The 72,089-nt window shown below is 42.6% G+C and overlaps 1 protein-coding gene across 1 annotated transcript; it reads right to left on the bottom strand.

Annotated features, from left to right (window-relative positions):
• Positions 1-13,516: 13,516 nt before the first annotated feature.
• Positions 13,517-58,989, bottom strand: LOC121534098 (complexin-1). The gene is made up of 4 exons (XM_041840566.2): positions 58,634-58,989; positions 57,599-57,703; positions 16,917-17,095; positions 13,517-14,250 (listed from the first exon to the last, which is right to left on the bottom strand). The coding sequence occupies exons 2-4, from the start codon at positions 57,627-57,629 to the stop codon at positions 14,053-14,055; spliced, it is 408 nt and encodes a 135-aa protein (XP_041696500.1). The 5' UTR covers positions 57,630-57,703; positions 58,634-58,989; the 3' UTR covers positions 13,517-14,052.
• Between the last annotated feature and the right edge of the window lie 13,100 nt (positions 58,990-72,089).

Raw genomic sequence — 72,089 nt, 5'->3', positions numbered from 1 at the left:
TTTTGCTCTGACATGCACTGTCAACAGTTGGACCTTATATAGACAGATGTGTGCCTTTCCAAATCATGTCCAATGAATTGAATGTACCACAGGTGGACTCCAATCAAGTTGTAGAAACATCTCAAGGATGTTCAATGGAAACAGGATGCACCTGAGCTCAATTTCGAGTCTCATAGCAAGGGGTCTGAATACTTATGTAAATAAGGCATTTCTGTTTGAAATTTTTAATACATTTGCAAAAATGTCTAAAAACCTGTTTTTACTTTGTCATTATTGGGTATTGTGTGTAGATTGATGAGTAAAAAAAACAATTTAATCAATTTTTTAATAAGACTGTAATGTAACACAATGTGGAAAAAGTCAAGGGTTCTGAATAGTTTCCGAATGGACTGTACTAAGCTAACATATGGAAATTAAAGGTGGTCATTAAATTGATTAATTAGCCAGTTTATTTTTATTTTTAGGACCCCTGTACTTTTTTATTAAAATTGAAATAATTTTTACATTCTGTGCCAGATAGAACATTATGGCTGAACCTAGACTGACATTTCAGAGCTATAAGGTTCTATCGTAGATTGCACCTCCCTAAATAAACTGAAATTAGGCAAACTATTAGAATTTATGCAACCAGGAAATAGTGGAGCGATTTCTGCATAGTGCATCTTTAATGGATTATGATGAAAGAAGAATTCAGTACAAAACAGTTCTGGGATCTAGGATGTGAACTATGCTATGTGCAGATAGAACCTTATAGACCCAAGGTCTCGAAATTGAGGTATGATTTATTGAGTGTGATGGTGGCTTGTCCTGGCAGCTCGTTCATCCTTCAGCCCTGTTTTGGAGGTGATTCAGAGAGAGTGAGAGAGAGAGAGAGAGAGAGAGAGAGAGAGAGAGAGAGAGAGAGAGAGAGAGAGAGAGAGAGAGAGAGAGAGAGAGAGAGAGAGAGAGAGAGAGAGAGAGAGAGAGAGAGAGAGAGAGAGAGAGAGAGAGAGAGAGAGAGAGAGGGAGAGAGAGAGAGCGGTACCAGGAGGCTTGCATGTGTGCCTTCCACATAAATGTTTAAAGATCTGCTCACTCCACTGTCCCCCTGGGCGACTAGAGCGCTGTAGGCTGTCCTCCTCCATGGCTCTGGTGATCACACTCTCTACTGTAAGGTTTTAAAGACAAAGTGCACTGGAAACCGAGGGTATTCAAATAGCATGTAAAAGTATTTTTACTTTGCTATGCATGCATCAGGTTTGCTATGCATCAGGTGATCTCAGACTCACACAGAAACAGGATTAGCTCCAATTCTAAGCCAGGAAAACTGCTGGTTCACAAGAATGTTACTTTACACTGTATCGGACATTAACTGTGTTACAACTGACAGTTGCTCTTGCAAATATTGTAATTGTCCTGAAAATACTTTGCAAACATTCCAAGTGAAGTCACAGTGCATTGAAAGAATTGGGGCTTAAGAAAGACAAACAAGGCATTCATTTTGAAACTGATTGACAGCCTTGTTTACAGTTGCCACTGTGCTGAGTGAGCCCCCTCTAAAATGGTATTTCACATTTAATCAATGTCTGATTAATAGCTTGATTTATTCATTAGTGTTAACATAAACAGTACTGTAGATACTGTAGCTTAAGATACACTGGGATTCATTCACACACCCTGCAGTGTTAATTACATATGAGTGTTTAACACTCGATTATAATGAAGATAATTATGGATGAGTTGAATATTTATAAAGGTTTATATGGGTTATCATGCAAATATACCAGGATTATGAGAGCATCATAACTTCAGATTAGTTTACCAATCAAGCTTGATATGTACCTGTGATGAGACAAGTATGTAAGTAAATTACAGTCTGGTATTTTGTTCCTCTGAGCGTTCAACTTCATTATCAAACTATGAAGCTGCAATTAAATGTAACAGTATGTATGTGAAGAAATATATACAGTATGTCCCATGTGTTGTGATGGGTGGATGTGTTGTGTTTGTGAAACAAGAATCAATCAAAGCGGGCGCCGACATAATGAATCCCCCCATATTTTGTGTACCATTCTCTCTGTTCAAAAAGGTATTTGCTCACCACATTACCTGAAGAAATAAGACTGTATCCCCTTAGCTATTATTGTGGTTTGATATTATTTTGTGCTGACGCTCAAAAAGAACAGGAAATGTGGAGTTTGGCAGTACTGTGGTAAATACAGAGAGCTTATCTCATCTGTTTATTTTCCAGGGGCCACACTCGTTTTCTGGAGGCGACAGGTGAAGACTGCTGAGACCACAGTAAACTATGAAATAATACCCAATGTCACACAGTAGCAGAGTAGTATGTTCGAATAACAAGACTGGAAACCTATGTTGAGTATTTGTGGGTATAGAGCTCATGAGAGCTATCATAATGCACTAGCCTCTGGCCTCTGTGAAAGGGGGTACATTATGGGAGTAGTGTCATAGTGTCTTCTGTGTACACTGCTACTATAGCTGGAACGTGTTGAGTGTTGGGCATACTTTCACGTATTCAGGAACATTGTACAGGGGAACTGCACGCACAATTGTACACTGTAAAGGCTAGTATATTCCCTGCTTTGGAAGGCAACCAAGTTTAACTCAGCCTACATTCTGTATCAATTCTTCATTTACACATTGGCATGTTGCATACTGTAGGCTAAATGGCACTACAACAAACTGAAACAAGCCTAGTACTGTATGTAAACTGGGGTCAGGTATTTCTTTAGTATAGATCCTAATTCTACCCAGGAATATTGGAGGATGTTATTCTATATGTTGTATGTTTGTCTCCCGAGTGGCCACTAGAGATCCTGGTTCGAATCCAGGCTCTGTCGTAGCCGGCCGCGACCGGGAGAGCCATGGGGCGGCGAACAATTGGCCTAGCGTCATCCAGGGTAGGGGAGGGTATGGCCGGCAGGGATGTAGCTCAGTTGGTAGAGCATGGTGTTTGCAACGCCAGGGTTGTGGGTTCGATTCCCACGGGGGGCCAGTATGAAAAAACAAAACAATGTATGCACTCACTAACTGTAAATTGCTAAGATAAATGACTAAAATGTAAATGTATCACACATAAGGACCTCCTTTTTAACTAGTTAATTATTTTAATTAAAGTGTGTAGGTCTACTTTAAAACGGGATTTTGCATTGTTACCTAAAACATTATCAACCAAACCGTAGAGTATATGAAGTTCAACACAACGACAAATACACTAAGGTATATTAAGCGACCCTCTCCTTGTTATGTACGCTCTGTGGTTTATGTTAAATTATTCTAAGGACTGTAAAGTGCTGTCTTGTCTCAGTTTCTTCTTTTTTTCCTTCCCAATTATATCTCCTCAATTCATGCCGCTAATTTCCACTGATTTGGTGTCACTTTCACAAGTGGAGCATGCCCGTCCCCTGTGCCCTCTTTACCCCAAGCTTGTCAACTCAGCTGTTTTATTTGAGTTCACTTTATAATTTGGTATTCTCGTGCTCTTTTTCTTGCTTTGATGCTTTTTTTAAAACCAATTTGGATGGTAAGAAATGGTATTGTTGTGGTGTCTGTTGAGAAAATTGCCTTTGTTTCGGGCAATGTATTACCAATGTAATATATGCTCTCTTTGACTCTCTACTCTACATAACAATACATGTATGCTATTTATGATATTTAGGTTATTTCCTCAAATAATGTGTTGATTCTATTAAAGTATAAGGAGCTGTATGCAGCTTAAAAATATGTACAGAATTAGCAAAACTATAAATAAGATCTACTCATTATATGCTTACAAAACAAACAGCATTGAAGAGATTGAAGATATCAGCATTCCTTATTGTAAGGCTTTAAATAGTCAATTTGAAGGCAATGTTCTCTGCAATAGCCCCGTCTTGCAACTAGAAACTATAGATGCGACATTACAAACTCGGTCTAACATTGGAAACTTCTGAAACAAAAGCCTGAATTTCAATTGCATAGCTACTCATTTACTTTGAATGGGCCACCGTTCACTTTGCATAAATCCAGTCTAGTCTCTTGGCTGTGGAACAAATGAGTGTCTTGCATTCAATCTTAGGCAATTAGGCTCCCAACAATAAGTAGGCCTAATTGGTATTCTGATTGGATAAAAATGCTTTGGTTTAGGCCTAGGTGGGTGGAAGTGGACGAGTAAGTGGATGGAGGGTTGCGGAGAACTTGGACTGAGTGGCCCAGATGTTTCATCAATCAATTGGATAATAAGTTATCAACGTCTTTTCTTTGTGGACTAGGATGCTCCTTACTTCGACTGCAGACCGCACTTGCATTTTTTTTCCCCCTACATGCTCCGAGCCTTAATAACCATTACTTAACGCTCTACTCCGTATCCGCTTTGGAGTGGAAATTCAGATGTCAGGTTCAGAGCATTACCCTCAGTTATCATATCTCCATAGATGGCTGGCAGTTCAATTTTGCAGCTCAGCGGAGCTTAATCCCAAGAACCGCTTTCTGAGAAGTAAAGAGGAGAGATTTACTCTGGGAGAATGGACTGCAATATTTAGTTGGTCTGTGTTTAAAGATAATAAAGCTTGTTGTAGAAATACACTCTGGATAGCTCAGTTGTGAACCCACATTTCAGATGGCATACTTACACCAGCAGCATACCACCCTGCATCCCACTGCTGGCTTGCCTCTGAAGCTAAGCAGGGTTGGTCCTGGTTGTGTCCTGGTTGGTCCCTGGATGGGAGACCAGATGCTGCTGGAAGTGGTGTTGGAGGGCCAGTAGGAGGTACTGTGTAGGGTGCCGTCTTTCGGATGGGATGTTAAACATCCTGGATCTCTGTGGTCACTAAAGATCCCATGGCACTTATCGTAAGAATAGGAGTGTTAACCCCGGTGTCCTGGATAAATTCCCATCATGGCCACCTAATCATCCCCAGCTTCCAATTGGCTCATTCATCCTCCCTCCTCTCCCCTGTAACTATTCCCCAGGTTGTTGCTGTAAATGAGAATGTGTTCTCATTGAACTTACCTGGTAGAATAAGGGTTAAATATAAATAATAATTTTAAAAAACGATTTCGTCTTCATATGATTGTTAATGATAAATTGATGTTGTGAAAGAAATAAGACAGCTGAAGCATGCAGGTTATGCATTGTAAGATACAACCAAGTAGATTGACAAAAAGGCTGAACTTTGAACTATATCAGCTGAATATCCATACAGGTAGCATTAAATGCATGTGACAGAGAGTATGTCTTCTGATACAATATTTAGAAATAACGATATATACTGTGTATTGATGCAGAGATCAGAAAAAGCACTGTCAAAGATTTATAGAAGAATATGTTTATAATCCATCATTTGTAAAACCACTTCCTGTTTGCAACTCACATCTCCAAATGGAGACATGCAGTATTTATCATCTAGCGTACATAGTTTATTTAATGTGGATGTTTCTTTATGCATGGCTCTAAATATAAATTGGGCCAGGCACATCAGAGGGGTAATATAGTCCTGATAGTCCTGCCATCATCTTATGCCAGAGCCCAAAACTCTGAGGGGACACACTAACTAATTGAGGTCAGAAGATCTCTCAAACATGACTTTTTTTGTATCTTTCCCAGCCATTTGTTGCTCCTTTTAACACTATGAAATGGAGAAAGAACCTCCAGGGTTAAACTCTGAAACTAAATGCCATATAATTCCATAGACTCCTGTCACTGGTGGATGGTTCCCACACCTGTCCCTATTACGGCGAAGGTCTCTGGGCTACTTTATTCATTAACTGGGTCCATTATAGCTTCATCTGAACCGTCGCTGCTGCTCCAATCTCCTGTCAATTGAGTTGTCAATCTGGGCCTCCCCTGGCCACACTGATACCTATCTAGCTCCCACTGCTCAGAGTTGCGGGGGGAAAGAGTCCCCTGGACGTCTGATGACAGTTAAATGGATGTCTGATGGGTTTGAAATTAATCGTGCTCCCTCGAACCACCATTTATATGCAATCAATATGCAAAACAGAGGAGAATCTGTGCAGATGCACACTAAGCTTATCTGGTGTGCCCATTTGGAATACTTTGATAAAAGAACAAAGATGTTGATATTTGCAAGGACGACAAAAAATAAAAATAAAGTTTCTACAGAAATGTCAAGGGATCGACTAGGATTGGTCGACCAGTTGGTGACCACTGCAGTACACTGTAGGGGATCTCCTTGACGATGGAACACTAAACTGAATGTAGTTATTCCACAAATTATGATAATTACTGGAACTTTCCTTTGCTATTGACTTGTTTTTGAGTCTGTGGGGAAACCCGTGCCTTTAGAGTGGGGAGAATTCCAAGGGCAAACCTAAGCGATCAGGAGTGAAATCCTTTTCTATGGAGCAGAAGCCTGGGAGCCTAGGCACACGGCCATTCTGTGGGCTGGCTTCTGTAGTGCCCAGTGGAGAACAGTTAATTGACATTGATTTTGCATGTCTGCAGGACACCAATAGAGGCTCGGCTCCCCCATGGTTCTGAGTGGTGTTTGGAGAGTGGGGAGGCAGCTGGGTATGAAAAGGCAACGCCTGAGTATGAATGCTAATGGCATTGATTTATTTCCCAGTGTCCTGCAGCGAGACCTCGGGCTAATATTGCCAAGGAGTGGACAGAGACTCTGCTGTGTGCTAAACAGTACAGTTTGCTGAATAATGATGTGGAAAACCAGTCTTTATTTATCGACTTAACAGTGTGGATAGTCTCCATGGAAGTCCTCAGATCGGTACAAATCCGTTATTGTGAGGAGTTTACTGAATATTAATGATACTTTATTGATGGTTTTGTCAAGGCCAGCCGTGCGTCTCTGTTGTTGTTTACAGTTTTGATCCAAATGAGGAGCCATGTTGCACGTTAGCGACCTTTCGAGACGAGGGAAATCTCCTCATGATAGCTGGCAGAGCATACAGCCATGAAACATCTGTTGATGCAGATACTGCAGAGGGTTCTGTTTTCCCACCATTAAACGAAGGGCGTGTAGTTGGTGTGTCATCCGCTACTTTTTAACAAGCAAAAAATGTGTTCAATTAAATCTGATAGGTAAACAACTTGTGAAATGTCCACAGAAAGAATCAGATTTGAAATGCAATAATTGAAATGCTAAACCTCAACAGGGCAGAGTTATAGTTGTGTAGGACAAAGTTTGGTGTTAATCTTTTTATGTCTCTGTAAAATTAATTCATTCCAAAACATAAGAGGGTTGGGCATTGAAGCACAAAGATAATTACATTGGAAGATATGGATGGAATGGCACCTGCTCAAATGGAGAGCTTTTTGAGTGAGGTGATAAATGACAAAATAAAATTGCTAAGTAAATGTACGTACACCAAAGCCCTGCTGCTCTCTATACATAGAACTCTGTATAAACAGAAAGCTAATGCCTGCAACCTTTAAATGTTCATTTTTCCATTACAGACTAAGCCCTGTCTAAGCTGGGGGAGTGGGGAGGGGGGAGGGGGGAGGGGGGATTCAACTAAGCTAAATGGAATTGTTTTAAGGTCATACCAAGGATCATTTTGCTATTCGATGTTGAATTTTAAGACCCTTTGAAGTATAAAAAATATATACAGTACCAGTCAAAAGTTTGGACACACCTGCTCATTCCAGGGTTTTTCTTAATTTTTACTATTTTCTACATTGTAGAATAGTGAAGATGTCAAAACTATGAAATAACACATATGGAACCCTTGAATGAGTAGGTGTGTCCAAACTTTTGACTGGTACTGTATATAAAAAAGGATTTGAAAAGCCTTACTGCTATTATCCCATACAAATGCATTGAATAACAGATTCACTATATGGTATAACAGATAGTCCCCAAAAAAAATCTAAAGTAAGTTTGTTCTGAAGTGTCTGTCCTATATCTGAGAGATATAAGAAAGATCAGGAAACATTTGTTTGTTTTTTGACATGTATTTAACCCCTGATTTTTGGCACTAAACAGTTGCCATATACACTTCCATAAATGTTTTCAACTGGTACCGGGGACCTTCAGACGAGTCTTGTGTGGCCTGTGGGCGTCCTAGAGCGAAAGAGGGATCATATTAGTGTGTAGCCCAAACTGTTCGGACGCTACAGACAGAAGTTGCCAGATTGCTTGTGGGGGTCGTAGAGCAAAACGGAGAACACAATTGTGTTCGTGAGGGTCTAATTTTTCCATAGAGGGGTTAATAGTTTGTAGGCCAAACCGTTCGGACGTTACAGACAATTTTGTGAGAAGACCGATTTTCGGGATGTCTCATGGTCTGCCAAACACCGCTCTAGCGGATGCGGAAGTGCGACATCGGCGGATGCGGTGGATTGAGACGCATCCAATGCAAAAAAATAGATATCTCTAATTTAAACTGACAGATTTTTATGGGGATTTTTTTATTATGCTAATTAAATGTATGCGGGGCGCAGACGTCGTCTCTAGGGGGTTCATTAAGAATCAAACCAAATGCTGGTTGCATAAGATTAATTTTCCTTCCTGCCAGGTAAAATGCTAGAACATATCACATCATCGTAATCGATTAATTTAAATCCTGTGTCTGAGTCCTATGCTTTGGCATTTAAAATAATCCCCAAGATCATTTATTTCTATAACCTTTGCTAGGCATACTTCCATCATGTTTCTAGTGGATTCGTTTGATGTACAGATGTAGGATCTTAATTTGATCACTCTTTTGTTGCTGAAAGAAGGAAATGCAAACTTGTATTGTATTTGAGTTTTAAATGGCTTCCAACTTGACATTTTAGACTTGATTTACCCTAATGAAAAATGTATCAACACCTACAAAAATATCCATTAATTATTATAATCCACATTTCCTGTTGCTGCAGGATTATTTTCCTGCTGTAGAAAACTGGCTCAAATTACTATTCTACATCTGTACAAGGTTTCTGAAACCCATATCAGAGACCCTCTTATGGCAAACATACTTTGTTATGAGAGAAGCACCATTTGCATGGCATTGATTTCCCTATTCCACTCTCCCTGCAACATGATTGCCAGGTAAATCTTTTGGAAACAGGATCCAATCACCATTTGAACAACACAGTACATTCTGTTCACAGCCCTTTCGCTTTTATTGAATTGATGTCAATATTCTTGGAAAACGTAAAGATGTATAACAGCCATGTTGAGATGAAAACGAACATCAGTGATGGACAGAAACTGTTACAAGTGATACATTGTTGTGTGCAAATGTAATGTAGTTGCTTTACTCAAATAAGATGATAATAATTTCATATTGAGGTTTTGGAGGAATTCTCTACAGTCCTACAACATAAATATTGTATGTCTCATTCCCCTATAGCATAACTACTTTAATACCACTGTATTGCTTTTGAATTATTTATGAGAATTATGATATACAGTGAACCATTAGAAACACAAGACAATGAACAATTATATGAAATCACTTTATTCTCAGAGTGTGCGGTGATTCCATTTTGGCAGGAATGTTACAGAGACTAAAAGATCAGCCTAAAATGGCATGCAGTGAGGCTGTCAGGTGGAGCATTTCAACACAGAAGACACAAACAATTATCTTAACAACCTTGCCTACATCACACACCATAAGCATGCATTCAATTGTCAACAAATAGAGAGAGAGAGAGAGAGAGAAGAGAGAGAGAGAGAGAGGAGAGAGAGAGAGAGAGAGAGAGAGAGAGAGAGAGAGAGAGAGAGAGAGAGAGAGAGAGAGAGAGAGAGAGAGAGAGAGAGAGAGAGAGAGAGAAGATTTTACAATACAGAAAATACAAAAGAAACAGATTTCTCAAAGAACAACCACCAGTGGACGTAAACAGGAATGATACAGACATAAAACTGCACCAGAATAAGCATCTTCTCAACACAGAGGAAACAGTCAAAGACAATGCAAAGATAGAAACGTCAGACAGTTACATTCAAGTCACAACAAAGGAATATCTTAAGTGGCATTTTTGTTAGGCAGTTTTTATCATATCGATGGTTAATTGAGGGTTGAAATAAAAGAATGGTTTAACTTGAAAAGCGAGAATGAGTGGATCAACAGTAATCCGCCCAGTCAAAGCTATTCGCTGCTCTGGCACCCCAATGGTGGAACAAGCTCCCCCATGACGCCAGGACAGCGGAGTCACTGACCACCTTCCGGAGACACTTGAAACCCTACCTCTTTAAGGAATACCTGGAATAGTATAAAAGTAATCCTTCTTCCCCCACCCCCCATAAAAATACAAATAAAGTGGTTTTCCCACTGGCTATCATAAGTTGAATGCACCAATTTGTAAGTCGCTCTGGATAAGAGCGTCTGCTAAATTATGTAAATGTAAATGTAAATGTGTAGATTAGGGTGCGTTTTACACAGGCAGCCCAATTCTGATATTATTTTCCACTAATTGGTCTTTTGACCAATCACATCAGATCTTTTCACTTCAGATCTTTTTTAGAGTTGATCTGATCGATTCAATTAGTGAAGAAAAAAAATAGAATTGGGCTGCCTGTGTAAACGCAGCCATAGAATCGCTAACACATTTTTATTAGACGTGTGACTTGTTTCTTCAAGCAGTGGTCAATAAGTGGCTATTGTTTTGCGCAATGTGAAGTAATTAGGTGATGATGACCGTTAGGCAATGATGCCATTTTGTAATTAAAAGGTGAGCGATTTCGGGATTGAATAATGTTCTACAATGTATTCCAAGAAGGAAATCTGGAACTTTGACAGAATTTCAGAATGTTAGTTGCTGGAAAACCTTGTTGGGATGGGCAGTTACAGTAGCTTTGTAATAATGGACAAGGGGCAAACCAGATGCTATCTATCCATTATCCTCTTAAATGAAAGATGCTATGTGCTTGGTTGCTAACAATGAAATACTACATTTTCAAACTACGTTGTCGTCATTACATGAACACTACAAAACATCATGAGTAAAAACTTTCAAAAGAAAATACCTGAGAATTTTAATAAACAAAACATAAGATAAAGAAATTGAAAATATGAACTTAGTGAGACAGTCTATCACTAACAAATAAAATAAAATTGTATTTGTCACATGCGCCGAGTGTAGACCATACAGTGTAGACCATACAGTGAAATGCTTACTTACAAGCCCTTAACCAACAATGCTGTTTTAAGAAAACTAAGTGTTAAGTAAAAAATATATAAGTAAAAATATGTATAATGAAAAGAAATAACAAATAATGAAAGAGCAGCAGTAAAATAACAGTAGCGAGGCTATATACAGGGGGTACCGGTACAGAGTCAATGTGCGACTTTTCTTTGGTTTTTAATAGAAGAAAAACATATCAATGAGGAATTGAATGCTGTCGATGCATGCATGTGCCAATGACTAATAAAGATAAGTGGTATAATTTTATAATATCAACAAGTATTGGTCGTTAATCAGCTACGTTTTACCACATTGATAAATTAGAGGCTGAAGGCAGTTCACAAGTACATAAAAATCACAGGAAGTTCAATAAATGTGCTCTATAAATGACCTCAATGTTGTGTCTTTCATATGTCTAGCTACAAACATTGTAGGCAATTGGCAGGAAGGTTTGAGAGCGTACTATGTAGCTAGGTTTTACATCATGCAGATTTTTCTTCTCTATTTCACAGCTACTACAGGCCTCAGAATCACACTTGGCAGGTTTCTAAAGGCTAATCTTGAATCTAACTAGCATCAACACTGGGCCGATATAAACAGTGGCAGTTTCACAAAACTGCTTGATACTTGTCTAGTACACTCAACATCCATTGGTTTGCGAGCAAATTACAATGGCACTGAAAGCAAATGGTATCTCTGATTGTGCATCATTGACAAATGCTAGCTAGCTAGCTAGCTTGTTCACTGCCAAATAAAGGCTTAACAATCTATCTGTTAGCGAGCAATCTATAAGTTAGCTAGCTGCTATAGCGCATTTTGTCTTCCTCTTTGATTACATGTTGGACTTGTTTTCTGTACATGGCAGGCTAGATAGCTATTGACATTTACTTGGTCATGTGTTGAATCTGTATCTACCTCAACACCAAAAAAAAAAATCCCCACAGTTACAGAAGAGCATCAAAGCCATTCTGTACATACTAGCGACAAAATTGTCATATTTGATGTCCAAAACCCTATGAAGCCAGTGCAGGCCCTATGGAATGTCTGAAATATTTGGAATGTTTGAAAGCGACAGTCTTCACTACAGCTTAATTCATTTTAAATTAAGAAATTGAAGTAAAAGGATGAAAGAACTTTCAACATTTAGAGTTCTGTGGTACAACTGAATGACAGAAACGTCTGGGGAAATGTACATATTGACCTCTGGGAGAAAATTGACAACATATACAAGAACTTATCGGAGGACAACAGTTTCCTATGGTGTATACATGCCTCTCAAGTTATTAGCAAAAACTATTTTGTCGTGCATTCTCTGTAAAGTTTAGAACACAAATTCACGGTATGGTATCCCACTGAGAGACAATGACCCGCACTGGTTCAAATGATCAATGCGATCAAACACCCTACATTAATTAAACAAATCCTCCACCTCTTACCCCGCTTGGCAAAATTAAACACTTCGGACTGAAGTCATATGCTTTGCCGTACTAGTCAGACAACATTGTATCTATACACTAACACACAACATGTATTGAGCTCAACACATAACATTGAAGATTGTCTGTTTTTGCTGATTCGGAATTGCACTCCCTTTAGTTAACCAACGGACACAGGACAACTTCATTTTGAACAATATATTGCACCATTGTCACTGTCTGTTCACATAAAGTGTGTTCACAACATAGTTGTTGTTGAGAAAACTACAAGTACATCTAATAAATCTATATGTACAGAAATGGAAATTAGAGTAGTAAACGTATGAATCTCTACGTCCAATTGTATTTGCTGGATTTGATTTTCACAAGTCCTACTGTTTATGAGCCAAGCAGATAAAGTTAGCAACAAGACATACAACTATGGGTTTATATTAAGAACAGGTATGTCAGGAATTGTATCATTGTTGTTTGTTGAGCATTTTTATCGAGGACATCTATCATCTCAAGGAAGAACAGTAAGAATGTTTATGTATAGCCTACTGTACATAGTAGTGTCATTGAAACAACATTGAAAACCAGAGTTATTGCCTTAAATATTAATGTATTTCACTTAATCAAACTAAATGTAATGGAATTTGTACTTCACAAAATATATCAACTGCATGCTTGAAAAACATTTGTTGTTGAATGAATGATCCATTTTCTTTATGGTTTACAACATTGTTACAATTACCAGTATAATTTTCAACATTAAAACCTATGAATGTTTTGGGACAGAGAACAGTATATGGATGAATTCTCAATGAAGAAACAATAAAAACACACATATATATATATATATATATATTGAACTAGGCCTTTCTTACTCCTGTATGAACAAAGACAAATAATCATCAGCAGAGGGGAGTTTCTTCATTGAGAATTCATCCATATACTGTTCTCTGTCCCAAAACATTCATATATATATATATATATATATATATATATATATATATATATATATATATATATATATATATATATATATATATTTATTTATTTATATATACACTACATGTATATATCAATATTATCAAGAACAAAACAGTAAAATTCAATCAAATATTGATATGATTTGGAGAATATCTTAAATGTTTAAATTATGGCTTATACTCTTTATATATTTTCTGGTACTCACATATATTTATTTTAATCCAGAGGCTATTATTTACAAACAAAAAGGGTGGATTATGGTTTATCAGATCACATTCTAAGGCCTGGACACCTTGAAAACCTGGCATCAAATTTGTCTTTAAATTAAGGTATTGGATCTATGCAGATGTACATAGGTTCATACATCAGGTCATGGTATCACCAATCAGTGGTCTTCCTTCCAAACAAGACAATGTAACACATGGATAGATCAGATCATTTAAGTTAAGGAAACATATTATGGCACATTGATCAAATCCAGGGCTCTTAGAATGGGGATGTATGGGTGAAGTTGGTTGGGGTGGTGGTCTTGGTTATGTATGTTGGAAGGTTAACAATCTAATACCGCCAACACAGTTACTTTTTATTGAACATATCCATAAATGGGCCAGGGAGGAATTTCATGACCGTGTCCATGATACTTTCCTCTTCCTCCTCCTCATCACCACAGCCGGCTGGGACGGCCTTCTTGGGGCGGGTAAGACTCCCCTCTGCTGCCTGATCCAAAGCAGCCTGGGCTTCGGCTTCCTTCTCCTCCTTCTTCTTGATGCCGTACTGGAACAGCAAACAAACAACGGTGGCAATTTTAGTCAACAAATATAAACTTCATCACACATGCACTTTAGTCATTTCTATCAAATTTGGGGCCCTCTTCAGTCTCAATAAAGTTTTGTGCACCTCACTGTGACAACATAATACTCATAACAATACAAAGATGGTAGATTTTATGATAGAGAATTACAGGGAAGGTCCATTCTGCCTTTTCTCCTCGCAATAGCCTTCCCTGGATTACACATAATGTAGAGCTACTTGGCATTGAGGCGTCTGGCACCTAACCTTGCCTCCTTCATCAATTTGCATAGTAATACAAAGACCTTATGCCCCGCTCCTTTCAAAGAATAGAATAATAAAGAATAAAAGACAACAAATCTTACTGGTTGTGTATGTACCCATTATCGTTAGAAAATATCTCGACATTCTCTTGTCTTTGATCAAGCAGTGTAAAACACATTATGGAAAGTGGAAATAAGTTCCTCTTGCAGGACAGTAAATAATAATCAATCACTCAACCAAGTGTTACAGGAGGGGGTCGCAGTTCCAGAGCGATCCACTAGGTGTCATCCTCCGACAACCTTATGCACCTCCTCACTCACAGTCTGGACTAATCATGATCCTATTGGTGTCACTTGTGTCTACCTGTTCACCTGTGTATTTATGCCCTCACTTCCCTGTGTTCCCTTGCTCAGTTTTCTCAGCTAGTTTCACTATTCCAAGCAGTACTCATCAGTGTCTGATCGTGGGACGTATGGACAGGTACGTGAGAAGTGTTCTCCCTGTTTAGTTATTATTTCAGTCACAGTTAGTATTTCGTATTTTGGCTGGCAGCCTGCTTTTTTGAGTCTTATTTGCTCCGCCTTTCTTTTTCGTGTAAAGTCCGTTATTTTGTATCCTGGCTTCGGGACCATCAGTAAAGATCCTTGTTTCGCCATCTCTGCCTACTGCCTACTGTATATCCTGCACCGCACCTGGGTCACACCAACCCTTACAATTAACCAATCAATCACCGTGATATACAACAAGAGAGCCCATTATACTGCACAGTATGATCAAAACAGGAGTGCTTTCTCTGAGATCAGACAGGTTAGCCTCCCACTAAGCGAGCGAGGATTTGGCCTCTATAGTAGACTTCTGGCTGGGAGAGCTCCTGGTGAGTTACTGCCGGACGCTGAGGAGGGAAGTAGGGCCACAGCGAGGGCCGACAGACTGCCTAACCGATGGACCATCCTAGGCCACGGATGCGGAAAATGAGTTGAACTCTCCTGTGACTCTCCTTTGCGACTCTCCCAAGCATACATTCATGTGATTCTCGGCCAGTAAATATCTTAAAGGAGGATTGATCTCTTCGTTTTCAGCCACAGAGAGGATATGGTTTGTGAACACGGACTCAAAGAAAGGGGGAAGGCGGGGAGTGCTCTCAGTACTGTCTAAGGCGTATAGAAATGCTAATGCTAATGATCATGTTTTTCCTCATTTTGTCATGATAACGTGAATCAAAAGTGTGTAAGACATGCATTAAAATGCATCAGACTGATCATATTTTATGTTCCAATATGAATTAGCTCAGTTTTCATGATTCTTTCGTTAGGCCTCCTAGAAAAAGCATTCTCTCATCTTTGAGGCTTGAACAATGAAATAAGCTCACTCACTTGATTTTCAGAGACAATTCCTCACTGCTTTACACAATACACAAAAGAGGCAGCGTAAGCTTGCCAGAAGTTACTGGAGGAGCCGTAGCTTTTTGCTGATGCCAATAGTAGTTGTGCATGTTGGAGAAGATCAACAGAGATGTTGGTGCATTTCACTCTTGTTGTGGAGCGGAACATGGAGATGCAGTCTTAATCCTGGTGTAAATGAGGCCCGCTTTTGGCCCCTCTCTTTGCACAACATAATCTCTTTGCATAGCAATTGATTGGCATCAAATAGGAAGTTGTTTATCTCACAGTGGGTGATGATTCCACACATTACTCCACGCTTACTAACAGTAATATTTACAGATTCCATACAGCGAGGAAACCTTTAAGTTTGGTTTAAAGACTGATCACACCTATTATGTTGAAGTTAAGGTAATTTCCTCAGAAAACCAAGTCTGTAAACATTCTGGTTTAAAGGCCCAATGCCATCTCACTGATTTAGCTCCATTATGTTGGACTCTTATTCCTGCCCTCTCTTATTCATGGTCAAACAAAAAGCTGTTTCAGTGAAGACGGTCAAGTTCAATCAGTCTCGACAGTCTTCGGTTTCCAACGCTTGCTGAAGCTGTAGTGTCATTTCTGTCTCTTTCCACCAGACCAAAACAAGGGCCCTCAGGATTCTCCAACACTAAAGTAATTTCTCTGAGGTTATCAAGTCAAGCTTCTCCTACCAGGTTCAAAAGACACCGCTACTGAACCAAGCTACCATATTCGCAACATTGGATGACAGCGAGAAGTAATGATGAAATAGGAATATGACAAGCATAGTGCATTGTTTGTTTATGTACAGACAGACAGAAAGACAGAAAGACAGTCCGACACACACATTAACACACACACAGCGGCTTTACATATTATGATAATGCATGCATGAGTTTTGCATCGGGAGGCAATCACATGTGAGCATGAACCGTGCAACGGGGTTGAAGATATTTGCATAAGATTCATCATTCAACATGACATTTTTACCTTATCCCTGATGCCCTGTCGGACGTTTTCTCTCTCAGATTCCATTTTTGCATATTTTGCCTTCCTCTCCTCCTCTTGTTGCCGAAGTGCCTCTTGTCTTTCCTCCTCCTTTTTCTCCGCATCAGGATCCTTCTCAGCCTCTTCCCCACCCAGCATTTTCCCCATGTCTTTGGTGGCTCCTTTAGAGGTGAATGAAAGGGGGGAAGAAATGTCAGTCATGAGTCTGTTATGAGGGAACCCACAGTACAGTATTGAACAACAGAGGAAACAAGAGGTGACCAGCCTGAACGTGAACCTTTTGATGGGCTTTGTGTTGGTTGCTTTGGCCATGGCTATCTCTGTCAGAGGCTGAGTCACGCACAAATGTTCCAACTGGACAGTGGGTCAAGACTTGAGAACAAAGGGATTTTTTATGGCTTGGAGTTCTATGGTAGGATTTGGAGATGGCTGATTATAAGAAGATACAGTAATAAAACACATCCTCCCATTGCTCTCAACCCCTGGCTGGGTTTGTTAGATATGATAGAAAAAAGACAATAGAGCAGATGCATGTCTTATTCAATGACAACTGAATTTCATTACCGGGAAATAGCCCTTGGGTGATTCATTGGCTCACTTTTATTCAGTGAAAAGAGGCTGGACAGAGTTGCCAAAAACCAATTGAATAGGCCTTCCCTCAGAGATGAATTGCTTATACAAACTCTGCATTGACCAAGCAAATGGACATTTACATATGTCGACATATTGGGGAGGAAAAGAGAACATGATGACAATAACTTGTTCAGAAATTATGGGACACAGGCAGATGGTAATTATAAATGGAGAAGAGGGGAGTTAATTAACATCTAATGGTTTATTCTATGCAGAGATTTGGCTGAAGTATTTCTTAGTAGTGGCAGGCAAAGTCATATAGATCACATCTGGGATGTGAGTACGTTTTCCCAACTTTAAAAAAAGTTGTCAAGCGGTGTGCTTAGCCTGCAAAACTGAGCATTATGAGAAAATATCCCATTAGGACAATTGCATCCCTTACACAGTGAAATTAAATAAAACCACTTTGCTCCCTTTTCAATGGCTCTGAGAAGGATGCTTGTGTATTTTCCTAAAATCAAGACAACATCATACTTCAGCTAAATACCTCCATGAATAATAGATAAGAGAATGTCTACATAACTTTAAAAGTTGTAAAAACCCAATCCTACACTTAGAGGGAGATTAAGCCCTGTAGAGTCAGACTGCTGAGGGCTGCTCCAATATGCATTCCCTTCACAATGAGGTCTGACACGGAGCATGTCGATGCATGAGACATTGTGTATTCAGTCCGGAAGCTTCACCTCCTCTCCCCCAACAGCTGGATGCACGCCAGTCCTCTCTATCCCTCTCTCTCCCAGCTGCCCATGGATACTCAGAAGCCCTGACACACCACACTGCTCAGGCCCGACTCACTGGACATTTATTTGAATGAGGACTGGGCCAACCTGATGGCGGATGGAGATGCGGTGGAGATGGTTCCACCACAGCCCATCCTTTACGAGCCTTTCCCCATCCAAAAGGCTTACTCCTTCAGCATTAGTCCCTCTGTCTTGATCCAATCTGTGCAAAGTTCTAACAAGCCAGGCTGCACCCAGCTCTCCAGAGGAGGAAGCTGAACACACGACCATCTGGTCTGAATACAAAGCTGAATTCTGTGAAATAGACAAAACGATTTACCTTTCTACAAAACCCATATAATTTAATTAATTCACAGCTGTACAGAATGGTTACTTTGGGAGAACTGATGACAGGCAAGGCTGTGATAAGCTCTATTGAAGAGCAGACTCATTGCAGTGCTTCAACAAAGATGATTCTACAAAGGACAACATAAATTAGAGCATCAAGGGGACTAATTATTTTACTCTAATATTTTCACTCATGGTCAGAATAAGCAAAAGTCTAAACAATTTATTGAATGTCTCAACAAGGTAGGAGCAACTGTCAGTAATTTCCCTCTAGCGTGTGTGGAACCACAGTCATTTGAGTGAACACACTCCATGGTTGCCAGTAGCATAGGGAGATGTTTCCAACTCGCACAAACAGTATTTTCTACTGACTGAGCTGCCTGTCTGCCTCAAAATAAATATGCATGCCAACGTTTCACACAGCAACAAGAAGAGGGGAGCAAATGGCACAGTGTGTGTGTGTGCATGTGCGTCTGTGTGCGCGTGTGTACACAGTAGGTGTCTTTTGTGTGTGTGGGTGTTTAGAGGTGGCTCCGTGTGGGTGTTACTGGCAGAGAACAAAATGTACCACTCTTGACAGTATGTGTGTGATTCTCTCTCTCTCTCTCTGTGTGTGTGTGTGTGTGTGTGTGTGTGTGTGTGTGTGTGTGTGTGTGTGTGTGTGTGTGTGTGTGTGTGTGTGTGTGTGTGTGTGTGTGTGTGTAAGAAGGTCACTGTGCCCTGTTGAAGGACTGTGAGGGGGCCCCTGTAGCCCCTGCAGAGCCCAGACTCGTGGCGTTAGCGGGGAACAGAGTTTCTTCTCCTCCATCTGTCATCTATCACACTTGTCCCAGGGCCGCTGCCCACCCTTCCCTTCACCATTAACCTCCCAGGACAGACACCCCCTTGAATTGGCTCTGAAAGATTGAGCCTATTTTAATTGTGATAGGACAACAGCATGGTGGGATGGGGTGTGGAGTCAAGACTAAAAATGGGTGATACATAGGGCTGTGGCGATCATGAAATTTCGTCAGCTGGTGATAGTCAAGCAAATAACTGTCAGTCTCACGGTAATTGACCGTTAATGAACATAAACACATTTAGCATCTCCTGGCTTCCACACATAGCCTACTAGCCACTGATGCTGACCTTTGGAACATCTACATTTAAAAAAGTCTAATAAATCCATGTAATATAGCCTACACCTTCACAATAAAATGTTTAGACATGTCTAAAGAAGCATGATATGTAGAAAATGTAGTCTATTTCAGAAGAACAGAATAGCATACTCTGAGTTGTCCTTATGTTAGGCCCTGATCTGGCTATGCCAAATGGCTGTGGGCTACACTAGTTCATTTAGCAGACAAGATTTGCTTAGAATTCCGTGGCATTATTTTATAGTATGAAGAATACAATTGAACAAAGCTGAATAAAATAGAAAGGATATTTTCTCCAAACGATTTGAGGGAGTGCGCACATGCGGCTATTCTGTGTTGAGCGGTTAACAAAGAAATAGGTATTCCTATATGCTTAGTTTATTAACGTAACTTTAGTTCTTCTACAAACATTGGGCTATATGTTTTGATTTTTTATACATTGTAAGGCTGCATGATGTGACTCTAATGATATTTGAAAAAAGTTGCTTGAAAGGCATGAGCTCTGCTTTGTTTTTTTGCGCAGGCTGTACACACTACATCAGTCACTCATTCACAATTTGATAATGCCTAGAATTTCATGGTGATATCCCCCTTGTGTGAACGTAATGCACCCTAAAAAAATCCATGCCGTTAGCGGCAGTTGTGCCCTTCTCCCTGAGTGCTCCATCACGTGATCAGGTCTTTCTCACAGGCTACATTTACATTTTAGTCATTTAGCAGACGCTCTTATCCAGAGCGACTTACAGTTAGTGAGTGCATACATTTTTCATACTGGCCCCCCCGTGGGAAACGAACCCACAACCCTGGCATGCACAACCCTGGCCATGCTCTACCAACTGAACCAACTTCACTACAAGTGAAGACAGACACATCGGGGACACAACTGCGCGCGTCCTTATCCAATTCTGAGGTGCATATTGAAGATATTGGAAGAACTGTCCACATTTACTTTTCGTCAGCCAACAAGATGAGCAGGCCTAACGAACAGCAAAAGCACTAGCCTATGTTAACCTACTATCCCCCATAGAACAAAGGTCGACCTATTCTATTCTGTGCGAGAAGTAAATATTCCAAACATAGTCTGGGACAGTTGTGGGATGCGATAGATCCCAAATTAATACAACCACTAGCATCAAAAAAACATTTTTTACGCAATGTGGCTGACGCAACAGATCAGAACGTTTAGCTTCTAATGTTGATAAACTATTAGGCTATTTCTTCACATTATAAGCGCAGCAATGTGCACATGATAGTAGGCTATAAGCGTGAATGTTCCATTAGTGGAAAACACCATTCTCAAAAGTGACTGCAAATGCAATTATGCATGTAATGCTTTTATTATAAAGGTGCATTTTTATGGTGAAAATTACCTTCCCCAAACTTGAAACTCACGCGCTGCTTATGCATGCCAGTTAGGCTCTACACCCCTTGTAAAGCGGATTAATGTGCTTAATTTTAAGAAGTTATTTGGCCACTTTAGTTGTGATACAAACCTTATTAAAACATATAGGCCTTTGGGCTAGGCTACCTGAGGTGTGCGACTATGATTAAAAAAACTCGCAAAAAAAGGCATTGTTTCTTATGCTGGGCATCATTCACAAGTTATAATATGTAATTCACAAGTGATAGGCTAATATTGTCACCCATCACCCTATTATTGATTTAATCTTGTCTTTACATATACTAAATAATATATGTGTGAAATTCGTTTTGATTTAGAATGGACCACTGTATCGAAACAGGGGCAGCGGGAAAAAATACATGTCATCTATGCACTTAAATAGCGAATGAATTACACTTTTCCCTGTGGTTTATTTTCATGCCAGCCAGGTAGAGTATACTCCTGTTGTAAATATAAGCAATGTGCTTAATATTAGGAAAGTTGAGAAATAAATATAGAAGGCCTAGCCCATAGAAAGCTGATCCTCCTCTTTTTAGTAGAGGCCATCACTCTGTTTTCTCGCGCAATTGCATAGCCTATTGAAATGTTGTGCAACATGAGCTCATGGGTTCTCACTAATTGTTTGATTAGATTTTCGAATACATTTTCATTGATGTCAGAGTAATTAGACGAACAATAGAGTGCTGAGTACCAGGCAGTTAGCAAGTTTGGTAGGCTACTAATGACCATCAGCAGCATCTGAGCTTGGAGAAGCCTAATTACTGTGACTAAGCGGCCACGTGGAATTTGACTGCCTTCATGACTCGTGACCGCCGGTGTAGCGGAAATATGGTCACCGCAACAGCTCTAGTGATACGCACATTCAACATTTTCACAGGTGGTAATAGGCGATTTAGCAATGTATCAGAACAATAGGAATCATACAGAGAGTCTTGCTACTTGCAGAATGTGGTTCTCTTCAACAGGACATCATATTTTGGGTGCAGCAATACTTTGGGTGCGGTTCCATCAAACTACCTCTTAAGCAGGGTCAAGTGGTAGGATATTGTAAGAGCAACTGCCTTTGCAGTGCTAGACACATAGCAGACACCAACCTAAAGCACACACCAGTTTGTTGCCAAGAAATAGCTTCTTTATTTTTATTTTTTTATTATTATTTACAACAACCCAACGCCCTATTTATCTACAGATGATGTTGGTAACCACAACCAAGATCCACATTTGTATTAAGGAGGAATTCACCCACTGTAGGGGACTATACAGTGAGGGAAAAAAGTATTTGATCCCCTGCTGATTTTGTATGTTTGCCCACTGACAAAGAAATGATCAGTCTATAATTTTAATGGTAGGTTTATTTGAACAGTGAGAGACAGAATAACAACAACAAAAATCCAGAAAAACGCATGTCAAAAATGTTATAAATTGATTTGCATTTTAATGAGGGAAATAAGTATTTGACCCCCTCTCAATCAGAAAGATTTCTGGCTCCCAGGTGTCTTTTATACAGGTAACGAGCTGAGATTAGGAGCACACTCTTAAAGGGAGTGCTCCTAATCTCAGCTTGTTACCTGTATAAAAGACACCTGTCCACAGAAGCAATCAATCAATCCACCATGGCCAAGACCAAAGAGCTCTCCAAGGATGTCAGGGACAAGATTGTAGACCTACACAAGGCTGGAATGGGCTACAAGACCATCACCAAGCAGCTTGGTGAGAAGGTGACAACAGTTGGAGCGATTATTCGCAAATGGAAGAAACACAAAAGACTGTCAATCTCCATCGGCCTGGGGCTCCATGCAAGATCTCACCTCGTGGAGTTGCAATGATCATGAGAACGGTGAGGAATCAGCCCAGAACTACACAGGAGGATCTTGTCAATGATCTCAAGGCAGCTGGGACCATAGTCACCAAGAAAATAATTGGTAACACACTACGCCGTGAAGGACTGAAATCCTGCAGCGCCCGCAAGGTCCCCCTGCTCAAGCACATATCCAGGGCCGTCTGAAGTTTGCCAATGAACATCTGAATGATTCAGAGGAGAACTGGGTGAAAGTGTTGTGGTCAGATGAGACCAAAATCGAGCTCTTTGGCATCAACTCAACTCGCCGTGTTTGGAGGAGGAGGAATGCTGCCTATGACCCCAAGAACACCATCCCCACCGTCAAACATGGAGGTGGAAACATTATGCTTTGGGGGTGTTTTTCTGCTAAGGGGACAGGACAACTTCACCACATCAAAGGGACGATGGACGGGGCCATGCACCGTCAAATCTTGGGTGAGAACCTCCTTCCCTCAGCCAGGGCATTGAAAATGGGTTGTGGATGGGTATTCCAGTATGACAATGACACAAAACACACGGCCAAGGCAACAAAGGAGTGGCTCAAGAAGAAGCACATTAAGGTCCTGCAGTGGCCTAGCCAGTCTCCAGACCTTAATCCCATAGAAAATATGTGGAGGGAGCTGAAGGTTCGAGTTGCCAAACGTCAGGCTCAAAACCTTAATGAGTTGGAGAAGATCTGCAAAGGGGAGTGGGACAAAATCCCTCCTGAGGTGTGTGCAAACCTGGTGGCCAACTACAAGAAACATCTGACCTCTGTGATTGCCAAAAAGGGTTTTGCCACAAAGTACTAAGTCATGTTTTGCAGAGGGGTCAAATACTTATTTCCCTCATTACAATGCAAATAAATTCATAACATTTTTGACATACGTTTTTCTGGATTTTGTTGTTGTTATTCTGTCTCTCACTGTTCAAATAAACCTACCATTAAAATTATAGACTGAACATGTCTTTGTCAGTGGGCAAACGTACAACATCAGCAGGGGATCAAATACTTTTTTCCCTCACTGTATGTAGTATTGTCGAAGGGAGCACAGAGACAGAATCATAAGCTTCACAATGATGATGTCTGCACAAAGTCATTTGAACAGCTGTATTCCCTTTTTGCCACAATCATAGGACGAGTAGGCGTATCACTATCTGCCTTTAAATAGAGTTTAGGGCTGATGGATTTTCTCTGCTTCCTCAGATAAGCACTGTCTTTAGTGGAGCGTGCTGTAACAGCCATGGGCAACCTGGGGTGGTTCACTTGGTTGCCTGCCAGAGATCATAGAAGGCCATTGCAGGCCTTCATAAGTGATCACGCTCACTGGGTAAAGAGTCACGGACGGCAGCGAAGCGGAGAACACCAACCCACTGATACTGAGGATACCGAGGAGTGAAGAGGACCCACTTCACAGGATATGAGATAAAAACCTCTGCCATGCTGAGTAAATGCTGGGTAAACGTTAAAGGCTGTGACTTTTACAAGCTTTCTGCTTAACAAGACCCTTCAGTTCTTAGGAGATGCAGGAAGATGAGATGGTTTGGCCAAGCTGAATGAGACACAGTGTGACAGACTGGAACTATGCAGCTGAAGGGCACTACTATACCCTTTAGCCACAAGATTTCTAAACTCAAATGGGGCATAAAGTATCCCTCTATGGAGAACAGCAGTATAGTGCAGAGTAGAGTGTTCAGTAACTAAATGTATTACTATCTATTATTGGTGTGTATTAACATCGTTTTCTCCTGTGTATTCAGTCTAAAGAGAAATCTAGCTCTTTAGTCCATTGCACCAGGGTTGTTAAAGGGCCCAGCTCTATATGTAGTTGACTACTCAAGACTACTCTATGTGCTCCTCCTGACCCAGAGAAAGCAAACACAGCGCTTAACTGCCGTTTGCCATACCTGAGCTGAATCTAGCAAATGGCATTAATCCTAGCCCTTGCACCCCAGCAAAAATGGCATCCCCCGAGGTTGAATTGTTGCGCCGCTGCTTTTTGCGTCCTTAAATCCCTAGGCTTTGATACTGAGCTGCTCTCCACCTGTTCTCCACCACTCTCAGCATCCTCTGCGTGCCTCTATCTTTTTTTAAACTAGCTCAACCTGAACTTATGTAGAAGAATGAATAGAAAGGTTCTGAATAAGTTGCCGACATTGTTTTGAGGACTGATCCCCCTACATTGGAGGAAGTCAATTAAGTGTAACTTTCATTAGATCAAGCTCTACATTAGCATATTGTGTGCAACTCCATCTGCCCCAAATTCGGAGTCGAACTGTCAATTAAAACATCTATTCAGATGGGTTCATCTGGATGTAGCTAGTTACGGACACCCACATCCAACAATTTATGCGTTAGCTGATTCCCAGGATCATGCAGCTAACTTACCAATTATTCAGGACCTATTATAAATTGCTTGACCAAGTGTTGTTGTATGGTCCTATTACCTTGTTTTGCCAGGTGTGATTGTTAAAAGCAATTAGGTTGATGCCACTCCAGTAATATTTTACACAACTCATACTTTCTAAGGTTCCATATAATTGCACCTGAAACATGATTTGATTAGATTGGAATGTAAGGCAAAGAGAAATAGTCTTTCAAATAAAAATTGCGGGTAATCAAATCCATACAAACTAAATGACAAGATAAAGTAGGGTGATAGAATAGAGATATAGATTCACCGCTGTGTCTAGGACTATAACCTCATAACACTCCTTGGCAGAACTTGCACCTCACCAGCACATATGCTGTTACCTCACACCTCAGAAATACATGTAGACACCTCCCAACAAGTACCTGTGAAATAAGCACCTGTGAAACACATTTCACAACTCTACATGTTATGTGATTAACAACTCCACATGTACATTAGTGTCATTCTCTCAATTGTCACATTACTTTGATTAACTAGGATAAAGGTTTTATGTCCCCTGTAGCTCAGTTGGTAGAGCATGGCGCTTGCAATGCCAGGTTTGTGGGTTCGTTTCCCACGGGGGGCCAGTATGAAAATGTATGCACTCAATAACTGTAAGTCGCTCTGGATAAGAGCGTCTGCTAAATTATTAAAATGTCAATGTTTTATACTCAAAATAGCTTTCTATCTACCTATTTGAGCTGTTATTCTTTATATTTGGCTGCCCTCCCTTGGAGATAGGCTTTTTTTTGTAATGTTTTTTTCTATGTGAGTGGAGACAGTGGCGTTGCTCCCAGTCCAGCTCTGCATTAAATCTATTTGTACAACCATTTAATTGCTTCAACAACTGATGCAGGCTACCCCATTCACACTGAGGACAATTGCAAATGCCTCTGAAGTAGCTTTCCTCTCTCAGTATTTTCAAAGCCATCGCAAAACTACTTAGGTGGATGGTTCCAGCTCTACGTTAATACCATTCTTCTCTGTTTGAAAGGAAGTCACATGTGAAGCTGAAACGTGAGCAAGATATACAGTAGGTACATAGCACTGCAATTCATAATCCAACCATAAATCCAAAATGGTGTCAGGTAAGATGTAAAATTAGTCCTATAATCTAAAGCCTAGATTAGCATAAATTATCCTCTCAGTTGTGATCACTAGCTTGCATCTAGAAACTGTTTGTTAGGAACTAGGTTAGTGTTAACCTTTTACTGCAGTGGGCTAAATCAGGGTCACAGTGTTTCTTGGTAGTCTTAAACAAATCTACTTTGAAACAAAAGAATACACCTCACACACATGGTTATGGGCTTAAAAAGAAGAAGACAACTGTACCATGTCAGATATAGAGTTGAAAAGTATTCCATTTTGAGCTTGAGTTTGTATCACAGAAGACTGAAATATAGCAAACCCGTTTGATATAAACATGAAATTATGAAAAATATTAATAACATTCCAGCCATCAGGCCACTAGAGGGCGATTTGGTCATTTCACTGCAGGAAAGGGCTGCAGGGGTCAGATTGTAAAACATAAGGAAATTGTGAGTGAGGTAATTGATATCTATTTGGGTCTCTATTTCACGTTAGGTTGAATTTCACTTAATGAGAAGCTCCTGTGTGTAAAGGTGGAGATGCGAGACCAATGTAGGCCTACATGTGGTCCTCTGTAGCTCAATTGGTAGAGCATGGCGCTTGTAATGCCAGGGTAGTGGGTTCGATCCCCGGGACCACCCATACGTAAAAATGTATGCACACATGACTGTAAGTCGCTTTGGATAAAAGCGTCTGCTAAATGGCGTATTATTATTTTTTAATGAGTTCTGGCCTCCAAAGCTGCCATCACCTTGGGCCTTACCCTAAGTTCTCTGCTGCATTAGGATGGCTCTCTACGACTGGGATTTACAGTATTTTCACTATAATTCATGCACATTGAATCCTAAGCCTTAAGGCTCCAGTCCCTTCCTGGTGGCTTTGCCTTCAGCTCCCGTCTCACTGCCTGGCTTCATGCTAATGTCAGATGGTATGATTCAACCCTCGCCTCTTATCCCTGTGCTTCCATGACTGTGGAAGACTCGCTCCGTGAATTAGTCCAGTGAATCCATAGCTCCCTTCTGTGCATAATCACGTCTCCTCATCCTCTACGCGACTCCTGAGAAACACTCTGATTTCTAAGATAACTAACACCATTATTCAAACATGAGATCACTTTACCCTCACCGTCATCCATGGGCTGAATTTGTATGGCTTTGGCTAAGCGTGTGATATATGAAAATCCAATTCATGCCAATCCCTTTCACAGCATGTCGCCTATTTGTGAGCACTGAACTCGGAAGGTTGTTGCATCTATGCATTCCGAGCATGTGCCACTTGAATCCACACAGTTTGATTATATTGGTTTTCTTCATTTGATGTGCTCTTTTCTTAGGCTCTTGAGTTTATGTAGCACATGGGGATGTGTGAAACTAACTCCTCAGCCTGACGTGTCCCATTTGCACCAGCGAATAGTTAGCTTTTCGCGTGGTGCAGACTGGTAAGACGCTTCTGGAGGGCGGTCATGTGTGCTAGCAAGGCAGAAGTCCAGAGTTCGCGCCAGGTATGTGTCAAATTGAGAGGAAGTGGTGGTCGCTAAGCAAGCAGGGTGACGTCTTTTACATTTACAGTCAGTCATATAGAACATATCAGCTATGTTTAATGTCCACTTGGGTATACTGATAAAACTAACCCTAAATTCACCTCCGGTGTCTTGCTGCGTGCTTTGTCTTAACCACTAATGCTTGCTGATGCAAATTACAAATAATGACTTGAAAAAGGAAATGCCTTTTCGAGGACATTCATCTAGCAGCATCTTATTGGTATGGAGATCAAAACCATAAAGCCATTTGCGATGTATGGAATATTTCAAGTGGTAACATTTGTTACAAGTTCATGTATTCTGAAAGCACAATGACAGTTAGTAATATAACTGAATGTATTAATTTGGCTTAGCCCTTAAATTATTACCGTCCTTCCTGTTCTCCTAATTTTCTCCTGCAAAGCCAACAAACCGTATTGTAATGATGAAACACTGTATTATAAAACCTCTCCTCTCTCACAAGGGTTGATGGCCCATTGAATTATTGCTGCTGATTTCAACCTCTTTACATTAATGTCATGTGAAATATTTCTGAAATATGCAAGTCAAAATGCCTGATAAAAATGCCTGATAACAGTGTTATTCACCAGACCGTCAAAACTCCGGAGGATGCTAGTGGGTTTTTTCAAAGGGGCCTGAAAAAATACAGAGAATTATGAATACCAACCATCATGCATTTATCTCAGGTCAGTGTCAGTATAACCTGTTCTCTGCCATACTTTAAAGCAAGAGCTGATGTTTGAGTGCCATCAGGCATTTCCTATGCACACACAGCAGTGACCAGACAGACTGTGTCTCGCTGGAAGCGAGCAAGTGAGCTGAGAATTGAGGTCACCGTCGGCTTCTGTAACAGTTTTCCGTAACTGGGAGGACTTCTTGCTCTAAATATCAAGCACGAGCTGGTAAAGGGGATTGGCTGAGGAGGAGACCGGAGAGAGGAAGCAGAGCGGAGCTGGATGCTCTGACTTCAACACGCTGACTCATCCTCAGCCACTGACCTTCACCTTCCGACCAACACCAGGTGCAGCATAAGAATCATCAATCAGCGTATCAATCTCCATGATTTTCCAGCTCCCAAAGCCCTTTGGCTATTAATGGTTTCTTATAGGAGCATAGGAGACAATCAAGGCTGGGTCAGTTTGAATGCTGCATGTATAAATAGCCACAGTACAAAGAGATGGTTCTATTATTGAAGCTTGTAGTTAGATTAGAGTGTGGGAAATTAGTCAGAACATGGACCATGATGAAGAATGCTAGTGGTTATACAGCATATTACAGAGAGAGATAATCCATGCCAAATGGATGGGTGCCATTTCAGATGGGCACTCAAGGCATTCATTTGAAGTCCTAGGTTGCACCAGATTGCATGGTAACTCTCCCCGACATGATATGCACTAAAAAGAAAACTAAATGTGAGAGGATTGACAGTAGTGGAATACTTTCTACAGAGATGCGGGTTGCTCATTTTCTATCATGGTTGCATCCATTATTTATTGCCAGGAAGGAACACAGAATTTCAACTTAGGTTTCTGTCCCTGTTTTGTACCGTACTATACCTCACCTTGTTCTGGTAAGGCTAATAAAACCAAAGTCCTCTGTATTTTACACTAAATTTGGGTAACAACGGTCCGTAAACCATCTATAAGGGATTTATAAATTGTGTTCACCATTATTAATCATTACTCCCACATTAATAAACCATTTACTAATCATTAGTAAAGTCTTTTTGCAGTCCCTAATCTAAAGTGAGTGCTATTTTAACTTTATAAATGTTTTGAGTGACAAGTGTAATTTCTCACAAAAAGATGGGCATGCCATTGGTAGACATTCCATTATTTTAACTGGTAAAAGAACAAGCACACAACACAGGATGTTAAAGGAACTATATATACATGAGTGAATAACTAGCTTACTAACATTTACAAATGTGGGAGTAATGATTAATAAATGGTGAGCAAATGGTTTTTAAATGCCTTATAAATGCCTTTTAAATGGTTTATTATGGACCCTTAAAATAAAGTGTTCCCTAAATTTGCTCTCAGAAAGCAAATAGCAAATCCTTGACATGAGAAAGTGGGAGCATACGGCAAAATACTAGAGAAGATGACAAATATCTCCTTGTCCCCTTGTAGACCATTAGAAGGGATCGCTTAGTCCTCCTCGAGGACTGGCCTCAGGGCTGGAGTGAGCATCAGGTGTGCAGTCACTCACACGCAGTGTGCTCATCATCAAAGCTCTCCACCCCGGTCAACTCCCTCCCGCTTCATGCCAGCGATCACTCAGGAATTCTGATGAGTTTGATGGCCTCATCGGGCCTCCTCGAAGGCGGCGGTGGCAGCGGCGTCTGTGACTCAGTGAGTCATGATACGGGAGAGACGTGGCACCCGCCGCCCTGAGTGTTCATAGCCCGACATTGCCCCGGTCCATTATATGAATCATTACTTTAATGCATCTGACAGGAGTTGCTCGCTCGGAAAATTAACCTTTTATCCTTTTGGAGGTAATGGCAGTTCGTGGCAGTTCGTGTTGACCCTTGGAGTTTTTTGTGCCTGGTCTAAAGTAGGGGAGTGTGAACTGGAATGTTGTGGGTTTTATCTGGTGTCAAAGCTGCTTAGGTGATAAAACGGCAAGATGAACACCAGAAGGGCTATCTGACCCCAGGCTGTAGAGACAAGACTCCTCCTCCAACCGGCTGGTGCTGTGTACCCAGACAGATCATGGATGAGTTCATCTATTAGCCTACAGGACAGTACATTAATGTTGTTTCTTTTACCCTATGCTATAAATTTACTGGTTCAATCCATGATTAAGGACGCAAAGGTTATTGGGTTATTGGGTAACCTGGAATCTGCTGCATTTTTGTGATATGCTACAATTATTTTCGACTTAAGTAGGCTATAGTTTAATCATTTTCCACTTCCTTCAACACATAACACTCCAGGTGTTATTTTTGTCCCCTCATCACTGAATATACCTTCCTCGCATCACATCCTCTCTGTTTGCAACCCAATTGAAGCCTTAAGTAATTAGCAGCTTTAAGATTAGCATGCCATCACCGCTGCATTCCAAATTAGTCCTGTTCTCACCAGGAAACCTGCCTATCACTTCCATTCATGAATGTCTCTGAGCATGAAGCACAACAGAGAACCTGGGCCAGCTTGACCAAGATAAACCACACAACTACGGAATGTAGAGCACATTACTAGCTTGCCATAGTTTTCTTCTTATAAAATATGTATTGTTCTATTCATGATTTATCTTGTGGTATACTCTTTCATTCTAATGACTCTACTTAATCATGTACATTCTCCTGTTGTTTTAGCATTTTTATCAACGTTTTTTCCTGTATTGTTTTGTATTTTTCATTTTGAAGTTCATGGTGTAACGATCCCGGCAGTCTGAGTCGGGTCCTGTCTGGTGACTAGTGTTTCTGTTCGTGAGCTCCAGTTTCCCGAGGGTTCGGGAACGCTCCGGGGAGCGCTCTTGATTTCCGCACCTGCATCCCATCAGCAATCTGCACACCTGGTCCTGATCATCACCCTTCTTAGGCTCTGGCCTAACATCCAGTTCCTGCCGGATCGTTAGCCATGAACAGTATGTTTGTCAGCGTATCAGCCTCTGAGCTACTAGTGTTAGTTTTGTTGTTTTGCACCTTGTTGGCTTGCCGTGTACTTACCTCCGTTTGTTTCTATCTACAGTCTCTCACCCGGAACCTTCTCCCAACCTCTGCCTGATGGTCGGCGGCTGCCGAGCCATTACCGGACCAACCACTGCACCCTCAACAACCCATCCACGCCACCCGCTCTGTTCCTGGATTATTCAACCTCACTCGGGAATCTATTAAATAAACACTCATCTTTGTCTCAACGTACCTTGTCCTGGTCTGCTTCTGGGTTCTGGCTTAGTAAACCGTGACAGAACGATCCGGCCAGTAATGAACCCAGCGGACCTGGACTCTGTTCGCCATGCCATTACCCAGCAGGAGAAGATGTTGGGCCATCATAGCACGGTACTACAGGAGATCGCGTTGTCAGTTCGGAACCTTTCTACCGGTCTGACGGAGGTCCAGAACCAACGCAAGTGTCCGGTGGAGGATCCACTACCGGTTTCACCCATCTCGCCTGCCGCTTCTGAAGTTGTGTCCCTCCGTGAGCCCAAGGTTCCGACGCCGGATAAATATGAGGGGGAGCTGGGAAGATGCCGTTCCTTCCTTATGCAGTGTGGATTAGTGTTCGATCTACAGCCCTACTCCTATGCCACAGACAAGGCTAGGATAGCCTTTGTGATTGAGTTGCTGCGTGGGCGAGCGCTGGAGTGGGCTTCAGCCGTTTGGGAACGACAGGATTCCTGCATGGCTTCATACCAGGGGTTCACGGCCGAGATGAAGAAGCTCTTCGACCATTCCGTCCGAGGGAGGGACGCAGCTAGCGCCTGTTTTCTCTTCACCAAGGAACTCGTAGCGTGGCCGACTTCGTGATCGAGTTCAAGACGTTGGCTGTGGAGAGTGGGTGGAACGAGGAGTCTCTGCAAGCGGTCTTTACCAGGGTCTGTCGGAGCAGCTCAAGGATGAGTTGATCTCCTATCCGGAGCCTAGTGACCTGGACAGCTTGGTAGCCTTGTCTATTCGGGTGGATAATCGAGTCCGAGAGCGAAGGAGGGAGAAGCAATGGGGTCCGTCCGATCGATCAGCTTCTCAGTTCCCAGTCGGGTCGGGTGGTGGACCAGAACACGTCGATCATTCTCCACCACAAAGGATTAGTGGAGAGGACCTCTCTCCCGATTCTGAACCCATGCAAGTGGGGCGGCACGGGTTAACCAAGGAGGAGCGTCAACATAGACGTAAGACCAACTGCTGCCTCTACTGTGGTCGCTCGGGACATTACATCTCCACTTGTTCCCCGGCGGTCGTCAAACTGCCCGGCTCGCTAAAGTTGGGAGGACTTTTAGCGAGCCAGTTTCAACCTCTCAGTACCTCTGTCAGACCCCGTTTCCCGGCTACCCTTGTGAACAGGAATCAAAGCTTAGCGATTAACGCTTTTATCGATTCAGGTGCCGATGGAAGCTTTCTTGATGCCGAAGTTGGTGGAACAGCTGGGGCTTTCAAGGAGCAATTGCCGGAAGCCATTGAAGCGACCACTCTGAACGGCAGTAGTCTGGCACGTATCACGATGAGGACTGAACCGGTTAAGATGCGGTTGTCGGGGAATCATTCTGAGATGATTTCATTCTTCATTCTGCCGTCTTCCCATGTTCCTCTGGTCCTTGGATACCCCTGGCTGAAGGAACACAATCCCACGTTCGATTGGGTGACGGGCAAGGTAACGAGTTGGAGCCTTGATTGTCATGCTAACTGTCTCAAGACTGCCTGCCCCCACTCGGTTCCCAGTCAGGTGATTGAGGCTAAACCCCCAGATTTGTCCCTGGTTCCCCGAGACATATCACGATTTGGGGGAAGTTTTCAGTAAGCAGAAGGCTCTGTCACTCCCTCCCCACCCGACCATATGATTGTGCCATCAACCTGTTCCCGGGAGCTGTCTACCCCAAGGGAAGGTTATACAGTATCTCCGACCTGAACGTGAGGCGTTGGAGACCTACATCAAGGAGTCCCTAGCGGCTGGTCTCGTTCGTCCCTCGTCATCACCCCTGGGGGCAGGATTCTTCTTTGTGGGTAAGAAGGATGGCTCTCTTCGACCGTGTATTGATTATCGGGGGTTGAATGCCATCACGGTCAAGAACAAGTATCCCCCTGCCCTTGATGAGTTCTGCCTTCGACTCCTTACAGGGTGCTACGGTATTCACCAAGCTAGACCTACGCAATGCGTATCACATGGTCCGGATCAGAGAGGGGGACGAGTGGTTGACGGGTTTCAATACACCGATGGGTCACCGAGTATCAGGTGATGCCGTTTGGACTGACCAATGCTCCAGCGGTATTCCAGAGTATGGTGAACGACGTCCTGAGAGATATGATCGGTCTCTTTGTGTTTGTTTACCTGGATGACATTCTGATCTTCTCGAAGGAACCTTCCGACCACGTCCAGCATGTCCGGCAGGTTCTGCAGCGATTGTTGGAGAATCGCCTGTTCGTGAAGGCCGAGAAGTGCGAGTTTCACGCCCACACGACATCCTTTCTCGGGTACATCATCTCCAGGGGAGAGATTAGGATGGACCAGGAGAAGGTTAGAGCGGTTCTGGAATGGGCCCAGCCCGGTACGAGATTGCAGCTCCAGAGATTTTTGGGGTTTGCGAATTTCTACCGCAGATTCATCCGGGATTACAGCCGTGTGGCCGCTCCGTTAACTGCCTTGACTTCCAGTATCAGGACCTTCAAGTGGAATCCGGAGGCGGATCGAAGCGTTTCTGGATTTGAAGAGGCGATTCACCAACGCACCGATTCTCTCTCAACCGACACGGCCCGTCAGTTCGTCGTTGAAGTGGACGCGTCTGATGTGGGAGTTGGCGCCATCCTGTCGCAGCGATGCTCCACGGACAGTAAACTCCATCCCTGCGCCTACTACTCTCGTCGCCTTTCGCCTGCGGAGAGGAATTACGATGTGGGTAACCGGGAGCTTCTCGCGGTGAAACTTGCCTTGGAGGAGTGGCGCCACTGGTTGGAGGGGGCGGAGCAACCATTTACTGTCTGGACTGACCACAAGAATCTTGCTTACGTGCAATCGGCTAAACGTCTCAACTCCCGTCAGGCCAGGTGGGCGTTGTTTTTCGGACGATTCAAGTTTCCTGACGTTCCGACCTGGATCTAAGAACGGCAAGGCGGGACGCCTTGTCCCGGATGTTCTCCAAGACGGAGGAGAGTGGGTCCAAGACCGAGACTATTCTCCCCCGGAACTGCGTCGTGGGAGCAGTTATGTGGAAGATTGAGGAGGAGGTGCTGGCGGCCCTTCGGACTCAGCCCGGTCCCGGTAACGGTCCACCCGGTCGGTTGTTTGTGCCTGAGTCGGTTCGTCCCTGCTGTCCTCAAATGGTCCCACGCCAGCAAGATGGCTTGTCACCCTGGCGTGGCTCGGACAATGGCGTTTCTTCGCAGACGTTTTTGGTGGCCTGCCATGGCCGAGGATACTCGGGGTTTTGTTGCTGCCTGTCCAGTGTGTGCGCAGAATAAGAGTACCAATCGGCCCAGCTCTGGACTACTTCACCCCCCTTCCTATTCCCCGCGACCATGGTCGCATCTGGCCCTGGACTTCGTCACTGGGTTGCCCGCTTCTGAGGGGAACACGGTCGTTCTGACTATCGTGGACAGATTCAGCAAGTTCGCCCACTTTGTGCCAATTGCCAAGCTTCCCTCTGCCTCGGAGACGTCCGAGATCCTGGTTAGGGAGGTTTTCAGGGTCCACGGTTTGCCCAGTGATATCGTTTCCGACCGTGGCCCTCAGTTTACCTCTGCTGTCTGGAAGTCCTTCTGTTTGGCCATTGGAGCTACAGTCAGTCTCACATCTGGTTTTCACCCCCAATCCAATGGTCAGGCGGAGAGAGCCAACCAGAAGATGGAATCCACGCTACGCTGTCTGGTCTCTTCCAACCCCACCTCCTGGGTCTCTCAGTTGCCTTGGGTTGAGTATGCCCACAATACTCTCCCTACATCTGCCACTGGGATGTCTCCCTTCCAGTGCCTGTATGGCTACCAACCTCCCCTGTTCCCTTCTCAGGAGAAGGAGCTCTCAGTGCCTTCTGTTCAGGCCCATATTCGCCGTTGCCACCGGACCTGGCATCGGGCCAGAAAGGTACTCCTTAGAGGTTCGGACCGGTATCAGCTCCAGGCGAATCGTCGCCGGATCCCCGCTCCCACCTATACCATCGGAGATAGGGTTTGGTTGGCCACACGGGATCTTCCGTTACGGACTGAGTCTAGGAAGTTGTTACCGAAGTTCATTGGTCCGTTTGTGGTGGAGAAGGTGATCAATCCAGTGGCAGTTCGACTCAAACTACCGAGGACGCTCAGAGTCCATCCCACCTTTCATGTCTCCTGCCTCAAGCCTGTCTTCCTCAGTCCTCTGTTGCCTCCTCCGCCTCCTCCTCCTCCTCCTCGGATGATCGGAGGTGGTCCTGCCTACACGGTGCGTCGCATCATGGATTCCAGACGGCGGGGCCGGGGTTTCCAGTATCTCGTGGACTGGGAGGGGTATGGCCCTGAAGAGAGGAGTTGGATTCCGCGGCGACAGGTCCTAGATGCGGACCTCATCAGTGACTTCTACCGCCTCCATCCTGGCGCTCCGGGGAGTCCGCCCGGTGGCGTTCGTCGGAGGGGGGGTACTGTAACGATCCCGGCAGTCTGAGTCGGGTCCTGTCTGGTGACTAGTGTTTCTGTTCGTGAGCTCCAGTTTCCCGAGGGTTCGGGAACGCTCCGGGGAGCGCTCTTGATTTCCGCACCTGCATCCCATCAGCAATCTGCACACCTGGTCCTGATCATCACCCTTCTTAGGCTCTGGCCTAACATCCAGTTCCTGCCGGATCGTTAGCCATGAACAGTATGTTTGTCAGCGTATCAGCCTCTGAGCTACTAGTGTTAGTTTTGTTGTTTTGCACCTTGTTGGCTTGCCGTGTACTTACCTCCGTTTGTTTCTATCTACAGTCTCTCACCCGGAACCTTCTCCCAACCTCTGCCTGATGGTCGGCGGCTGCCGAGCCATTACCGGACCAACCACTGCACCCTCAACAACCCATCCACGCCACCCGCTCTGTTCCCTGGATTATTCAACCTCACTCGGGAATCTATTAAATAAACACTCATCTTTGTCTCAACGTACCTTGTCCTGGTCTGCTTCTGGGTTCTGGCTTAGTAAACCGTGACATGGCTGCTTTTGAAGGATTCATCTAGTCTTGCTGTGACTATAATTGCATAATTTATCATTTTGAGAACTCAACAAATATATTGACCATGACTTGGATGTTTAAGGAAAGCCATTACCTCAACAGTATGATGGAGTGAGTGGAAAAACAAGAAAATATTATGAATTACACAACGTTTTATTAATGGGACGTCCAATACTGGCTTGATTGAAAACTGCTCATAGTTGTACTTGACTTTGATATTTTGACACACTCGCCTTGAGCCAACTGTTAATGAATCATTCATTTCCCAACACCTTTCACCTAGGTAGCTTGTGTAGTAAGCTAGTGCTAAACCCACACACCAGGCGCTAATGTTAAAATAATGAAGGAGCTAAGAGGTGAGCAAGATAGCTTCAGACATTTTGTGAGAACCATTAATCTTTCTCGAACAGACATTCTTCATTTGGGGCCCTATTTGGAGTCATTACATTGTTATGTCTGCATTAGTAGTTAATGGATAACCTTAATGGAACCTTGTGAATCTAGCTGATCCTGTATTGCACGCGTTGTAATTGCCTTGACTTCAGTGAGAATCCCTATAAACTATAATTACTGTTCTTGAAAATGTAATCTATGTACTGTAGCACTTCAAATATGTCACTTCAATTGCTTCTTAGTCTATGGAGTCATGGTAATAGTCAGAAAATCTATATTGCAATTTGACTTGGCTCTCCATTTATGTGCTACACCATAATGATGGGATACATCATTTTTCCTCTAGCCATTGCTCGACCACTTTCAGAGTATAAAAGGCATAAACTGTACCCAATAAAGTTAGACCTGCTTTGTCTTTTCATCTTTCAGGCTGTGCATAGGGGCTGCGGGCTGCACATCCAGAAGACCAGAACCCTAACCCAAATTCATCAATACCTTATCTCATCCATAAACCACAAAGGCCTTTTATTCAGCTCATTTGGCCTTTAGGGCCAAGGCTCTTTGTACTGGGTATGGATTGGAGAGATACCACGGTGCTATTGTCCTCCAGGACAAAGCCTGGCATTGATTCCCTCTCCTGTAAATTCTCTCTCCAGATGATCCCTGTGTCCCAGTACAAAAGCCAAAGACGTTCCATTCTCAAAGACATAGGGCCCTAAAGCTGATATTGATTTGATCATTTCATCCCACCAGGGATTCAATGTATGAGTGTAACATTCAGCCAGGTCACGCTAACAATAAACATTATTGTCTGTCAGGTGAGAATGCTGAGGCAATCAGGTTGTGCATTGCCCTGTGTTGGAGTCTAGGAGATGACCATGTCAACAAGTTGGGGCTGCAATTTCAATCCAGTTGATGAAGTGATCTGATTTGCTATTTTTGTCTCCAGTCTTTGCTAAAACAGATCTAATTTTGGACAGTGTTCCGTGACTCATTGCCAGGATGTAAGTGGCCAATTTCATCCACTTGTGTCACTGACACAATTAACCATCCCCAAATTGAAGCAAGTGTAGCATTTGCCTTCCAATTCACATCCGCTTACTAATTATTGTTTAATTGTGTCCAATGGCGATTATTTTACAGATGTAGGATCTTAATTTGTGCCAGTTTGCTACAGCAGGAAAATAATCCTGAAGAAACAGGAAATGTGAATTAATATGTGGATTATAATTCATGGACATTTTTGTCAGAGTTGATCTTTTTTTTTCCGTTAGGGTAAATCAAGTCTGAAATTTCAAAGCTGAAATTACAAACATTAGAAGATTTTTAAAACTCAAATACAATACAAGTTTGCATTTCCTCAGCAACAAAAGAGTGATCAAATTAAGATCCTACATCTGTATGGTTTTGAAGAGTATCTCCCTTTATACATTATCATCCTGCAGGGTTTCCTAGTCAACCTATTTGTTTTTCACGAGCTATACAGTGAGTGTTAAGCTGAGAACATTGTCTTCAAAAGCATCTAATTTTCTTTGGCCTCAAGCTAGTACATCAAAAGATGACACTGTAGAGCCCTTTCCCTTCATTTGTATTGGAGAGGGATTTGCTGAACTATTTTCGGAAGGGAATTCAACAACAACAGCAGCAAATAACCTGTGAGCCTTGAAAATGAACCAATGTGTGTAACAACCCACTGGGCACACCACGTCATTTCAATGTGGAGAATTGGGTAATATTTGGTAGATACATTGATCAATGAGATTCCAACCAATTTTCACCCACTCAAAAAGACAGCCAAAAGTTTGTTGAATTCCCAATGTGTTATCACTATGCTTTCAACCATCTAAAAGCACAACCAAATTCCAATGGAAAATCAATGTTTGATTTTTAGTTTAGTTGTCACCTAAATGTGTTATCACTGCACTTTCAACCATTTAAAAGCACAACAAAGTTAAAAAGGGAATACAATGTAAGATATTTGGTTTATTAATACAACAACTTCAAGTGTTATCACTGTGCTTCATCTAATAGCACAACCAAATGACCTGGATTGTAGTTGAGATTACATGAAAGTACATGGTGCAAGTGATCAATGCCGTTTGAGATTCAAAATGGATTAAATAGCTGTTTTTTCTCACCCATCTACACACTATACCCCATAACGGCAAAGTAAAAATATGTTTTCAGAAATGTTTGCAAATGTATTAGAAATGAAATAAATAAATATCTCATTTGCATACTGTAAGTATTCACATCCCTGAATCAATACTTTGTAGAAGAATCTTTGACAGCGATTACAGCTGTGAGTCTTTCTGGGTACGTCTCTAAGAGCTTTCCACACCTGGATTGTGCAACAAATTGGTTGTTGATCATTGCTAGACAACCATTTTCAGGTCTTGCCATGGATTTTCAAGTAGATTTAAGTCAAAACTGTAATTCGGACACTCAGGAACATTCACTGTCTTCTTGATAAGCATCTCCATTGTAGATTTGACCTTGTGTTTTAGGTTATTGTCCTGCTGAAAGGTGAATTAATCTCCCAGTGTCTGGTGAAAAGAAGACTGTGCTTAGCTCTATTCTGTTTCTTTTTTATCCTGAAAACCTCCCCAGTCCTTAACGATTACAAGCATACCCATAACATGATGCCGCCAACACTATGCTTGAAAATATGGAGAGTGGTACTCAGTAGTGTGTTGTATTGGATTTACCCCAAACATAACACTTTGTATTCAGGACATTTTTTTGCAGTATTACTTTAGTGCCTTGTTGCAAACAGAATGCATGTTTTGGAATATTTGTATTCCGTACAGGCTTCATTCTTTTCACTCTGTCAATTAGGTCAGTATCGTGGAGTACCTACAATGTTGTTGAACTATCCTCAGTTTTCTCCTATCACAGCCATTAAACTGTAACTGTTTTAAAGTCACCATTGGCCTCATGATGAAATCCTTGAGCAGTTTCCTTCTTCTACGGAAACTGAGTTAGAAAGGACGCCTGTATCTTTATAGTGACTAATAGGTAACCTTCTTTGCAAGGAATTGGAAAACCTCCGTGGTCTTTGTGGTTGATCTGTGTTTGAGTGGGACCTTACAGATAATTGTATGTGTGGGGTACAGAGATGAGGTAGTCATTCATGTTAAACACTATTATTGCGCACAAAGTGAGTCCATGCAACTTATTATAACTTGTTAAGCACATCTTCACTCCTGAACGTATTTAGGCTTGCCATAATAAAGGGGTTGAATACTTATTGACTCAAGACATTTCAGCTTTTCATTTTTAATTAATTTGTAAACATTTCTAAAAAATATAATTCCACTTTGACATTATGGGGTATTGTGTGTAGGCCACTGACACAAAAACTTCATTTAATCAATTTTAAATTGAGGCTGTAACACAACAAAATATGGAATAAAGTCAAGGGGTGTGAATACTAGATCTGTGCCACTGGTTTAATCCTGTTCTTTTATTTATTTAACTTTTTCTGTTTTTTTGGTTGAGATGGAGATGTGAATCCAACATATAATTTGTTAACTTGTTCAAGAAGTTAATTGGCTGTTTACCGTATTGCAAAAGTGATATTGAATTGTGTTTGGTTGTCAATGCAACCAAATATCAACATTTGAAGGATATGTTTTTCCTGCTTGGATAGCTTCATCCATGCCACTGAATCTGGCTTTAATTCCAGTTTGTCTACAAATTAATAATTGATATGTTGGATTCACGTCTCCATTTCAACCAGAAATCTAAATTTAACCATAGGACTAAATCAAATCAAACTTTAAATGCAGTTTAAATATAGTTTGATTTGATTTAATCCTATTCTTTAACTTAGATTTTTGGTTGAGATGGAAATGTGAATCCAACATACTAATTGTTATCTTGAAGATTCAATTTGAAATCAACAAAGCTTGAAACCCTAGTGTCATGGATCCCCCCGGTACTGCTGCTCATTCCGTTCACCAGTTCCGGAGGTCTACGTCACCGGCTTTCTAGGCGTCACTGACATGGATCATTACCACCAATCCCGGAGTGTCTTGTCTCATTACGCACACCTGGTTCCCATTCCCCCTGAGTAGTATGTGTATATATGTGCCCTCTGTTCCCCATTGTCCTTGTCGATTAATGTCCCATGTCCGTTGGTCTCGTGAGTACCGTGTATTGTGCTCTTGTTGTTTACGGGTCTCGTCCCATGAATTGTGTAGAGGTTACACCTCGCTCTTTGTTTGGGTTACATCCCTTTTTTATATATATACAGTTGAAGTCGGAAGTTTACATACACTTAGGTTGGAGTCATTAAAACTCATTTTTCAACCACTCCACAAATTTCTTGTTAACAAACTATAGTTTTGGCAAGTTGGTTAGGACATCTACTTTGTGCATGACACAAGTAATTTTTCCAACAATTGTTTACAGACAGATTATTTCACTGTATCACAATTCCAGTGGGTCAGAAGTTTACATACACTAAGTTGACTGTGCCTTTAAACAGCTTGGAAAATTCCAGAAAATTATGTAATGGCTTTAGAAGCTTCTGATAGGCTAATTGACATCATTTGAGTCAATTGGAGTTGTACCTGTGGATGTATTTCAAGGCCTACCTTCAAACCCAGTGCCTCTTTGCTTGACATCATGGGAAAATCAAAATAAATCAGCCAAGACCTCAGACAAAAAATTGTAGACCTACACAAGTCTGGTTCATCCTTGGGAGCAATTTCCAAACGCCTGAAGGTACCACGTTCATCTGTACAAACAATAGTACGCAAGTATAAACACAATGGTACCACGCAGCCGTCATACCGCTTAGGAAGGACATTCTGTCTCCTAGAGATGAACGTACTTTGGTGTGAAAAGTGCAAATAAATCCCAGAACAACAGCAAAGGACCTTGTGAAGATGCTGGAGGAAACAGGTACAAAAGTATCTATATCCACAGTAAAACGAGTCCTATATCGACATAACCTGAAAGGCCGCTCAGCAAGGAAGAAGCCACTGCTCCAAAACCGCTATAAAGAAGCCAGACTACGGTTTGCAACTAAACATGGGGACAAAGATCGTACTTTTTGGAGAAATGTCCTCTGGTCTGATGAAACAAAAATAGAACTGTTTGGCCATAATGACCATCGTTACGTTTGGAGGAAAAAGGGGGTTGCTTGCAAGCCAAAGAATACCATCCCAACCGTGAAGCACGTGGGTGGCAGCATCATGCTATGGGGGGGCTTTGCTGCAGGGGGGACTGGTGCACTTCACAAAATAGATGGCATCATGAGGATATAAAATTATGTGGATATATTGAAGCAACATCTAAAAACATCAGTCAGGAAGTTAAAGCTTGGTCGCAAATGGGTCTTCCGAATGGAGAATAACCCCAAGCATACTTCCAAAGTTGTGGCAAAATGGCTTAAGCACAACAAAGTCAAGTTATTGGAGTGGCCATCACAAATCCCTGACCTCAATCCTATAGAAAATGTGTGGGCAGAACTGAAAAAGCATGTGCGAGCAAGGAGGCCTACAAACCTGACTCAGTTACACCAGCTCTGTCAGGAGTAATGGGCCAAAATTCACCCAACTTATTGTGGGAAGCTTGTGGAAGGCTACCCGAAACGTTTGACCCAAGTTAAACTATTTAAAGGCAATGCTACCAAATACTAATTGAGTGTATGTAAACTTCTGACCCACTGGGAATGTGATGAAATAAATAAAAGCTGAAATAAATCATTCTCTCTCCTATTATTCTGACATTTCACATTCTTAAAATAAAGTGGTGATCCGAACTGACCTAAGACAGGGAATTTATACTAGGATGAAATGTCAGGAATTGTGAAAAACTGAGTTTAAATATATTTGGCTAAGGTGTATGTAAACTTCCGACTTCAACTGTACGTGTTTGTGTTGGGTGGAGTAATAACACCCCTAATACGTATTCCTGCAACTGTCTTCTAATCATTATACAATGTGACAGAATAATCAACTCATAAAAATGGAGACAGCGGGAAAGGCCGAGCTGATGACCATCGTAGAGACAGTCCAGCATCACGAGGACTGTCTCTCCAGATTCGGCAGTGCTATGGACAGCGTGCTGGCAACCATCCTGCGGTTGGAGGGGAAAGTGCAGTCCCTCCAGTCTCCAGTACCGGTTCCGGCACCAGCCCCAACATGATCACTACCTGCCTCCATCCCATCTGAGCCGGTACGCAGAATACCCCTGTTCCTGCCGGAGCGCTTTGATGGTGCACCAGCGAGATGCAAGGGATTCCTTCTGTAATACGACCTGTGCCTTGCTTGCTATGCCGAGGCTGTCTCTTGGAGAGACAGGGTTGCCACAGTCATCTCGGCACTGACCGGAAGGGCCCTGGACTGGGGTGCCGTGTTCTGGGAAACGGGCGGACCCGAGGTCGAGTCCTACAAGCGCTTCACCCTCCTCTTCCGCTCGGTGTTTGATCATCCTGTGGAGGGCCGAGAGGGTGAGCGTTTACTCCGACTATGCCAGGGATCTAGGACTGACTCGGAGTTCGCCCTGGAGTTCCGGACCATCGTGGCCTCCAACGGATGGAACGAGTCGGCTCTGGTCACCGTTTTCCGCAGCGGACTGCAGGAGGAGGTACAGATGGAGTTAGCCTGTCGTGATGACAACCTGTCACTCGACCAGCTTATCAGCATGGCGATCCAGTTGGACAACCTCATGCGGTCCCGGCGAAGACCTGCGTGGAATCCGGAGCCCATGGCTACACCTGCTCCGTGGCCAGAGCCGATGGAGGTGGGCTCTGCACATTTGCCCAATGAAGAGCGTAAGAGGAATCTGGGTTGGTCGCAGGAGTGTCAGGGGAGGTGTCTTGCGGTGTCTGTCAACACCACTACGGTGGAAAGTCCAGACCACGCCACTCAAGTGGATTTACCGGAGGAATACTAGGATCTGGAATGGGTTTTCTCTAAGACCCAGGCTACACGCCTGTCTCCTCTTCGCCCCTGGGACTGTGCCATTGACCTGCTGTCTGATGCAGTCCTCCCGAGAGGACATGTCTATCCCCGCTCCTACACGGAGACCGAGGCCATGGAGAGCCACCAGCAGGGTTTTATCCGCCCCTCTACTTCACCAGCCTCCTCAAGCTTCTTTTTGTTAAGAAGAAAGATGGGGGACTGCACCCCTGCATTGATTATCAAACACTGAACAAAGCCACCGTTAAGTTCAGCTATCCTTTACCCCTCATCCCAACCATCATCGAACAAATGCACGGGGTGCAGTACTTCACGAAACTGGACCTGAGGAGAGCCTACAATCTGGCGCGTATTCGTGCAGGCGACAAATGGAAAACGGCCTTTCCACGACCACGGGGCATTACGTAGTGTTTTATAGAGACAACATTCTGGTTTATTCTGATGACTGAGCCCAGCATGTCTCGTTAGTCAGGTCTGTGCTGGGAAGACTGTTGGAGCATAATCTCTATGTTAAACAAGATAAATGTTTGTTTTTCCAGCGGTCCATGTCCTTTTTGGGCTACCTCATATCCACGGAGGGAGAAGAGATGGAGGAGCAACGCGTCAGCGCAGTCAGGTCATGGCCCATCCCCAACTCTGTGAAAGCAGTCCAGCGATTCCTGGGGTTCGCCAACTATTTCTGGAGGTTCATCCGGGGCTTCAGCACGGTGGTTGCGCCTCTTACCTCCCTGCTGAAAGGAGGTCCCCAGCGGCTTCGTTGGATGGCGGAGGCAGAGAGGGCGTTCGAGATGCTGAAGGTACGCTTCACCACTGCTCCTGTGCTGGCACATCCCGACCCCTCACTCCCCTTCATCGTCGAGGTGGATGCCTCCGAAGTAGGAGTCGGGGCAGTGCTGTCTCAGCGCACCGGAACCCCTCCTAAACTGTGGCCCAGCGCCTTCTACTCCAAGCAGCTGAGCCCCGCCCAGAGGAACTACGACGTAGGGGACAGGGAACTCTTGGCGGTCAAGAAGGCTCTGAAGGCGTGGAGGCCGCAGTTTAGGAGGGGTACCGGTGCGCTGGGACAGCACTGCCCTGACGGCATCCACCTCGACGATGAAGCAGAGTGAGTATCATCACGCCAGTGGTGTGGGACGTGGGTGCCGACATACGGCAGGCCCTGCGTACAGAACCCACACCTACACAGTGCCCGGAGAACCGCGCCTACGTGCCCACAGGTGTGCGGGACCGCCTCCTTTCCTGGGCGCACACGGCGCCTGTGTCGGGTCATTCTGGGATAGGCTGTACCATCGCCTGCCTGACTGAGAAGTACAGGTGGCCCACCTTGGCTAGGGACGTCCGGGTTTATGTATCTTTCTGCTCCATCTGTGCCCAGTCTAAGACACCCAGACACCTCCCATATGGAAAGCTCCTTCCCCCTGCCGGTTCCACAACGACCCTGGACTCACCTCTCGGTGGACTTTGTCACTGACCTTCCCCCCTCCCAGGGGAACACCACCGTTCTGGGGGTCACGGTCAGTCTCACCTCCGGGTAATGTCCTCAAGCTAATGGGCAGGTGGAGAGGGTCAATCAGGAAGTGGGCCTGGTTCCTGAGGTGTTACTGTCAGGACCGGCCGGGGGAGTGGGCAGATTTTCTACCTTGGGCTGAGTACGCGCAAAATTCCATCCACCACTCCTCAACTAACCTCACTCCTTTCCAGTGCGTGTTAGGGTATCAGCCGTCCCTGGCACCTTGGCATCCGAGCCAGATCGAGGCCCCTGCAGTGGACGAGTGGTTTTGGCGCACTGAGGAGATCTGGAACGCTGGGCACACTTGTCTATAGCGGGCCGTGCATTGGCACAAGGAGCAGGCCGACCTCCACCACAGTGAGGTGCCTGTTTTCTCTCCAGGCGACTGGGTCTGGCTCTCCACCCGGAACCTGCCCCTGCGCTTGCCCTGCTGGAAGCTGAGCCCGCGGTTTGTGGGGCTGTTTAAAGTCCTGAAGAGGGTTAAAGAGGTAACGTACCGTTTGCAACTCCCTGTTGATTACCGCATTAACCTGACTTTCCATGGATCTCTCCTCAGGCCAGTGGTGCCTGGTCCCCTCGCTGAGGCTGGACCCAGTGACGCCCTGCCTCCTCCTCTGGCGTACTCTGTCCGTGAAGTCCTGGATTCGAGGCGTCGGGCGGGGCATCTCCAGTACCTCATCGACTGGGAGGGGTACGGCCCAGAGGAGTGTGTTGGGTTCCTGCAGTGGACATCCTGGACACTTCGCTGACCAGGGATTTTCACCATCGGCACCCTGACCGACCTGCACCGCGTTCCTGTGGTCGTCCCCGAGGCCGGTGTCGTCCCGCTGCTGGTGCAGCGCATCGGGGGGGGGGGTTACTGTCACGGATCCCCCCAGTACTGCTGCTCATTCCGTTCACCAGTTCCGGAGGTCAACGTCACCGGCTTTCTAGGCGTCACTGACATAGATCATTACCACTAATCCCGGACTGTCTTGTCTCATTACGCACACCTGGTTCCCATTCCCCCTGATTAGTATGTGCCCTCTGTTCCCCATTGTCCTTGTCGATTATTATCCCAAATCCGTTGGTCTTGTGAGTACTGTGTATAGTGCTCTTGTTGTTTACGTGTCTCGTCCTGTGTATTGTTTGGGTTACATCCTTTTTGTATATATATACGTGTTTGTGTTGGGTGGAGTAATAAAAGCCCTAATACGTATTCCTGAGCCTTTCTTCTAATCATTATACAACGTGACGCCTAGGCCTATATGTATTGTCTATTTTTAGTTGAATCCTGGGCTGAATTTAAACAACAGCTGTTGATGACTTATCAAATGCTATATAGGCCTAAATAGCATCATTGATGATATATGACTTATAAAGTATGGTTACATTTAATTTGCTCTGTTGAACCTACCCTTTGGAATGACTTCAATAACAACAGTGAATATATTAAGTGCAGATTTCTCAACAATCATTCTCACGATAGCACATTAGTTATAGTCAGTGGCAAATATCAAAGCTAAACAGTGCAGTGTTTGGTTAAAACCCTGGATGGGAGACCAAAGGGATAGCTGTAGATAGTTCAACTCTCCAGGAGGTGCTGCCCAGACAATTTTTGTTGTTGTTGTCTACATTGAAAATCTGACGTTGTTTCAAAGGTACAAATTCTCCAGATTTTATACCAGATTTGTCTATGTTGAAAATTGGTTACCATGATGACATAATCCTGTGTTAGAAATGTTACCCTCAAAACAACCATTGATTACTTTTTTCAAATCCAATGTATTTTCCACATAGATTCCACGTCACAATACGATGACAAACGTTGAAACAACGTTGATTTAACCAGTTTGTGCCCAATGGGAAGTGAGGAAAAAGTAGTAAGCGCACCTTGACCTCTCCAGCCTCCAGTAATGGCTAGACCTGTTTTTCTTAGACGCCTGGCATTGCTTTCAGCCAGAGAGCTTTAGAGAATCCATCAATCTTCAGCAGGTCAGCAGAGGTCCCTACACTTGCCCACGGCAAGTCTTTTCTTACTCGCCCACATTTCTGGAGAGTACACCTTAATAATGCTATCCGGTATATAATGGTACTTGTTAAAAGCCACAAATGCAGCTTGAAGACATTCAACTCAAAGATGTAGCACCGTTATTCATCTCGGAATATTGGTGGAGAGATAGTTGGTGGACAGATACTGTAGTAGTGATGGCCAAATAGTAGTAAGTTGTACACAACAATAAAGAAGTATATTTCTAAATTGGACGCCTAGGATAAACATCCTTTGTGTTATCGCGCAATGCGGGCCACACAACAGCACCCACATCCATCCCTGGAAAAAATAACATTACAATGCAGTCCATACAAAAATGGCCACCTCCATCCTTGGAGCGTAGCAATCCAGCTCTCTCGGAACACTATCATCAACGTTGCCACAAGCAATTTCTTATCCTATCCAACTATTAGTTCCAGCGCTGAAATGCTATAAAAACACAGTCTCAAAGGTAATCCCTTTCAAATTTGAGCTCAACTCCAAACAAATGCCTGTGAATGAATCTGTCATTCACACACACGGCCTATGGTGATTATAGGTGGAATGGCATTTTGATAAATACCACCCAGAGTAAATAACGGGCTCTCTCCCCCTCTTTGAGAGTCTATGATTTCAGAGAACAGATTTGTTGAAGGGGCTGAGGCATGGAAGGCAGAAGGGCTCATTTTCATATTTTCATCACATTCCGTTAAAGAAACACAGTAGGGCCTCCAAATTGTTTATCATGCATGATAGGAACTGGCTGGTACATAAACAGGTTGCGGATGCATCTGTCACGCCCAATCCAACGGCACATCTCTTAAGCGACGGGAGGAGTTAGTTATGGAAACGGGCGAGTTTTGACTCGAGAGACAGCACCTAATCTGCTCAGATTTCTACTACGAGACGGATTAATCATACCTGTGACTGAGCCCTGGAGGGATGAATGCTAAAGTCAGCATATCCCCCAAAACAAAATCCAATTTCCTCAATGATCCCCACTCCCTATACACCTAACTCCTAAAGTCATTTGAAACTGACCCTCCCATTCACTACAGTTGATGGCCAACTGAGCCATCCTCCATCCACAATGAAAATGCTATCTGGTAATTCTTTCCCATCTCAACCCAATTGTCCTTTTTCAGGAGCAAGGAAGGAGAGGAATCTCCCTTGGACAGATGGCGCGTGACGCAGCCTCCGACATTATCAGCAGAGACCAGGGTATTGCTATGGCCACTCTGGCCTCCACCGGCGGAACAAAGCCCAGTCCACATGTCCCTCTCCCCAAGCCTTCAAAGCTACGGGGCCAAAGAGCTGCTCAGCACACAAATGACCAGCCAGGCACATTGCTTGCACATTGCTGGAAGTAGAATGCACACATGGCATCATATGGAGATACATGTAGAATGCACAATATAATGACTCCTGAGCAGAGCAATTTGTGGATTTAATTGTACAGGCTTTGGTAATTGGTGGATTAATTGGCTGATAGACTCATTGACCTTCATCTGAACCTTGGGTTCTCCACTGAATAAATGATTTGAGGGAAATCCTGATCAAAACTCTCCATCACAAATCTTGATTTCAGTGATTTTACTTGGTTACAGCAAATACATTAAGGTAATACCCTGTATGCTAGACTGTAACACCACAATTTCAGTTGCCAATTTCACTTGGTCATCCTTTTGTGAGGGTGAAAATGCAAGCTGTGGGTGGGCTGTTATGACTTAGGATTCACAAAAGTATTCTGCTTGACCTTGCGTCTTGCACATATTCACCCCCTAACCCACTCTCTTTATCTGTCCCTCCTTCTCTCACTCTCAGATACACACACACACACACACACACACACACACACACACACACACACACACACACACACACACACACACACACACAAGGAATGGCCACCAGACACCAGAAGTGTACATGATAAATGGCCTAGCACACCAAACAGGGCCAGGCTGTTTAATAGACCTTCAAGTGAGTCTGGGTTGACATAATTGATGAGCCTATATGTTTGAGTTAGATACAGGAAAGGAGCAGGGAGGAAGGTAAGGGGAAAGTGAATGCATGGAGAGACCTGAATACCTTGGAACCTTAAGGGAACCACGTCTCACATTTACTTTATCGATGGCTTAAGCCTGGCATAAGGAGATAGGAATTTTCTGCCAAGATCACATTCGAAAGAGGTGGCCATTTTGGAAGGTGGTCAAGGAGGCACAGCAAGGATAACCGATGCTCTGGCCAAAGGACGTTAGCACACTGCCAGCCAGTAACGCACTAGTCTCTATGGGTGGTGCAGGGTAGCATACTGTATGGAGATCCAAGCTGAAAATGTGAGGTTATCTAACGGCCAACGTCACAGGCCTATTTTTGACGGCAGTGGTTCCTTTATTTAATCAGACCAGATACTAGCTTTTGAAGCCTCTTGAATGAACTTTTCACTTTTCGCTCAACTGTGAAACTTCAATATTAGGAACAGAAGCGAGGCCCAACATGTATTGTGGGTGTCTATTTTTGTGGAATACATTTTGCTCAATTAGGTCAAACAATTTACATCGCCAAGAGGATAAACGGAACTTCAATGCTATGTGACAACAAATAACATTTTTGTCAGAGATAAAATGAAGATGAATTGTTCCAATAAATAAATAATGATAAGATTAGTAACAAAAAAAGACAGTTCTATTATTTTCAACGATAGTGCTCTGCTGTAAACCAATGGTACAATTATATTCACTCCCCTTCGTTGACTCTGAACTTTGCACTTCAAAACATTGAAAGCATCCCCAAAAATGACCATAATATTATGAAGTACTATCTTGGCACCCTACTGCCTTGAGGGGCAATGTTAGGCAGTTGTTGATGATGATAATGTGAACTTCATGAAATGTCAAGCAGATTCAAATGAGACAAAAACACTAAGGCTTCGACGAAATAACTGGCAAATTGGTTCCCAAAACCAAAAAGATGTAACTGTATGAGATCAGGACTAACAGTTGATAACAGTGAATCCATACCTACCCCTGTTGAAAACTGTTGTAGCTGTGTGAAAAAGGTTTGTATGTTTTTCTCACTGAAACAGATTCAAAACTGAAGTGTGAGCTTTTTGTGTTAAATTGCCGTAAATGCAAAAAGATGGTAGACAAAGCATTACTGTGTAATATAGGTGCAAATATCCAGGCCAAACAAATGTGTCACTCCCTCACGGCACTCTCAGACGCAACAGAGGAGAGTAAGACCATCTGTGACGTGCATATGAGCCAGAGTAATGTGTGTATGTGTATCTGGTACTTGTTTGTGTATGTTCCATTTTTTCTGTGCATGTGAATAATGGCATTGTTATAGTGCATCTGTCGGTTTGCTGTGTGTGTTTGTGTGTGTGTCTCTGTGTTTCTCTGTGTCTCTGTGTCTCTACACTCTGCTATTTAGAACCTACAGTAAAAGGGTTATTCCACTGTCCCAATAGGAGAACACTTTGAAGAACCCTTTTTGGTTCCAGGTAGAACCCTTTCCACAGAGGGTTCTTGATGGAACCCAAAAGGGTTCTAGCTGGAACCAAAAAGGGTTCTATCTGGAACCAAAAAGGGTTCTACCTGGAACCAAAAAGGGTTCTCCTATGGGGACAACTGAAGAACCCTTTTGGAACCCTTTTTTCTAAGTGTGTTTCTATGTCTATGTCAGTCTCTCTCTATTGTGTGTGTGAGCGCACGCACCCATACGTGTCTGCTGTGGCAGTTGTTTTCTCTCTGCACCAGGGCCCCAGGATGGCACGAGGGGACATTTTACATTTTAGTCATTTAGCAGACCCTCTTATCCAGAGCAACTTACAGTTAGTGAGTGCATACATTTTCATACTGGCCCCCCGTGGGAAACGAACCCACAACCCTGGCGTTGCAAGCGCCATTCTCTACCAACCGAGCTACAGGGGACCACAGCACAATCCCAATCGTAATTGCTACTATTAGGAGCCAGGAGCCAAGAGGCAAGAAGGGCCGGCACTGCCAATTGGGCTGGCCAGGAGGAGAATGTACAGCTGCTGACCCCTAAAGAAGGCTCCATGCTTGACATAGCCTGTCTGAACCTCCACCCAATACATCTGCCTCAGCCATTTGTGTGCAGGGTGTGAGTGAGTGAGTGAGCGAGCGAGTAAGTGAGTGAGTGAGTGTGCGAGAGGAAGTAAGACTGTGAGCCAAAAATAAATTATATTCAAAGCAAATTAAACAAATTATCCATTTCCATTTCACACGCTATCTCCCTTTCATTTCAGCAGCTATTTTCTCCTGATGGTGCTGTCACAGGAGGTTGGTGGCACCTTAATTGGGGAGGACGGGCTCGTGGTAATGGCTGGAGCGGAATAGGTGGACTGGTATCAAATACATCAAACACATGGTTTCCATGTGTTTGAGGCCATTCCATTTGCGCCATTCCAGCCATTATTATGCGCTGTCCTCCCCTCAGCAGCCTCCACTGCATCACTCCTTATAGAGAGCTGACGCGTTACATCAGTAAGCCTCCTGTTGACAGAAGCGGATGCACATTAAAAGGGACACATTCATTATTAATGGATGATGTCACCGTTTCCTGAGGCACCTGCTTGTAAGTGCCCAATAAAAGCGTTTCCTAAATCCATTATCTCCCAGTAACCCAACCTCTGCATCTTATCTCTCCATTGAACCCACAGCAGGCGGATCCCCTCCTGGCTGGCTTGTCATGGACGCTGTATTGATTCTGTCACCCCACTGTGATACTGTCGCTCACTTCCTGGTTACAGACAAACAGTCTCATTAAATAGTAAAAAATTGAGCCGGCTCAGCATACACTATTAGCCGTTTCTAGGTCAGCACATAAATCAATAAGCGGCATCGCTTATGCGGCGCACACACAATCGACTCCCTGGAGTCACAGGTAGACTGTTTTGGTTCCCACTCCCTGCTAAAAGAAAAGGAAAAGAACCCATTTGGAAACAGAATTAGCTGCGCGGAAGCTAAGGAAGCAGTTTTGTTATTGTACTGTAGTTATGGTAAGAAACCCTTATTTGACTTCACGGTCGGCTGAGCGTGGGTTAGGATTATTGTAATAATGATAATGGTGGTGATGATTGTGCTAACTGCAATTATAATAATGCCACAGCTATTGTGTTCCTGCATTATCTAATTAATGCATAACTTCCTCATCTTATTGATGTAGATGTATAATCCAGGGTTAATTCACTAACTAATCCAAACAACCAGATTTTCACACCATGAATCCAGATTAGGAGCTTTGATTGACAGCGGTCCGCAGTGCACCCCTCTTGGGGATTTACCTCCAGTGGTCATTGGTCAATCTCCCTCTCTCCCACTACAGCTGAGAAAAGCCCTCAGGTGGAAGGAATCTGTCATTATTATTACATGAGCAAAGGACACATACAGTGAGTTTAACGGAACATGCCAAGGACAGACCTCACAGGATTGATGAGGGCAGATGCCAATGCATCAATCATTTAGAGATTGCTGTGTTTTTCTCCCACCAGGTACATCGTATACCACACTATTGTAGCTATAGCTTTATAGTATACCACACTATCCCTTAGAGCCTAGATAGCATTGAATCCCATAAGGGCAGATGTCTATACAATAAGTCAATTGCGTTTTGATCGCCTTCCTCCTTTTCTAGCAAGACAATACTATGGGTGCTAGGCTACTATAGCTGTCTTGCGCTGTGTCCCTTAGCCTTCTAGTGAAGGATGGCAGTCACTGGAGCCCATGCGTGCAGCTCACAAGGACGTGCCCCATGTCAGCCTCATTAGCAGAGTGGGCCAGGACTGGGCTGTTTCCACATGGCTGCACCCAGAGACCCAGAAATGGAAGGGAAGAGAGGAGAGGGAGGAGGTGGGGGAGGATAGGGGGAAGGGGGCTGCTTGGGGTGTGGTTGATGTTGTGGCTGATGTTGGAAAGGAGGAGGTTTACCGCATGTGGGCCCTCATATATATTTTGGGTGGTGGTGGTGTGTGTGTGTGTGTGTGTGTGTGTGTGTGTGTGTGTGTGTGTGTGTGTGTGTGTGTGTGTGTGTGTGTGTGTGTGTGTGTGTGTGTGTGTGTGTGTAGTTGAGTTTCTTAGAGTGTACAAATGGCATGCTTGTGAATATCTAGCTCTGTGTGTATGATACATTTAGCATGTTTTCAAGTGTCCCTGTTGTGTGAGTACACTCCACACTCCCCAGTAGATTCCAGCTGGTGCTACAGACAGTGGAGGGCAGGAGGTCACTCTCACGTCCCACTGATTACTCCAAGATTGGGGCCCTTTGCGTCCTCCCCTCCCCCTCTAAGTGACCTTGTGCCACAAAATATTTTACCCAGCCCAGGGCTCACCTCGCATCATGTCAGCTCAGTCCCAGCGTTATTTCCTACAGTAATACTGATCAATGTCTACTTCGGAGGCCTGATGATATAAAAGCCTGTTTAAAGCTCAGTATGTCTGTATTATCTGCCCCGAGCGTAGAAGCTACAGAGGGATGATGGGGAGAATGTTGATTCCTTTTTACAAGCATATTTTGGTAACGTTCAACGGCCCCTTTATAATACACAGTGTATTTGTTAGACTGTACAGCAATGAGCACTGTGGACCCCACAAAGCATTGTTCCTCTGTCTGTAGCACATTCTGTACTGTAGTTGTAAACATGTGGCGTTTCAGCAGCAAAAGAGAGTAATTTGAACATCCTGTACGCCACATCATCAGTATGACCTTGCTGTTCATTTTGAACAAAGGCTGAAAATCTCACCGCTATTTATTTGATTTATTTTTATTTGATTTATTAGGATCCCCATGGCGACAACTAGTCTTACTGGGATACGACATATAACGAAAAAGATATTGCAGACAAAAGACTACAATTTACATACATTTAAAAACATGAACATGTTGTGTCTTCTGAATAATCAGGTAGACACAATACAAGGCTATTAAGTGGGGGAAACAAGACTAACTTCATCAACCGAAAGGCAATCTTTTTCCTCACTCATTTCCAATATATGTAGGAAATAAAAAATGAAGAAGATGTCTCTAAATGGTAGGACCTTGGCAGCACCGCTCAATTTCCTCAAGTGTGAAATCCCTTTGCACACAGTTCAGTGGATTCTACTTTACTTGATCGATGTAGCTGTGTACTGGACCAAGGGCCCCAACAAGCTGCCTTCAGACTAAGAAAAGAGGGTTCCACAAGGCTTCTTTGGGAAGTGTGGTGGAACCATAATGACTCAAAGAACCCTTTGAGCTCTTCAATGGTTCTTTGCAGTTCACAACAGGGTTCTTTGCTCTTTTAGCGGCAGCTCATTCAAATATTTTGGGGTGTGGTTTGCTCACAGCTTTTTGTGCAACCGTGAGTGAGTGTCATTCCAGTTTATCTAATCTGTTGTGTTATGCCATTACATGTTATATATGACTATGTCCAGTGATGGTGTCTTGTGAAAGAATGGTTGACTAAATCAGTGGTTCTCAATTCTCTCCTCAGGGACCCCCAGCTGTTCCAGAGGTAGCTCACTTGATTCAACTTGTCAATTAACACAATGATAACACCAATGGAATTTTAACAATATAATATGGCTTACAGAATAAAAAATTCTGTATGGTTCTTCAAAAGAATCTACAAAGGTGACATCAAATCTATTTTTATTTGTCACATTCTTCGTAGACAACAGGTGTAGACTACCAGTGAAATGCTTACTTACGGGTCCTTTTATATATAAAAAATAGAAATATTGACACAGTGAATAACAAATAAAAATAACGATTAAAAATAACATGGCTATAAGGCTATACACATACACAATCCATGTCTCAATTGTCTCAAGGCTGAAACATATTTTTAACCTGTCTCCTCCCCTTCATCTACACTGATTGAAGTGGTGACATCAATTGAGGTGACATCAATAAGGGATCATAGCTTTCTTTGACCTGGATTCTCCTGGTCAGTCTATGTAATGGAAAGAGCAGGTGTTCCTAAAGTTTTGTACACTCAGCATATAGGGAGTAGAACCTTTGAGATTGAGAAAGGTTCTTTATATAACTATTCTCCATAAAGATTCTAGAATAACCATAAAAAGGGTTCTATATAGCTCCAAAAAGGGTTGTAACCATAGCAGAAGCCCAATGCAGTCTTGTTATGTTTAAATCTTCACTGTACGTCTAATAAATCACTGTGTGTGTGTGTGTGTTTATTTCATAAAATATATGATTTATCATTTTTATAATTTATTTCCCTGAGCCTCTTTTTGCCATTGAAATGCTCAGTTTGGGTGTGTTGATACAAATGTCAATATATTTAGCCCTTATTGGCAGATAGGATCATCTAGACTCTAGAGCCTACCCCACTTCCCCCTTCAAAGTAAGAGGATAGGTATACAAATAAAAGATGACTGGTCATTGGTCAGAATAATCAGATTGTGATGTTATGCTGTGGGCCAAAAACTCCATTCCACCTTAACAGGCTGAAATTCCTTACACTAAAAGCACATTATCATAAGAGTGTTATTTCGGTTTTGAATGCACTGCCCCTTTAATGGTTATTTATAGAACCTTAGAAAATGGTTATTTATAGCACCACACAGTTTCCATTTAGAACCTTATGAGCATGGTTCTTTATAGAACCTTCAAAAAAAGGGATCCGCTATGGTTTTAAGGCAAATAACCCGTATTTGGCACTATAAAGAACCATTTGTTTTTAGTGTGTTATCTGTTTAATGAAACAAATCCAATCCCTCCTTTGAGCCCCCTGCTCCCCCTACTCAGCCAGGGTTGGTTCTCCCGCATATCCATCATTGCGACTCAGAACACACGGCTGTCAAAAACGGCTGATGACACGAATAACGGGGATGCAAATGGCAAGTCACGTTTTTGGGACAAGGGTGTGTGTGTGGGGGGGGGGATTACTGTATTACAGTCTATCTCTAGGTTTAGCACCTCTCCATACAAGACACTTACTTCACCATCCACTAGATTGATTTGCATATTGATGATACAGTTGGATCAATTTGTTACATTCATTTAAAAAATGCATTACTCTATATGTTAATCCCGACATCAGGCCACCTCAGGTCAAGCAATTATCAAAAGAAAATCATGCACTAATGAAATTGTTGAAGATTGAATTTGCGTGTGGAAAATGTGTAGTCAGCATGTCAAGATGAGGAGCAGTATAGCAAAAAGTCAAGATGTACTGCACTGCACAGTAATTATGATCAGCAACAATCAGTTATACTGCCAAGCTGGTGTTTTGTAATGGTGCCCATTGGAAGGTTACAGGTAGGCTACCACTGTATTCGTTTATTGGAAAGACAATGTTCAACCCCTACGCTGCAGATCACCTTCATGGTAGAGTAAATAGCTCTTTAAGGGTTCGGGCTTTGTAACATGTGCAATGCGTCTCTTCAGATACTGAAATGCACAAAATTGCCAAGAGTGTGCAACAAAGGCACTAACTGTTGGAGTGGTAGTGCGGAATTGCGCATCACCAAAACAGTGTTTATTCAAAATTCTATGATCGATTTGACATAATCTATCAATAAACATCCAAACATTATAAATATTAAAATTATGCATGCTGAAATTTCATCAAGAAACATATGTCTCCTTCAATGATCAACTGGCATAGCTATTATTCCAAGTGTACTTTCCCAGATTATACACATGATAAAGGTAACAGTATCACGTGCTAGCTGTTTATCTCCAAAAGCCCATTAACCAATATGAACAAAGTTGTTTCAGTCGCCTGAACGGACCCCGTCATGACCCATAGTCTGACACGCATGATCTCACTCGGACGCTCCCCTATCTCCCCCATAGACAAGAGCCATAGACTGACTGTATGGTGTCAACAGGCAGTAGTAGCATAAGGTAAATTTACCTCCCAACGCTTGCTTCATAACAAAATCCATGATAATGGCTTTTAATTCCTGCCTTCTTTATCCTCACGATTTCCGGCAGGGTAAATTGTCCTTTGTTGCCAGATCTAAAGGAAAAAAAGGAAAACGGTCAGTGTTAAGTTTGCCACTGAAACTTGTAACTTGTCTTAACCGAAACCCTTTACTCTGATGAAACTTTGAAAAACATTATTCAGCCATAATTCCGTAATAATCCATTGATATCAGTAATTGAATATGAAGGACACCAAGGGTCAGTAAATATAGGCTATCAGACTTCGTGCCTAAACACAGAGGCACGCACAATCATGCATGTACCGTTTGTCACGAGCACAAAATGACAATATGGTCACACTTGTCCTACACACTTAGTATGTATTTTTTTTTGCCTAAAACATCAAATGTGATCATGTCTGGTTAGGGATAATGAGAATTATGAAGCAACGTGTGTTCTTATTGGTAAGCTACTCAAAGTCTAAAATGTTTCACCGACACTTAAAAACACGTTTACAACTATTTTTTAGAGGTCTCCAAATTTCCCGGGAGTAGCACAGAGGTGAAGGATGATGACCAAAATACACAATAATCCTGCGCATAATTATTCGGTTATGAAACTATATACCTGCCACTGGTACTATATATGAAAACTTCAACCACAGATAATGTATATTTTTACGATTCCAAATGTTTCTCAACGCATCTACAACCAACCGATCAATGTTCGTACGGTTCCTATAACCTAAGGTGTTCTTTCATGCACAATAAACATGCCTTTTTTATTGTATGTAGCCTATTGCAAGAATAGCATATGCATTTCGATTATCCGTCAATTTCAACATATAACCGATGAATAAAGGCGTTGCATTTGTGAACGCACCATGGAAATGATCGTGGTGATACAGAACCACTTCCCTGTTAATCAAATGCAGGTTTCAGCACCATTGCTAGTGGAGAGCCCCGTTCTCATCCTACAACATAGTAAACCCGGCGGCAGGGTTTTCTTCTGTGCTCATAATTACCTGTCCGCCGATTGGAATCTTTCAAACACGACAATAAGACTCTCGGAAATGAAGTTATCTTGCAATGGCAGACTATTATATTAAGTTCACACGCCTGGCATCTCCGGTTTGCTTGCGAAAAGGGACGTCCTTGCTCCTTCTTGCACACTGGCTATGTGAGTGTGTTTATGAGGGGAACTGCAGCTGCCTTGCCTGCCGCTGATGAAGGAACTCACTGAATCAATCACATGGAGAGCTCCCTTCTGAAACGTCCCACGTTCTGACCGAAAGAGAGCGATTATTATTGACGCAATCCAGCGAGTCTTTGTGCACCCCTCCCCTTTCGGTTTAATAATGTCTTCTTGAGTAGTTTACCGGAATATAGCCGGCAACCCATCCTCAGCCCACAACCATGAATAGGCTACCAAGTGGACGCTTTTATGACCACCTACAGTGTCTTGCGAAAGTATTCACCCCCTTTGGCATTTTTCCTATTTTGTTGCCTTACAACCTGGAATTAAAATGGATTTATTGGAGGTTTGTATTATTTGATTTACACAACATGCCTACCTCTTTGAACATGCAACATATTTTTTATTGTGAAACAAACAAGAAATAAGAAAAAAAAAAACAGAAAACTTGAGCGGGCATAACTATTATGACTTCTGAAGGTAATTGGTTACACCAGATCTTATTTAGGGGCTTCATAGCAAAGAGGGTGAATTACATATGCACGCACCACTTTTCCGTTATAAATCTTTTTGAAATTTTTGAAACAAGTGATTTTTTTCATTCCACTTCACCAATTTGGACTATTTTGTGTATGTCCATTACACAGGTTGTAATGCAACAAAATAGGAAATACGCCAAGGGGGATGAGTACCTTTGCAAGGCACGGTATATACCTGCCTTGCTGCCTTTATACCATTTCTGACCTACATTCTATTTTCCCTGGCATATGTTTTTGTGTTGAATGAATCATTTTAAAGGTGACATCCATAGATGTTTTATATATACGGTGACATCCATCTAGGGTAGCCTTTCATTAGGCTACACATAGACATAGCATTTTGCTTCAGTGCTGGTTGTGAAAGCAAAGGACAACATGTAGGCCTACTTATCCATTGTCAGGTGTTTCTTGAGTACCTCTGTTTATCACATCATTGACACATTAGACTTAACCAGATTAAACAGGTTTCACATTACATTCACCCATCATTGGTAATCAGTTGGTCTAGTTCAAACCTTAGTTGTACCTCTTTCATCCAACATTACATTGGCAATGTACAGTATTAATACTGTAGCAACATCAGGTATGTGTGTGTGTCCATATTTTCAACATGACAATTATGTAATTTACTGCAATTGAAAATGAATAGCAGAATATTGGCCACCATTAGAGAATAAGATGATAGAATTAGTAGCAAATTCAGCTGATCATCGTTGCCTGTTAAACGTTGTCTGATAGATTAGAGAGTGGAATTCTATGTGAGCTCATTTGGAGGCTTGCAATATTTTCTTAGGCTTGTTAGATTCACATTGACCTAACCTTTCCTCCAATTCGATTAGAGATGGGTAGGGTTGGGTCATCCCACATTCAATGTAAAGCTCTCCCAGTTTAAAAACATAGGTACACGTCTTGAGTTGCGGCTATGCAGACACATAAGTACACAGTAGACTCTATAGTCTTTAAAAGTACATCATTCATAGGAGAGAACACACAGTAACATGCCGCCAGCTTGTTCACAGACAAATCAACAAGGGGCCATGACTATAAAGTACCCTGGTGCTGCAGTACTCTCCCAAGACTGGTTTCACAGCCACCTGTTTGTGTGTGCATGGCAACCCGAGTGATGAAACTAAAGCCCTGTAATAGCCGGGATTACAGATCAACGTGGGTGTCAGATTCCTATGAAATTCGAAACCTGACATTTGGAGATATTTCTTTCTCCACCCACTGAGTGCTGAATGGGCACTGCGGTATCATCCGTTGCTTTTAGTGAGCCCTCGCCCACATGGAAAACATGGGCCCACAGAGTAATGCACAAAGCAAACAGATTAATTGATGGGCTTTGTTAGTGCTGTATCATCTTGATCATTGTTATCATCGTTGTTGTACTTATTAGCATCAGGGTGCCTTGGATTTACTGTACAGTACTGTACTAAGGGTAATTTCCTTGCCTTGCGTTAGCCCATTGAAACTTTGGCTTTTAATAACAAACAAACCAATCATGGTCAAATGCTGTGTGATTGGAATTGCTAACTATGTACAGTGGGGAAAAAAAGTATTTAGTCAGCCACCAATTGTGCAAGTTCTCCCACTTAAAAGGATGAGAGAGGCCTGTAATTTTCATCATAGGTACACGTCAACTATGACAGACAAAATTAGGGAAAAAAAATCCAGAAAATCACATTGTAGGATTTTTTATGAATTTATTTGCAAATTATGGTGGAAAATAAGTATTTGGTCAATAACAAAAGTTTCTCAATACTTTGTTATATACCCTTTGTTGGCAATGACACAGGTCAAACGTTTTCTGTAAGTCTTCACAAGGTTTTCACACACTGTTGCTGGTATTTTGGCCCATTCCTCCATGCAGATCTCCTGTAGAGCATTGATGTTTTGGGGCTGTCGCTGGGCAACACGGACTTTCAACTCCCTCCAAAGATTTTCTATGGGGTTGAGATCAGGAGACTGGCTAGGCCACTGCAGGACCTTGAAATGCTTCTTACGAAGCCACTCCTTCGTTTCCCGGGCGGTGTGTTTGGGATCATTGTCATGCAGAAAGACCCAGCCACATTTCATCTTCAATGCCCTTGCTGATGGAAGGAGGTTTTCACTCAAAATCTCACGATACATGGCCCCATTCATTCTTTCCTTTACACGGATCAGTCGTCCTGGTCCCTTTGCAGAAAAACAGCCCCAAAGCATGATGTTTCCACCCCCATGCTTCACAGTAGGTATGGTGTTCTTTGGATGCAACTCAGCATTCTTTGTCCTCCAAACACGACGAGTTGAGTTTTTACCAAAAAGTTCTATTTTGGTTTCATCTGACCATATGACATTCTCCGTATCCTCTTCTGGATCATCCAAATGCACTCTAGCAAACTTCAGACGGGCCTGGACATGTACTGGCTTAAGCAGGGGGACACGTCTGGCACTGCAGGATTTGAGTCCCTGGCGGCGTAGTGTGTTACTGATGGTAGGCTTTGTTACTTTGGTCCCAGCTCTCTGCAGGTCATTCACTAGGTCCCCCCGTGTGTTTCTGGGATTTTTGCTCACCGTTCTTGTGATCATTTTGACCCCACAGGGTGAGATCTTGCGTGGAGCCCCAGATTGAGGGAGATTATCAGTGGTCTTGTATGTCTTCCATTTCCTAATAATTGCTCCCACAGTTGATTTCTTCAAACCAAGCTGCTTACCTATTGCAGATTCAGTCTTCCCAGCCTGGTGCAGGTCTACAATTTTGTTTCTGGTGTCCTTTGACAGCTCTTTGGTCTTGGCCATAGTGCAGTTTGGAGTGTGACTGTTTGAGGTTGTGGACAGGTGTCTTTCATACTGATAACAAGTTCAAACAGGTGCCATTAATACAGGTAACGAGTGGAGGACAGAGGAGTCTCTTAAAGAAGAAGTTACAGGTCTGTGAGAGCCAGAAATCTTGCTTGTTTGTAGGTGACCAAATACTTATTTTCCACCATAATTTGCAAATAAATTCATAAAAAATCCTACAATGTGATTTTCTGGAGAAAAAAAATCTCAATTTGTCTGTCATAGTTGACGTGTACCTATGATGAAAATTACAGACCTCCCTCATCTTTTTAAGTGGGAGAACTTGCACAATTGGTGGCTGACTAAATACATTTTTTCCCCACTGTAAATCTACCACAATAAGCTGTAATGTCATCATTTGTACTGTAGTTCACAAGGTAAACATCATTAAGGATCTACAGAATTTAAGGCCTCCTTTAATGTACAATTGAAGTTTGTATATGTGCATTTTTTTTTTTTAGGGGCCTCCAGTATTCCACTGTAGTAGATTGACACGTTTCCTAAATTATGTAGATAATTTTTTATACTCCTTTTTTATCTTTCTCACTGACTTCATTTTGAGCATCACAATAACAATGAGGTTGGGATTGAACAGGCTTGCCAAAACCAGGTAATTAGACTTACCCTGAAATTCCCCACAGAGGTTTTTCCCAAACATCACAACTTAAAAAGCGGAGATAAAACTCAAATTAACTCAAACAGCATTATTGCTTTGTATTGACTGAAATAGGTTATAGCTCCACAGCCATAAGCACTAACACATTAGATTAAAATTATTACAATTAACCAGTGCTATTAGTTGCATTTGTATTGTTCACACTTTGAAGTCACCTTCGAACAGGTTATTAGGTATTCAAAGTCAATTTATTCCAACTCAAAGAAGAAGCTGCTAACGAATATAATTGAAGGTTTCCAACCAATCCAGAGGTCAACTGAGGTCAGTCCTAGACCATCATGCATCCCTTTCAATCTCTCATCACAAGTAGATATTGATTCCGATTAATTGATTTTGGCATTCATTAAAATATTGCTTTGCGATTTAAATTGGCTCAATTCTATGATTGACGTGATTTCCCTGACTTTTTTCATTGAACACACATAATTATGCACCAGTAGGCAATATCGACTAGTGAAATTCCCAATTGTAAGCCAAATCCCAAGGTGTTCTTGCTTCTTAAAAACGTACACTACCGTTCAAAAGTTTGGGGTCACTTAGAAATGTCCTTATTTTCAAAAGAAAATCACTTTTTTTGTCCATTAAAATAACATCAAATTGATCAGAAATACAGTGTAGACAATGTTAATGTTGTAAATGGCTATTGTAGCTGGAAACGGCTGATTTTTAATGGAATATCTACATAGGCGTACAGAGGCCCATTATCAGCAACCATCAGTCCTGTGGTCCAATGGCACGTTGTGTTTGCTAATCCAAGTTTATCATTTTAAAAGGCAAATTGATCATTAGAAAACCCTTTTGCAATTATGTTAGCACAGCTGAAAACTGTTGTGCTGATTAAAGAAGAAATAAAACTGGCCTTCTTGAGACTAGTTGAGTATCTGGAGCATCAGCAATTGTGGGTTCGATTACAGAATCAAAATGGCCAGAAACAAAGAACTTTCTTCTGAAACTCGTCAGTCTATTCTTGTTCTGAGAAATGAAGGCCATTCCATGCGAGAAATTACCAATAAACTGAAGATCTCGTACACCGCTGTGTGCTACTCCCTTCACAGAACAGCGCAAACTGGCTCTAACCAGAATAGAAAGAGGAGTGGGAGGCCCCGGTGCACAACTGAGAAAGAGGACAAATACATTTGAGTGTCTAGTTTGAGAAACAGATGCCTCACAGGTCCTCAACTGGCAGCTTCATTAAATAGTACCCGCAAAACACCAGTCTCAACGTCAACAGTGAAGAGGCGACTCCGGGATGCTGACCTTCTAGGCAGAGTTGCAAAGAAAAAGCCATATCTCAGACTGGCCAATAAAAAGAAAAGATTAAGATGGGCAAAAGAACACAGACACTTGACAGAGGAAGATTGGAAAAAAGTGTTATGGACAGACTAATCGAAGTTTGAGGTGTTCGGATCACAAAGAAGAACTTTGTGAGATGCAGACCAAATAAAAGATGCTGGAGGAGTGCTTGATGCCATCTGTCAAGCATGGTGGGGGCAATGCGATGGTGTTGGGGTGCTTTGGTGGTGATAAAGTGGGAGATATGTACAGGGTAAAAGGGATCTTGAAGACGGAAGGCTATCACTCCATTTTGCAACGCCATGCCATACCCTGTGGACGGCGCTTGATTGGAGCCAATTTCCTCCTACAACAGGACAATGACCCAAAGCACAGCTCCAAACTATGCAATAACTATTTAGGGAAGAAGCAGTCAGCTGGTATTCTGTCTATAATGGAGTGGCCAGCACAGTCACTGTATTTCAACCCTAATGAGCTGTTGTGGGAGCAGCTTGACCGTATGGTACGTAAGAAGTGCCCATCAAGCCAATCCAACTTGTGGGAGGTGCTTCAGGAAGCATGGGGTGAAATCTCTTCAGATTACCACAACAAATTGACAACTAGAATGCCAAAGGTCTGAAAGGCTGTAATTGCTGCAAATGGAGGATTATTTGACGAAAGCAAAGTTTGAAGGACACAATTATTATTTCAATTAAAAATCATTATTTCTAACCTTGTCAATGACTACATTTCATATTCATTTTTGCTATATTTCCTATTCAAACTAATTTCATGTATGTTTTCATGGAAAACAAGGACATTTCTAAGTTACCCCAAACTTTTGAACGGTAGTGTAGGTTGCCATGTTTTTGCTTTCTAGACATTCAGCTGTCCAGATTTGCGATCATCATCTTGTTTACCTGGTAACCCTGTTCAAAGAGCACTTCCAATCTACAATTATATATAAAATTGGTTTAACACAGTACTAAGGGAAATACGACTCCCACACACGGTTGCAATGTTTGGACCTGGTAAAACGACTTCAGGTTCCTTAAGGCGTCAGCATCCTTCAGTTCGGCTAGGCAAACCGAACGAGTGTGCTCGCGTACTCCCTTAAAAGACACGATTTACTATGGAGTTGAGCAATGACTAGTGTGGATGGACTGGAGCTCCGACATCACATAAAATGACGTTTTTATCAAAACTTAATTTTATTCCAGCACCCAAAGGATAGCATGCAATTACACATGACCGTTTTTGATAAAAACTTAATTTTATGTGACTGTTGGAATGAGGCTCACCTCTTCTGTCTACTCCCTGCTCTCCTGTTACCTCTGGGAAGGATAGGGATGTTTGCTTGCAGGTTGCTGACCCATGACTGGGAGGATGGTGGGGGGTAAATAACCAGGAAGTTGGTATCCATCATCCTGTCATCAAATGCCTAATCTCCAACCAATGGAGGCCATTATAGCGGGCATATTACATTCTGGTATTTGGGTTTCCTCCTAATGGAAACCCTCCTAATGGAAACCCTATGCTTCTATCCCTGGGGTTCCTCGTTGAGCACGCCTTGGATCTGAAATGACTGGATACGGGTAAGAAATATGGTGGACAGGTGATGCTGTAACCATACAGTATTGTTTACACCCATCCATTCATTTCAGATCCATAAGGAGTAGAAAACAATACTAATAATACTAATAAATATAATAGTGTAATATAATAAATAATAGTTTTGTGGGTAAGAATAAGGAAATCAATTAGGGTGCAATGAGTAAATGTCAATCTCAGTCAAGTTATATAATATCAACCTGATACTTTAATGTGGATGATTACTGAATAGTAATCCCTAATGTTTCAGTCCCTTTGGTGCTGTTGCATGTTATTGGAGTTGGACTTGGCTTTATCAATATGCATTATTGAGGTTGCACTATTAAATGAATGATACCTTGCAGCATCTTGCGTGGGAGATGTGGGGGTCTTGATTTAATAAGGGAAAGTGTGCTAATAGGTCGTAATATGACACCCAAATGACTCTTTGAAATATGTCGGTATTGTCTTGGAATCGTTAGCATGTGAGTTGATTACATAATATACTTTAAAGGACATGGTTTGCATTTCCATTCATTTTCTATGATGCAACTGAACAGGGGACAATACATATTGTAATGCTAAATCCAACTAGCTGCCTTCCGGTCAGCAGCTAGCTAGCACATGAAAATGTGTGACTAACAAGTACACTTCAAATAATTAGGAGTCATTAAGCCTGCATTGACCCTGTTTTGTACTAACTCTCTTGCACTGACTCTACGCACACACAATGGACTCTACCCACACATACTTACACTGACACCCCAACACACACACACACACTACATACGCCCACACACCCATAACATGCACACACAATACTGACGCCACACAAACTCACATACACATACAGTGGGGAAAAAAAGTATTTAGTCAGCCACCAATTGTGCAAGTTCTCCCACTTAAAAAGATGAGAGAGGCCTGTAATTTTCATCATAGGTACACGTCAACTATGACAGACAAAATGAGAAAAAAAAATCCAGAAAATGACATTGTAGGATTTTTAATGAATTTATTTGCAAATTATGGTGGAAAAAAGTATTTGGTCAATAACAAAAGTTTCTCAATACTTTGTTATATACCCTTTGTTGGCAATGACACAGGTCAAACGTTTTCTGTAAGTCTTCACAAGGTTTTCACACACTGTTGCTGGTATTTTGGCCCATTCCTCCATGCAGATCTCCTCTAGAGCAGTGATGTTTTGGGGCTGTCGCTGGGCAACACGGACTTTCAACTCCCTCCAAAGATTTTCTATGGGGTTGAGATCTGGAGACTGGCTAGGCCACTCCAGGACCTTGAAATGTTTCTTACGAAGCAACTCCTTCGTTGCCTGGGCGGTGTGTTTGGGATCATTGTCATGCTGAAAGACCCAGCCACGTTTCATCTTCAATGCCCTTGCTGATGGAAGGAGGTTTTCACTCAAAATCTCACGATACATGGCCCCATTCATTCTTTCCTTTACACGGATCAGTCGTCCTGGTCCCTTTGCAGAAAAACAGCCCCAAAGCATGATGTTTCCACCCCCATGCTTCACAGTAGGTATGGTGTTCTTTGGATGCAACTCAGCATTCTTTGTCCTCCAAACACGACGAGTTGAGTTTTTACCAAAAAGTTATATTTTGGTTTCATCTGACCATATGACATTCTCCCAATCCTCTTCTGGATCATCCAAATGCACTCTAGCAAACTTCAGACGGGCCTGGACATGTACTGGCTTAAGCAGGGGGGACACGTCTGGCACTGCAGGATTTGAGTCCCTGGCGGCGTAGTGTGTTACTGATGGTAGGCTTTGTTACTTTGGTCCCAGCTCTCTGCAGGTCATTCACTAGGTCCCCCCCGTATGGTTCTGGGATTTTTGCTCACCGTTCTTGTGATCATTTTGACCCCACGGGGTGAGATCCCAGATCGAGGGAGATTATCAGTGGTCTTGTATGTCTTCCAATTCCTAATAATTGCTCCCACAGTTGATTTCTTCAAACCAAGCTGCTTACCTATTGCAGATTCCCAGCCTGGTGCAGGTCTACAATTTTGTTTCTGGTGTCCTTTGACAGCTCTTTGGTCTTGGCCATAGTGGAGTTTGGAGTGTGACTGTTTGAGGTTGTGGACAGTCTTTTATACTGATAACAAGTTCAAACAGGTGCCATTAATACAGGTAACGAGTGGAGGACAGAGGAGCCTCTTAAAGAAGAAGTTACAGGTCTGTGAGAGCCAGAAATCTTGCTTGTTTGTAGGTGACCAAATACTTATTTTCCACCATAATTTGCAAATAAATTCATTAAAAATCCTACAATGTGATTTTCTGGAATTTTTTTTCTCATTTTGTCTGTCATAGTTGACGTGTACCTATGATGAAAATTACAGGCCTCTCTCATCTTTTTAAGTGGGAGAACTTGCACAATTGGTGGCTGACTAAATACTTTTTTCCCCCACTGTACATACATACACACACTTTCACAATCACCACAAACGCTGCTGCTACTGTCTATTATCTATTATCTATTGCCTAGTCACTTTACCCCTACTACATGTACAGTACATAGCTACCTCAATTATCTCGTACCACTGCACATCTACTCAGTACTGGTACTCCCTGTACTGTATATACTATAGCCATGTTATTTTTTACTCCCTTTATATAGCCATGTTATTTTCTACTCCCTGTATATAGCCACATTATTTTTACTCACCATTTTTATTCGTTATTCAGTGTCACTATTTTTATTTTGTATTTTATTTTGTATCTTATCATTAACTTTGTGCGTGCACACGCACGCACGCACGCACGCACGCACGCACGCACGCACGCACGCACACACACACACACACACACACACACACACACACACACACACACACACACACACACACACACACACACACACACACACACACACACACACACACACAGTGAATCACTACATGCCTTTTATTTTAACACCATTGCTGTCATGATTAGTCCACTGCTGAATCATTTCTGATATGCCTCTGATGGAGCACATTATGCTAAGTGATATGTGTCAGACCACATAACACATTCACATACAATATACTGCACCAAAACATAACTTTAAAAAATATATATTTGATGTGTTTTTATACCAGCCTCAATAACCCATTAAAACAAAACAAAAATGTTGGGTCAAGTGTATTAATTTGACATTTTATTGAGGAACTATTTACAGCATATACATATTGGCAAGAACCTCTTCTGGGAGCTGGGGGTGGAGAGCTCCGAGGTGCTGATGCTACTGGTGCCTTTCCTCTTGTTCAGAACCCTGGATGGAAACATCCCAGGGGCTGGTGCCTTCCTCCTCCCTCTCCAGGCCACCTTGTAGGGCCGGAAGTGACAGCACACTGAAAACACATGCTGTTTGGTCATAATCTGAAACTGTCCACATCCCCAGCACCTCCTCTCCCGTGGAGGAGGAGAAAGAGGAGAATAAACTAATGCACTCCCAGCCCTTCTTTTCGACCAAGGTAAAGTCATTATTTTACACCCTCATTTGGCCCACCAGGTGTAGATCCTCAGGCTGGTAGGGGATCTGCAGAAAGGTCTGAGGCCAGGGACTGCTCAGGTTCTCGGTCTTTGATGGAGATCCACCAACACTCTTCCCTTGGAAACCATAGTGTTTTTTTATTGTGTTTTTTTATCAAATGTTTTTAAAGCCTCTTTGAAATTGTTTTTTATTTGATATAGCTAGCGCTTTTAATTCCAATCAATTATATGTTGTTGGCTAACTATATGGGACAAGTCCCAGGTAAAATGGAGGCTCATCAATATAACCGTTGGTAACTCCCATGTTCCTATCAAACGGCGCCCGAAGATCCGATTTCAGGACCTTGCAGAGCTCAGCGCAAGAAAAGCCCTGCCCACGACTCCAGCACCAGCACTGGTGGAGAGCGCCACTCCAAGTGAGCAGCGCCCAGCACACCAGCCGTTTCTACACACCTGTGTGAGCTTGCTGGTGTGTGGGTAAAACATTAAATTTTTATGGTGAAGGGGAGGGGCCAGTAACTTTTGCAACCAAAATATTTTACTGTGCCAGGTCGCACACAGACTAAATGGTCACAATAAAGTATATTTGGCAACACAAGCTCCAAAGAAAACGCCATCCCTCATCGTAACTGCAGCAACAGGGATATGACATGCCTGGCGATTTAAATTATGGTCTGTGGGGCCGTCTGTAGATTATGAACTGTATTGCCATTTTAAATAAGGCATATTTTGACATCTATTAGCTGTCAGTCAAACTGTGCAAAAGTGAAACCGAAATTAACCTCTACGGTTAAGGTTAGGTATTAATTCAAAATTGTTCAGTTAATGGTTAAGGTTTGGGATACGGTTAACCAGTATTTAGTCAGCCACCAATTGTGCAAGTTCTCCCACTTAAAAAGATGAGAGAGGCCTGTAATTTTCATCATAGGTACATGTCAACTATGACAGACAAATTGAGAAAAATAATTCCAGAAAATCACATTGTAGGATTTTTAATGAATTTATTTGCAAATTATGGTGGAAAATAAGTATTTGGTCACCTACAAACAAGCAAGATTTCTGGCTCTCACAGACCTGTAACTTCTTCTTTAAGAGGCTCCTCTGTCCTCCACTCGTTACCTGTATTAATGGCACCTGTTTGAACTTGTTATCAGTATAAAAGACACCTGTCCACAACCTCAAACAGTCACACCTCCAAACTGCACTATGGCCAAGACCAAAGAGCTGTCAAAGGACACCAGAAACAAAATTGTAGACCTGCACCAGGCTGGGAAGACTGAATCTGCAATAGGTAAGCAGCTTGGTTTGAAGAAATCAACTGTGGGAGCAATTATTAGGAAATGGAAGACATACAAGACCACTGATAAACTCCCTCGATCTGGGGCTCCAGGCAAGATCTCACCCCGTGGGGTCAAAATGATCACAAGAACGGTGAGCAAAAATCCCAGAACCACACGGGGGGACCTAGTGAATGACCTGCAGAGAGCTGGGACCAAAGTAACAAAGCCTACCATCAGTAACACACTACGCCGCCAGGGACTCAAATCCTGCAGTGCCAGATGTGTCCCCCTGCTTAAGCCAGTACATGTCCAGGCCCGTCTGAAGTTTGCTAGAGTGCATTTGGATGATCCAGAAGAGGATTGGGAGAATGTCATATGGTCAGATGAAACCAAAATAGAACTTTTTGGTAAAAACTCAACTCGTCATGTTTGGAGGACAAAGAATGCTGAGTTGCATCCAAAGAACACCATACCTGAAGCATGGGGGTGGAAACATCATGCTTTGGGGCTGTTTTTCTGCAAAGGGACCAGGACGACTGATCTGTGTAAAGGAAAGAATGAATGGGGCCATGTATCATGAGATTTTGAGTGAAAACCTCCTTCCATCAGCAAGGGCATTGAACATGAAACGTGGCTGGGTCATTCAGCATGACAATGATCCCAAACACACCACCCGGGCAACGAAGGAGTGGCTTCGTAAGAAGCATTTCAAGGTCCTGGAGTGACCTAGCCAGTCTCCAGATCTCAACCCCATAGAAAATCTTTGGAGGGAGTTGAAAGTCCGTGTTGCCCAGCGACAACCCCAAAACATCACTGCTCTAGAGGAAATCTGCATGGAGGAATGGGCCAAAATACCAGCAACAGTGTGTGAAAACCTTGTGAAGACTTATAGAAAACGTTTGACCTGTGTCATTGCCAACAAAGGGTATATAACAAAGTATTGAGAAACTTTTGTTATTGACCAAATACTTATTGTCCACCATAATTTGCAAATAAAATCATTAAGAATCCTACAATGTGATTTTCTGGATATTTTTTTCTCATTTTGTCTGTCATAGTTGACGTGTACCTATGATGAAAATTACAGGCCTCTCTCATCTTTTTAAGTGGGAGAACTTGCACAATTGGTGGCTGACTAAATACTTTTTTCCCCCACTGTAGGTATTAATTCGGCGGGGTTAAGGTAAGGGTTAAGGTTTGGGGTAGGGTTAAAACAGAAAAATTAAAAAATTAAAACAATTGAATCCACGATCCTCTGAGTCATAGCTTGCGGTGTAAGCCCATCCTCAACCCCATTTCTAGTGCCCTAACTCGTCGCGAGCCTACTAGATGTTAATAGGCGCTCGCGTGGATGGTAGGAATTGCTATGGAAATAAAATGTCCCCAGAGGCCATAATTTCACCATTTCAAATAGTTAATACACTACAGTTTGGCCTGATATTTGGAAACCTTATTCTGTGACAGTTAACTCCATTATAATTGAGATCTGAGGTAACTATGTGGTTAAACAGTGTTCAAGGGTAAAACTGTGGACTATCAGATAGCTCCCACACACACCATTGTACAGCAATAGCTCAGGATCTCCCTGCCTCCCCAAACACCATCTCTTAGCT

This window comes from Coregonus clupeaformis, chromosome 2, assembly GCF_020615455.1.
Source record: "Coregonus clupeaformis isolate EN_2021a chromosome 2, ASM2061545v1, whole genome shotgun sequence".
NCBI classification, from domain to species: domain Eukaryota; kingdom Metazoa; phylum Chordata; class Actinopteri; order Salmoniformes; family Salmonidae; genus Coregonus; species Coregonus clupeaformis.
The sequence above is the reverse complement of the archived record's forward strand: the minus strand, read 5'-3'. Positions and strand labels throughout refer to the sequence as shown.

Excerpts from the sequence above, each read along its gene's own strand:
- LOC121534098 (XM_041840566.2), bottom strand. The coding sequence starts at position 57,629 with ATGGATTTTGTTATGAAGCAAGCGTTGGGAG. Across the intron at positions 17,096-57,598 it reads TATGAAGCAAGCGTTGGGAG|GAGCCACCAAAGACATGGGG; the intron begins GTAAATTTACCT and ends TCACCTCTAAAG. Across the intron at positions 14,251-16,916 it reads GACAGGGCATCAGGGATAAG|TACGGCATCAAGAAGAAGGA; the intron begins GTAAAAATGTCA and ends TTGCTGTTCCAG.